The sequence below is a fragment of the Podarcis vaucheri genome, assembly GCF_965113315.1.
Source record: "Podarcis vaucheri genome assembly, chromosome: 6".
NCBI classification, from domain to species: domain Eukaryota; kingdom Metazoa; phylum Chordata; class Lepidosauria; order Squamata; family Lacertidae; genus Podarcis; species Podarcis vaucheri.
The window spans coordinates 32,333,705-32,405,793 of NC_138764.1; the positions used below are offsets into that span (position 1 = coordinate 32,333,705).

Below are 72,089 nucleotides of genomic sequence, written 5' to 3' on the forward strand. Positions count from 1 at the left end.
TCTGCTTTCATCAATAGGGGTCGCTGTTTGGTAGTACCCAATTGGTTAGCTGTCAGATTCTAGAGCTCCCTATTGGTGGCTCTTAGGTAATTCCCAGAATACAGAGTCCATTCATAAAACACAGTGTTCATTCATAAAGCAGTAACAAATCTCCATTGCTACATATTGGGTGTATATTTCAGCCGTGGAACGTACAGGTTTATGGCCATGCTGTAATGTAGTGCTTATGCAGCTGTGAATAAAAAGTGGCTGGCCTCATTGTCTCAGGGCTTGGGGAGGGAGGTGACAAAACTGATTTCCAATAAGTGCCCCCCTTTATTTCCATAACAAGTCATTGAGTCTGTACTCTGAATAGTGACACCAGGAACCTAAAGACCAACTAAGTTAGTTCTTGGTATGAGCTTTCGTGTGCATGCACACTTCTTCAGATACACTTCTTCAGATACATTCAGTGTATCTGAAGAAGTGTGCATGCACACGAAAGCTCATACCAAGAACTAACTTAGTTGGTCTTTAAGGTGCTACTGGAAGGAATTTTTTAATTTTGAGTATGGCAGACCAACACGGCTACCTATCTGTAACTGGAACCAGGAACCTAGAAAGTGCAGGGCTTGTCAGTCCATCTCCTGCACAGTCTCATCATGGCTGACCTTAAGGCAATTGGAGCAATTTGGCCAAATTGGGCACCATGTGCCGCTCCTAAGGGGCCCCCGTACCAGGGCAATGTAGATGGGTTTTATTTATATCTATAAGACTTTGGCTGTGAAGTGGGGCCCTACAAAAAAAATTCAAGTTGTGCCCCACTGGCTAGCCCTACGTCTCATAGTTGAAGGTGCCTGAGTTGCCCTGCACTTCCATGAAGTCTTGGGTTTGCAATTTTGGGAGATGTGAGACTGCAGCACTGAGAAGAAGGCAGGCTGGGGAGGCCCCCTAGATTTAGAGGCCCGAGTTGCCCTGGCCTCACATGAAGTCTTGGGTTTGCAATTATGGGAGAGGGGAGACTGCCCGCTGGGGAGCGGATGGGCTGGTGAGGCCCCCTAGATTTAGAGGCCCTAGGCTTCAGCCTACTTAGCCTATACATAAATCCGACACTGCCCAAAGGTCATCTAGTCCAACCTTCTGCAATGCAGGAATCTCAACTAAAGCATCCATGACGGAGGATCATCCAACCTCTGCTTACATATGTCCAAAGAAGGAGAGTCCACAACCGCTGGAGGGAGTCTGTTCCACTGTTCCACTGTTGAACACTTCTTACAGTCAAAAGGTTTTTCTTGATGCTTAGTCGGAAGCTCCTTTCTTGTAACTTGAAGCCATTGGTTCGAGTCCTACCCTCCAGAGCAGGAGAAAACAAGCTTGCTCTCTCTTTCATGTGACAGCCCACAAAATATTTGAAGACAGCTATCATATCTCCTCTCAGTCACCTCTTTTCCAGGGTAAACATACCCAGCTCCTTCAACCGTTCCTCATATGGCTTGGTTTCCAGACCCTTGATCATCTCAGTTGCCCTCGTATGATGTTTGCTTTCAGCTTGAATCCAAGGCTGTAGCTAAGGGAGAAACAAGATCCTTTGGGGGTGTTAATGCTATGAACCCCTCCATTGCAGTCTCAGGTTGTATATGTGTGTAAATAAACCATATATCCTAAAGCCACAACAGTCTCTGCTGTGCCTCATCTCAAAAAAGAAACATGAATCCTGGAACCCCTCACCACTCAGAGATTAGGGTGGCATGCAACAATATTTTGTGGTGCTAGCATACTTAGAGGCAAGTACTATCTTGCCTCTATAATTGTGTATATTTCTGCTAACCTCTCTGGGAAACATTTTGTTTGAAAAGTGGCCTATAATTTAAGATAATAAAATAGAAAATAGAGTTGAATAGTATCCCAGCACATCATATACTGTGATTATGCCAGAGTTAACAAACATTGTAACACTGATGTATCTGGCAGCTATTCAAGTTCCAGTCTTTTAAGATGAGTACATAGCATTCCAGAATGAAAAGCCAATGTTCATGTAAGCCATCCTTCTGACGGCGGGATTAGAAGTTTAAATCCTACAGTTGGATGCTTTGTTTATTCAGAGATGCTTCAGATAGCACAAATCGTGGCCTGAGCTATGCAGAGAAGATTAAAAAAATGTCACTACTGGCACTCCAGAAATGCAAAGCTGGGTATTTCAGTTCACAGCCAATCACTTGGAAACATGAACACACAAGCCTTTGATGTGTGGGCCATAGGTGTCTGATGCAAAAGGCTGGACTTCTGTCAGGAAGGCTAATTTCCCAATGTGACATCTAGAATGAACTGTGTGAAAACAATAAAGAAATTACGCAACAGTGAGTCTATAGCAATGGCATAACTGCACAGAGACCCTCCAAAGGAACAACAACGACAATTTTATTATTTATACCCCGCCCATCTGGCTGGGTTTCCCCAGCCGCTTACAGCTTATATAAAAACACAGCATATATAAAAACCTTCCACTAGTCTCAGTGGTGGTTCCCCATTTGCAGATTGCCCTCCCTGGTGAGATGTATCTGCCTCTGTCATTACTGAAATGCAGGAGAAATGTATCAACATTTCTGGTTGCCCAGACATTTGATGGCTGAGACACTGTTCCTGGAAACGATGAGATACCGTATTTTTCTCTCTGTAAGACACACTTTTCCCCTCCTAAAAAGTAAGGGGAAATGTGTGTGAGTCTTATGGAGCAAATGCAGGCTCCGTGGCTTCAGCGAAAGCAACACACCGACCCTTCTTGCTATCCTGGCTTCAGGGATATCCGCTGGAAGCCTCCGGATGCTTCGCATTGCTTTTGCTGAAGACAGGAGAGCAAGAGGGATCGATCATTTTTTCCCCCTTGTTCTTCTCCTCTAAAACTAGGTGCATCTTATGGCCGGGTGTGTCTTATAGAGCGAAAAATATGGTAACTGTTTTACCTGCTTTTAGAATTTTAAAATAAGAAATGTTTGCTTATTGATGTGTTTGCCACCTTCTGCTCCTTCAGGAGGAAAAGTGGGCTATAAATTGAATTAATACTTCTATGGGGTGGGATATGCGAAAAAGTGGAAAGTAAAAGAGGTATCTGCGAAAGAAACCTGGCAGAATAAACTGATAGAATACATAGAATTTGTAACTATGACCGCGAAACTAAGAAAAAAGGATGAGTCACAGATAAGAGTGGAACTGTTCTGGAGAATATCATAGAGGATACAATATTCAATTTAATTTACAAGTATGAGTTAACATTTGGCAGCAGTTAACATAAAATAAAGGAAGATTTGAGAGGAAAACGGGTGGAATATTGGGATATGCAGCCGACTAAGGTTTGCTTAGAAAGCCACGGAGAAATGGACTGGGAAGTCCTAGGAAAGGAGATAAATGATGAATATGGTATATTGTGTGTATAAAAAATTGTACAAAATGCATAAAAAAATGAATTAATACTATTATCAATAATTATGCAATAACCATGTAATAGCATTCGGTTTTGACCTGGTTTACTTATGGGGAAGCTTTGCAGGAAACCAGTCAAACTTGTGAGTGGTGCTTCCATTCAGGCCATATAAGACCAGTCCTGCTCAAACTGCAATTGCTCCCAATATGCTACCGGCCCCAATTCAATGTTTTGTTGCTAACTTGTAAAGTCACAAGTACCGGAAGGAGCAACTCTTTGATTATCTGCCAGCCTGTGTCTTGCCACCCCAGACTCCTTGAAATAGTAGTCATAGTACTACTACTAGTAGTAATAGGACTCCTGGATGGTTACACCCAGCCAAAGGTGACAATGGGGTTGCAATGCTCATCTTGCTTTCAGGCTGAGGGAGCCGGTGTTTGTCCACAGACAGCTTTCTGGATCATGTGGCCGGAATGACTACACTGCCTCTGGTGCAATGGGACACCATGACGGAAGCCACAGAGCATGGAAATGCTGCTTACCTTCTCCAGCACCTATTCTCCAATACCTGTTTATCTACTTGCACTGGCATGGTTTCAAACGCGGGGATTCGAACTGCCAACCTTCTGATCAGCAAGCCCAAGAGGCCCAGTGATATAGACCACAGCGCCGCCCGCGTCCCTACAACAGTTGACTTTGTCAACTAATAATAATAATAATAATAATAATAATAATATATAATATAATAATAATAGACACCTGCTGGGGAGGCTCCCCTTACAATCCCATCGCCAAGCATGGGGTGTGGGGTGGCGGCACAGGGAAGAGTTGCTTCCTTTATGGAACTCCCTTCTAGACTCAAGACTCTTAAGCGCAAGCACCAGACAACCATCTGATTGCTGAGCGTTTGGGAAGTGCTTCTGACCTCAGATGATTGATGGGTGAATGGTCCCGCCCACTTTATTATTAGTATTATTATTATGTATTAAATTTGTATACTGCCCTAAACCCACAGGTCTCAGGGTGGTTCACAAGATAAAATCACAAGATAAAAACACAAAATACATAATAAAAATAAAAACAAGAACAACCTAACAACCCCCCCCCACCTGTCCAAGTTGGCCCATTAGGGTTGGGCAGGGTTCAGTCCTACCAGAGCCCCAAATGGTCCTCACCCCTGGACTAAAGATCCATTGTGAAGACACATCTTTCAAATCGGGTTTGCGGGGCAGAGTAAAACTGTTTTTAATTCTGTTATCCCTGTAAAACTGTGTTTGTGTGTAGTGATTATGTATTGGTCCTGAAAAGCAACATTGTGTGTATATATACACACACACACATTATTGTTGTTGTTGTTTAGTCATTTAGTCGTGTCTGACTCTTCGTGACCCCATGGACCAGAGTACGCCAGGCACTCCTGTCTTCTACTGCCTCCTGCAGTTTGGTCAAACTCATGCTGGTAGCTTCGAGAACACTGTCCAACCATTTTGTCCTCTGTCGTCCCCTTCTCCTTGTGCCCTCCATCTTTCCCAACATCAGGGTCTTTTCCAGGGAGTCTTCTCTTCTCATGAGGTGGCCAAAGCACTGGAGCCTCAGCTTCAGGATCTGTCCTTCCAGTGAGCACTCAGGGCTGGTTTCCTTAAGAATAGAAAATTTTGATCTTCTTGCAGTCCATGGGACACTCAAGAGTCTCCTCCAACACCGTATTTCAAAAGCATCAATATACAGTGGTACCTCGGGTTAAGTACTTAATTCGTTCTGGAGGTCCGTTCTTAACCTGAAACTGTTCTTAACCTGAAGCACTACTTTAGCTAATGGGGCCCCCTGCTGCTGCCGTTCCACCAGTGCACGATTTCTGTTCTCATCCTGAAGCAAAGTTCTTAACCTGAAGCACTATTTCTGGGTTAGCGGAGTCTGTAGCCAGAAGTGTATGTAATCTGAGGTACCACTGTACCTATATCTATCTTTTTCATTATTCGGGGCTTCATTAATTAAAAGCTAAAATGAATAAAAGTTGCAGGTCGCTGCAGTTTTTATCCTACAAGGCATCAAACTGGTGTTTCCTAGGACATGCAGAGAAGGGAGGGGACTCAAAAGTTTGACAGCGCCACATAACCCAAAACGCCTTTGCTGTTCAGCTCCAGAGTCCCTCTGCCAGTCCAAGACCTTGGCATGCCCTCCTTTCCAATCATCTCTCGCGTGCTTTAACTGCCGCGTGACAGCCAGGCTTCACCTGTTGAACTGCTGCTCTGCGCGCGCCCCCCTCTCTCTCTCTCTCTCACACACACACACACAGAGACAGAGAGTGAGAGTCGTCAGAGAGGTGCGTGCGCGAAACCCTGAAACCCAGGCAGGCGCAATCCGGGTATAGCTGCCCCCGCCCATTTCCTCTCCCACCCTCCTTAAGGTGTAAGGCTGGGCGCGCGCCGGGGCTGATCTCGTCTCGCATTCCGCGTGGATCCCTTCCACGGGGACCCCTCGGGCTCCTTCCCGGCCGCCCCGCGCCCTCCTCCAGTCCTGCGCAGTGGCAGGAAAGGGCTGGAGAAGCGCTCCGGCGACCAATTGCGGCGCCGAGAGGAGGGGCGCCCGCCGGGGATCGTGCCCGCCTCCCGGGCGGGGCGCGCACACCAGCCGGAGAGGGACGGACGGAGGGAGGGAGGGATGGAGGCTGATCGCTGCGCGCCCGGCTCGCCTCCGCCGCCGATCGCCTCCTCCTGCCTTCCCCCTGGCGGCGAGCAGGCTGCCGCCCCTACCGAGCCGCCGACGTGGCCCCCGGACCCGGATCGCCCCGTGCCCGCGGAGCTGCTGGAGTTCGACGACGACGAGGACCTGGAAGTGTTCAGCAAGGTAGAGGGAAGGGGGAATCCCTCTTTCCCCGGGGCTCCCGGGGAGCCTGCCAGCCCCCTGGCTTCCCTGGGGGTGGGGTGGAGGCAAGCAGAGCCGTCCCCCGACGGGGCGCCCCCGCTCTCCTCCCCACCTCCAAGCGCAAGGCGCTCCACCCTCTCCAGATCCCGCCGCCCTTTGCCCTGAAGTTGGCTGGCTGGGAAGAAAAAGTTCTCTTTCTCTTTATTTTTCCCGCATCCACCCCCCGCAACCCGACCAACAGGCTTGTGATGAGGGGACCGGGACAAGAAGGGCAGGCGACCCGCCCCGTCCGGGCCCCTCTCTGCCTCGCGTCCTCCTTGTCGGTGAAAGGCTGGGGGACTCCGAGAAGTTTTGCCAAGCGCTCCTCCGGTCCGCCCGCATCAGCAGGGAAGGTTAGCATCCCCGCCCTTGGCAGGAAGGCGAGAAAGGGGCGGGGAGACAGCGCCGCCCACGGAACCACGAGGCTCTTCCTCTCACGGTCGTGGGTTCGAGTCCTACGTCGGGAGGAAGGTTCCTGCCTCGCAGGGGGTCCCTTCCAACTTTAGGTTTCTAGGTTGGGTCTGCAGGTTCCCTCTTGGTGCAGCGCATCGCTGAGTCTGCTGCTGGCATAAAGGGTGACCTATGCCTTTGATTTTCCCAACCCACGGGGATGAGGAACTGGTGTCCCCAGGATCCCTGATTGGCCATGCTAGGTGTGGCTGAGGGTCATTGGAGATTAGAAGCGTCAGGATGGCCATAGGAGATTTCCCACCCCACCCCACCCCGTTCATGATCTGGGGGGGTTCTTTTTAATGCCACAGAACTCTGCAAATGAATTTGGACCCAAGCAAACTTCAGGCATCCTTTTGGGAACAAAAATTCATGTTGCCCTGATTACCCTTCCTAAGACAGCTCAGCCATCACAGCCCATGGAAGTGGTGAGATGTCGAGTGTCCCTCTTCTGGCGTGTTCATGAAGATTGGCGCTCATGATGGTTATCAGGGCAGTTGCATGCAGCCCTGCTTCTGACACTTGTTTGTGCCTGCAAACTTTTCAGGGAGGATATAGGCCACATTCACATCATACCTTTAAAGCACTATGGTACCACTTTCAACAGTCCCCCAAAGAATTCTGGGAAGTGTAGTTTGTTAAGGGTGCTGAGAGTTCTTAGAAGGCTCCTATTCTCCCCTGCCCTCAGCTGCAGAGCTACAGTTTAGCTGTCAGTTTTTCTTGCCACAGAACTCTGGGAATTGCAGCATTAGGGGTGTTGTAACAACCCTCTTCTCCCTTTACAAACTACATTTCCCAGAATTCCTTGCAGGAAGCCATGATTGCTTAAAGTGCTTTAGCGCTTTAAATGTATGATGCCAATGTGGTTATAGTTTCATTTCCAATCAGTGCACATCCCATAACTTTTTATACCACAAATGTTCCGGTTTTATTTTTTATTTTCCCCTTGCTTTTGCTGTGCTATAGTGCAGGAATGCCCCACCAGATGGCAATGATGTGATAACTCTGAGAAAGCATTCAGAACAACTAATAAAATGAAATGATGTGTGGATGACCCAGTATAAATCCACCACCAGTGCGCACTATTGTTGTGTCAGTTACATGTTGCAAAAGATACCTGCAAACAACACAGGTCAGGAGGGGCTTTGAAGGATACTTTATACTTGCCATGAGACTGTGGGAAGCAGACTTCTTGTGATGACTAATTTTCTCCTTGCTTTAATAATTGGTGGTGCGTATCACATTGGATCAGGAGCATCATGTTCTTTCTCCATATCTAGTAGACATGAGAGGAGGGTGTGGAGACTCTGCAGTGTCCCTAATTTACGCCATGAGTTCTTTCAAATAATCATACTTTGTAAATAATAATAATAATAATAATAATAATAATAATAATCTCACCCATCTGACAGGGTTGACCCAGCCACTCTATGCGGCTACCAAAACATATAAAAACAAAATAAAACATCAAACATTAAAAAGCTTCCCTATACTGGGCTGCCTTCGGATGTTTCCTAAACATTATATAATTACTCATCTCCTTAACATTTGATGTGAGAGCATTCCACAGGATGGGCACCACCACTGAGAAGGCCCCCTCTCGGGTTCCTTGTAACCTCACTTTTTGCAGTGTGGGAGCTGCCAGAAGGCCCTCGGAGCTGGACCTCAATGTCCGGGCTGAATGATGGGGGTGGAGATGCTCCTTCAGGTATACAGGGCCAAGGCCGTTTAGGACTTCTGAAAACTCATGGTCATTCCCAGAAGTTAAGTGTGAAAGAAATGGGATTACCGTATTTTTCTCTCTATAACATGCAGATTTTTTCTCCTAAAAAGGAAGGGGAAATGTCTGTGCGTGTTATTGAGCGAATGTGTGGTCCCTGGAGCCGAAAAATCAGGCAAAAATCAAATCGCGCTTCACGGAGAAGGGAAACCTGAAAAGAGGAAGTTGCTGCTTTTCTGCATTCTGCCAGAGCACGATTTCTGTTCTCATCCTGAAGCAAAGTTCTTAACCCGAGGTACTATTTCTGGGCTAGTGGAGTCTGTAACCTGAAGCATATGTAACTTGAAGCGTATGTAACCCAAGGTACCACTGTAGAGAATACTGAACTTGATGGACCAGTGGCCTGACTGTATTCCTTCCTAAGGGTTATAGCCTGATGCTTTGTATTATTATTATTGTTGTTGTTGATACTTCTTTAGTCAGTAAGTGAAATTGTATACCAGCCTTCATCTGCAGATCTCAGAAATTTGTATACAGTGGTATCTTGGTTCTCAAACTTAATCTGTTCTGGAAGTCCGTTCCAAAACCAAAGCATTCTGAAACCAAGGTGCACTTTCCTATACAATGTCATGCAAAATGGATTAATCCGTTCCAGACTTTTAAAAACAACCCCTAAAACAGCAATTCAACATGAATTTTACTCTCTAACGAGACCATCGATCCATAAAATGAAAGCAATACACAATGTACTGCAGTCACACAATCAATCAATCAATCAGTAGCTGAACCGCGTTCCACAGTCACTAAAACAAAACAAAAGAGCCACAAGTACAAAAACGCAAAATAAATAGCAAAAACAGACAGACCCCAGCGTAACACTCAAAACGGAAGTGTGGCATTCAAAATGGAGCACATTCGGCTTACGAAAAAAGTTTGCAAACTGGAACACTTACTTCTAGGTTTGTAGTGTTTGGGTTCCAAGTTGTTTGAATACCAAGGCGTTTGAGAACCAAGGTACCACTGTACTGCCCTCCATCCGCAGATTACAAAAAAGAACCTCAGAATACATAGTAAAAGTAAGAACCATAGCAAACCAATAATTCCCCCTCCCACAGCATATTTAAAGGGGCTTCGTATATTCTAAAGTGCTAACCACCACTGTTATATATTCTCAGGCAAAGATTTTAGTTTTTAAGGTCAGAGTTTGGTTCGAAAGGCTCATGGCGAGCACCGAATGCGGAACTGCAAATTCTTGCTGAAACGCGCGACGGTAAATTAATCATGGCATATTTCATTGCGAAGAAATTAGTGACTAACAGTCGTTTTGTATTTCTCGAGTTTGTTAAATGGCAGCATGTGCATTTGAATCTCTTTCTCTGATCCAAACGTCAGGAGCCCTGCCACTAGGTAGGAATGCCTGCAGCACTAGCCTGGGTCAAGTCAGGTCAGTCTGTAACTATTTTATTGTTATTATTTATACGTTAAACTATTTCTACCCTTCCTTTCCATTAAAAGAAGAAACCGAGCTGGCTTACAAATAGATTTAGGTACAGCTTCATGATATACAATTTAAAAAAATATAAAGCCTAGAAACAAGACAGATTTGAATCAAGTAAAGAAACTGGAAATGTAAAATATTTCACAAATTGGCAGAAAAAAATTGCCTGATAGAAAAGGAAGCTGTACTTTGGTCTTCAGAAGGTCTTTAGAAGCAAGTGAGACAGGGAGAGAATTCCCAAGCCACTGAGAAGGCCATCTCCTATATCCAAAACTAAGTGAAATTCAGATATTGAAGAGACGCAAAGGAGAACTTCCCTAGAAGCTCTTAGGCTGTGTACATGTTTCTGTTTTATTCTGGCTCCAGTGCACTCCCACCTCTGGTATTTGAAGCCACAATCCACATCTATATCTTATAGATCAGGCTTCCTCAACCTTAGCCCTCCAGCTGTTTTTGGCCCACAACTGTTTTTTGGCCCACAACTCCAATGATCCCTAGCTAGCAGGACCAGTGGTCAGGGATGATGGGAATTGTAGTCTCAAAACATCTGGAGGGCTGAGTTGGAGGAAGCCTGTCGTAGTTCCTTGATAAACACTGCTGTCTGGTGCATTTCCCCTCAGGCCAGTTTCCATCTGATTTGAAGGTATAGGGCACATTCACTTTGCTGTTAAGTTGAGGTGTATACATTTGAGGCAGACATTGCGCATGCACGTACGACAGCTTCGTGCATATGAGTCAAGGTGAGTTGCAGAGGTGGAAAAGCCAAGCAGCCAATGTGTATTCAGTGAATGCATCCCTGCTATGCACAGCAATGTGCAAGTGTGGCTTGAGATGGAGAAGGGCCTGGGGACGATCTCGCTGTGTGTTCAGCTGATTATGTGCACATAGTTTTAGTGAGCAGGCAGGCTACTGGTTGTTAGCATCTGAACACTGCCATGCTCAAATAGGCCAAGGAGAAGTCATGGAGGGTTTTTCCTGGCAACCCCTCATGCATTAAAAGAACATAGAATCATAGAGTTGTAAAATTGGAAGGAACCACAAGCGTCATCTAGTGCAGGCTATTATTATTATTATTATTATTATTATTTTATTTGTACCCCACCCATTTGACTGGGTTGCCCCAGGCACTCTGGGTGGCTTCCAACAAATTTAGGTAAAGGAATCCCTGACCATTAGGTCCAGTCATGGCCGACTCTGGGGTTGTGGCGCTCATCTCGCTTTATTGGCTGAGGGAGCCGGTGTACAGTTTCTGGGTCATGACTAAGCAGCTTCTGGCGAACCAGAGCAGCCTACGGAAACGCTGTTTACCTTCCCGCTGGAGTGGTACCTATTTATCTACTTGCACTTTGACGTACTTTCGAACTGCTAGGTTGGCAGGAGCAGGGACCGAGCAATGGGAGCTCACCCCGTCACTGGGATTCATACCGCCGACCTTCTGATCGGCAAATCCTAGGCTCTGTGGTTTAACCCACAGTGCCACCCGCGTCCCTTTCCCCAGCAAATTTAAGGCATAATAAAACATTAAAAACTGCCATCAGATGTCTTCTTAAAGCTGCATAGTTATTTATCTCTTTGACATCTGAGGGGAGGGCACCACTGCCGAGAAGGCCCTCTGCCTGGTTCCCTGTAACTTCCTTCTTGCAATGAGGCAACCTCCAGAAGGTCCTTGGAGCTGGACCTTCACTCCCAGGCTCAAGGATGGGAGTGAAGACGCTCCTTCAAGTATACAGGGCCGAGGCCATTTAGGGCTTTAAAGGGGAACATAGATGAGGCCAGAGTGTTCGTTTGTGTGGAAGAGCTGTGTGCGCAATAATTCAAGTCCCTTTCAGTGTGCTCCAAACCTGTGGGTGGCAGGCGTGTGTGTAGTGACCAGGCGCATTGGTATGTGTGGTGGGATTAGTTCACATTACCCACAACCCCCTTGCACAGTTGTGTGTATGTGTGTGTTTGTGTAGGGTCATGTTAACCTTGGCTGTCCAAGTAGTTGTCTATGCTTCAGGGCAGAAGAATGGGAAATATTGAGAAAAGAGTGTAAAGGCAAGCCTGTCAGTTGGGAAAGGAGCAAAAACAAAACCCTAAAGAGCCATGTGGCAGAGGAAATTTGAAACCATGAGCAGGATATTTATGACCGATGGCTGTCCTGAAGCAGGAAGTTTGTAGAAGACTTCGAACCATTCGCATGGCCAGAATTAAAGCCATTTGGGGCATGAGAGAATTTGGCAATCAGAAGGTGGCACCTTGGAACACAAAAGAATTATGTTACTTCCATGATCAATCTGTGAGGTAAAACTCTTCCAGGCTACTGTAGTTCACCAGTTACTGGTTCAAAACCAGCTGTTTGAAATGGCAAACATTCAACCCCTGCTGCCTTTCTACAAATTAAGCAGAAGAGCATTCACAGAGCAGCTGTAGGAGACGACACACATTTTTCATTCTTGAAAACCCATGTTCACAGATCTGTTTATGACAGAAATTTATGGAGTGAAAAATCCAAATGTCAGCATCTTAGATTTGACTGCTAGATTTGCTCCTGAATAGACGCCTAAGAGGCATTAATGAATCATTTATGAATTGTACACTTCTCCTAATGTTTAAAAACACATCCGGCTAATGCTGAAATAATATTTCTGCTTCTGCTCTGTGTACAGAATCCTCTTTGGTTGGCGATGGGGTAAACACTGGAAGGCAACAATTTAATACTTGAATATGCTGATTCCAAAGTCCTTCAGAACAGGAGCAGATTCTGTCAAGTGAATTTGGGGGAAGTGGATGGGCTGAAATAGGTGTGTGTGTGTGTGTGTGTGAGAGAGAGAGAGAGAAGGAGAGAGAGAGCTTCATTTCTTCTCCTTAGCCACCCCTCTGCAAATCACACCCTTCCCCCACTTTTTTTTGTTTTTTTAAAAATAATATTTATTGAGAATTTTAAGATTACAAAGAAACAAAGAAAAAAGAAAGAAGGAAAAAACCAGCAACATTTAAACAATACGAATCAATAAAAAAACAAGGTCAAAAAGAAAACAAAAACAAAACACATAATACCTCAAGATCAAAAAGCAAAAATAGACAAAGAATTTAAAAACAAATCCAATATTCCCAAACCATTAACTGTCATTACCTTGTTTCATCGACCTTCTCACACCTCCCTTTTTTGTATTCTAGTTGTTAATTATCTCAGCAAATCCTTTCCATCTTTCATAATATTCTGTCTTTAAATTACCTTAATCTATTTTAACCTTATCTTACCATAAAAGGCCCTAAAACTTAAAACTTAAATCTTATTTATACCAAATTCTCTTAACCATGACATATTCTTACAAAATACTTTTTGACATTTCTGCTAAAGCCAAATAATTTCATTCCAACATTTTTCTAATACTCTTTACTTTTACAAGATTTTCCTAAAAAAATGGTTTAAAACTTTCTTCCAATCTTCATCCAACGTCTCTTTCTCCTGGTCTCGGGTTTTGTCAGTCCTTTCTATCCCATCCATCTAGTCCATCAACCTGGTAACCTTACCTTCCCCACACTTTGAACAAATTTGTGTGTTGCACGCAAGGAGTCCCAGATTGTGAGAGCCTCCATAGAAATTAATAGGAACCTTCCTCATTTTGGCATTCTCCAAATGCATTAGACTACAGCCAGCATTCAAAATTGGGCAGGCTCCAGGTGCATTTTGCCCTGGCTATCAGCCACTTGCGACCAAGTGAAGATTTCCAGGTGCTAGGATGGTGACTGACATTATTGCACTTGGGCAAAAAAAAAATGAGAGGCACAAATACAAGATGGGGGACACCTGGCTTGAGAGGAGTACATGTGAAAAGGATCTAGGAGTCTTGGTTGACCACAAACTTGACATGAGCCAACAGTGTGACGCGGCAGCTAAAAAAGCTGATGCAATTCTGGGCCTCATCAATAGGAGTATAGCATCTAGATCAAGGGAAGTAATAGTGCCACTGTATTCTGCTCTGGTCAGACCTCACCTGGAGTACTGTGTCCAGTTCTGGGCACCACAATTCAAGAAGGACACTGACAAACTGGAACGTGTCCAGAAGAGGGCAACCAAAATGGTCAAAGGCCTGGAAACGATGCCTTATGAGGAACGGCTAAGGGAGCTGGGCATGTTTAGCCTGGAGAAGAGGAGGTTAAGGGGTGATATGATAGCCATGTTCAAATATATAAAAGGATGTCACATAGAGGAGGGAGAAAGGTTGTTTTCTGCTGCTCCAGAGAAGCGGACATGGAGCAATGGATCCAAACTATAAGAAAGAAGATTCCACCTAAACATTAGGAAGAACTTCCTGACAGTAAGAGCTGTTCGACAGTGGAATTTGCTGCCAAGGAGTGTGGTGGAGTCTCCTACTTTGGAGGTCTTTAAGCAGAGGCTTGACAACCATATGTCAGGAGTGCTCTGATGGTGTTTCCTGCTTGGCAGGGGGTTGGACTCGATGGCCCTTGTGGTCTCTTCCAACTCTATGATTCTATGATTCTATCTCCATCATCTGCAGGTTCATGCCTGGGGATCCTTGGATCTTGACTGTTTTCACACACTAATACCACACCCTGTGGAATTTTATCAGTTTTTTATCAGAATTTTATCAGTTATCTTTTATCTGCACAATCGGAATGAATTTCAGGAACCGAAACGTCGTAACCCTGCTTTAAGGAGCCATTTGGCACCTAGCTTATATATCTGAGTTTCTAACACTGACTACAATACCCATCATCCTTGACTGTTGACCATGCTCGCTTAGGCTGATGGGAGTTGCTAGCTGTCTTCACTAAGATTTTTAGCCATTCCTGTGTCAAAATACCATTTTCTGATATTGGTACACTGTGGTATAGCGATATTGAATGGGAAGCAGCCTTCTCATTGTTTCCTGGTCAGTATTTACTTTTTATTTTATTTTCATAAACCGGTTTTTACGAACATTAATAAAAGATTTCCTATGAAATCAATATTAATATGAAGGAAATTCCTCCGTTTCCATGCCCCCTCTATGTATTCATCTGCAAAGTTTGCTGCCTAACCAAAACATTATTTTTCTAGTGCATGAGTACCTGGAGGTAAATTGACTTCATATATCATTTTTCGCAGCTTGCACAATGGAAATAAAACAGCTCCCTAAATGGTGAAAAATGAGAATCTTAAAACTGTCAAGTGTAATAATCCAGATTATTACTCAAAGCATAAACATAAAGCACATGTGATTTTAGCAACTACCTGGCTGTGTGGCCTAATGGTGCCCCTGGTGTTTAGAAAGCTTGGAAGGGGCCTTGGAAGATAATAATGTAGGCCATCACCCTTTGTCATCATTCCTGATAGGCATTAGATCCCCGGACTTTTATATTCTGTATAAAGAACTTTGACTAATATGTTTTAAAAGGTTACAAAACTGCTCTGCAGAGGGCTGCTTTTATGGTTTATCTGTGTCAGACATCTGCTTTGAAATCTAGCTGGCACCGGGGAACAACCTATGCCAATTTATCCCTTTTCTGCCTTTGGAGCCAGTGTGGCTCTGCAGCTAAGAGTATATATTATGAAATTTAAAGTTACCAGTTTAAATTTCACCTCTGCCACAAACTCACTATGCTGTGTGGCTTTCAGCAATTCTTTCAGACTTACATCACCCATCTGCAGGATACGAGTACAGTGGTACCTCGGGTTACAGACGCTTCAGGTTACAGACTCTGCTAACCCAGAAATAGTACCTCGGGTTAAGAACTTTGCTTCAGGATGAGAACAGAAATCGTGCGGCGGCAGCGGGAGGCCCCATTCGCTAAAGTAGTACCTCAGGTTAAGAACAGTTTCAGGTTAAGAACGGACCTCCAGAACGAATTAAGTTCTTAACCTGAGATACCACTGTATATGAAACTTATATATTTAAAGGCAGTGCTGTTTTTTCTAGAAAAAGAGGTGCCGGAACTCACCATGAATGCCCCCCTTGTTTCTCTTACAGTGGCAATGGCACCCACCTGACAGGCGCCGGAACTAAATTCTGGCGAGTTCCGGCTGAAAAAAGACCTGATTAAAGGCAGTAAGGAGTTTGATGGTGAAGCGCTCAAGGCATGCATATCTGAGTCCCATTTTCCAGCACCCTTAAACTACAGTTCCCAAGCTTCTTTGGAGGAAGCCATGTGCTCGAAAAGTATGGTGTCAGTGTGCCCTCGGGCAGAAGGAAGTCATGAGGGTGTTTCGGAGATTATTTGTGGCACAGGAACGGCCAGAAGCCCTCCTGGTTTTGCATCCGTCAGGTTGGAAGGTAGAAGAGCTGGAAGGGGACGAAGCATGCCAGTTCCAGGGTTCATTCTGGAAGCAGGTCAGGGGGGAGAATGCAAAGCCACCCCAACACTCAAAACTGCCCCCACATTTCCTCTCTACCATTGGAGGGCTGATAGCAGAGGAGCAATGTGGGTGGTTCTTTCCATGTGTCTGGGACGGGCCTCCCTTTCTACCCACAGAGAGGGAGATCCACAATCTCCTATGGCCTTTGGAATGCCATCTCAGGGATCAAAGGATTGTGCCCAAAATGTGTTATATCCATGTCCTGAATGGGGTAACTGTGCCCCTGAAGGGCTAGGTATGCAGCCTGGAAGTCGTTTTGGAGGTGCGGGTTAATTCTGTGTCCAGGGCTGCTGTCTACCAGCTCCACCTGGTACGCAGGCTGAGACCCTACCTGCCCGCGGAACTATCTCGCCACAGTGGTGCATGCTCTAGTTATCTCCCGCTTGGACTACTGCAATGCGCTCTACGTGGGGCTGCCTTAGAAGGTGACCTGGAAACTGCAATTAATCCAGAATGTGGCAGTCAGACTGGTGACTGGGAGCGGCCGCCAAGACCACATAACACCGGTCTTGAAAGACCTACACTGGGCCCCAGTACATTTCCAAGCACAATTCAAAGTGTTGGTGCTGACCTTTAAAGCCCTAAACGGCCTCGGCCCAGTATACCTGAAGGAGCGTCTCCACCCCCATCATTCAGCCTGGACACTGAGGTCCTGCTCCAAGGGCCGTTCTGGCGGTTCCCTCACTGCGAGAAGTCCCTCCCATCAGATGTCAAGGAAATAAACAACTATCTGACTTTTAGAAGACATCTGAAGGCAACCCTGTTTGATGTTTTATCGTGTTTTTAATATTCTGTTGGGAGCCTCCCAGAGTGGCTAGGGAAACCCAGCCAGATGGGCGGGGTATAAATAATAAATTTATTATTATTATTATTATTATTATTATTATTATTATTATTATTATCACTGAAGTTGAGCCAATAAAAATATTTAAGTTTCTATTCCATTACCCCCCCCCCCTTGTGTCATAGCAGAAGACTCATGCAAGCTGATGGGTTTGATAAACTGCGGCAAATTACTAGTGAAAGAGCAAATCACTTTTAAGTAATATTAAAATTAAGCAGATCCACCTGTAGGCTTACAGTTTAAAGACACAGTTCCAGGGGGGCAGGACAGAAAATTAAAGGGTGGGAAAAGAGACTGAAGGCCAGTAAGAAAGTTCCAGGGTAAATAGATGATGATGCTTTATCCATTTGATTTAGATTCTACCTTTTCTTCCCAAAAGAGTCCAGGGCTAACATACGACATTATAAATACTGGAACATAACTAAAAGTGTTGCCAATTTTTTTTTTTATGGTTTCAAACCCACTTTTGGTATAGATATCTAAATTTCCAAGCTGTGCTCCCATTGCGAAATATAAAGGGTTCTGTAAGGTTTAGGTTTTAGATTGGAAGCTTTGCTGTACAAGTGTCATGCAGCAGCAGAGAAAGAAAGACGAGACCGTAGATCTAGATAAGGAAGACCATGGAAATACTTGAAAGTAAGCATAAGAAGCTTAGTGCAAAGTCGACAAGCAGGAGAAAGCTGGTGAATGGAGTGGTACAAAGGAGTAAGTGATCTGAATGATGAGAGGGAGGTATCATGGCAGTGAGGACAGTTAAGGCACAGCAGAGAGGTTTAAGTAGGAAGGCAGGCATCAAAACTTAAAATAATTGAGGGGTGAGCTGTGCCAAATGGGGCCATTGGGCATAGGCGAGACTCTGAGGGGGCTGAGTGGATCCCCACGGAGAGAATCCCAGCTGGGCAGGGGTGGGGAGAGAGGGATGGCTTTTTGGGGAATCTCTTCATCTGGGGTGCTGGTAGGAAAATCTCTGGAGGGGCTCCCAGGCTGCCTTGGCTTCTCTCACCTTTTCAGGAATCTGTGACTCTTAAAAGTCATCCTAGAGAGGGACCCCTAAAAAGGGGGAGTTTCAATTCCTCCCAGCTTCTGTTCTTCCCTGGAAGCTAAATTCCACCCCCCTCACCATGCCCAGGGCAAGCTGAAGCTGCTGCTGATGCATTGGAGGTCGAAGGATCCAAACACAGGACACTGCCTTATGTGGAGTCCAGCCATGGGTCCACCTGGGAATCTACAACTTATTTTAGATTCTGAGCTCCTCAGGAAAGATAAGGCTGAATCTGAATGGAAGGAGGAAGGTGGATGGTTGACCCACTCAGGCTGTTAACTGGGCCCCTCTCCACAACCTCTGAGATTTCCCACCCAGGAGCCTTAGAGACATCTGGAGAGACTCTGATACCCAAGTCTGAGCTCATCTGCTTGCTTGAAAAATATAAATACTGAGATGTTGGTTGTCCAGGATAAACTGAAAGCAGACAATGGAGAAGACAGCCAGAATTGTCGGGGGTCATGTGTAGTTTTATTCAGAATAACAAACCATTTAAATGTCTGGATTGTGGAATGTGCTACAGTCAGTGTGCACAACTAACTTCACATCGACAAAGAGAAACCATCACACACAGGAGAAACCATTTAAATGTATGGAGCATGGAAAGAGTGAGAGTAGAACACTTAAGAAACATCAACAGACTCACACAGGGGAAACTATTTAGATGAATGGAAGGCTGAAAGGGTTTCAGTCAGGGTTGACTTCTTCACATCAACAAACTTGCATATGGGCTAAACCATTTAGATGCATCAAATATGCAAAGAGCTTCAGGAGTCAGAACTTACTGTACGTCTACAAACTCATACAGAGACAAACAGAAAGAGAAGTGTTTTTTGTTTTGTTTTTTGTATTTCCCTTACTTACCATCAATGAACTCACACAGGGGAGAAACCAGTTAAATGTCTGCAATGTGGAAGGACCTTCAGTGAGAAACCCATAGAAAGCATCAATGGGCTCACACAGGGGATAAACCATTTAAATTATGCAGTGTTAGAATACTGCTTTAAATGTATACTGCATATGAGGCCAAAGACAAGGCACAAGTCTACACACAGAGACAAAAGGAAAGAGCATTTTTTAAAAAGTACTTGAAGAGAGGCACAAACAAACTACATTATCTATAACAAGAGAAAATGATGTTGAAAAATACATTGAAAAACCCTTGAAGCCATTTATGGCGGATCAAATGTACCAAAAGCAGACGGCGAGTACTCTGTGAAACAACCAGAACTTGCAAGATGGAATAGCATTCACATTTGTGCTTTCACTAGGGCTGGATAGTCCTTTTTGAGATATTGTAATGCAAGATGCAGTTCCATGATGGAAAAAAGATGGGATATAGACATAAGAAAATATATACCCAGCCCAACTGTTTTGCCAGTCAACTAATTGTACTTAACACCTAGAAGATTATGCACATCTCAATCTACATTAAAAAAAACAACACAGCAAAAACATCCTACCAGTTCATTTGGGCTCAGATAAGCATCACGATACATATTGGGGAGTGAGCACCCATATATTAAGATACAGCTTTGGAAGGAGGGTTTCTGGTGAGAAACTGACATGGGGAAAAGATTGAAGTATTTTGGTCCTGACCAAGTTTGGGAATGGGCCTTGTGGCTGCACTTTATAAACAAAAAAGATGTGATCTGCCTAAGCATTATTTTGGATGACATGCATAAAGTTACATCTACTGTGGCCCTTATTTTATCCATGTTGCATATGACATGAGAGAAGGTAGTTCATTGAAGGACATCCCATCTGGTTTGTGGCAAAGGGGAAGAACAGCACCAGGGACTTCCGAATCTATGGATCATTCCCTTAGCCACATTGGTTCTCTAACTCTAATCCTAGAGAGGCAGTGATTTGTGTTTGTGGGACAGAAAAGTTAAAAGCAACCACTCAATATTCAATGCAAAGAAAGGCTCCCATGGCAGCTCAGAGAGTTTTTCGGGATGCAAAGTCACCTTTTTGTGTGACTTAGCAATTTATATCTTGTAATGATCTGCCAGGAAAAGAAGCATGGAATACTGGCACTTTAGCCATTGTAAAAATGTGGTTTCCAGTGCAAAGTTAAGCTTCCTTTGTACAAAGGGGTTCTGTTGCTCGAAAAGAAACAAAAAGGCAGAGATGCATGACCTTTGGAAATCAGGGAAAGCACCACAGTCATCCCAGACTTGAAGGGCATTTTCACGGCAATAAAAGCTATTGTGCCTTGCTGGTTGATTGATATGTCCCCCCCCCCTTTGCTGCTTCATTGATAACTGAGTAGCCAGTTTTCAAGGCGATTGCCATTGTGGATCTGGATGTTGCCTGACAATAAAAAAAACCATCTAGTTGAGACTGGTGTGCCAGCTCAGGGGGCAGGGATGCAATGCTGGAGAAGTGTTTTGAGAAAGCCTGAGAATAAAATATTTTATTATATATGGAAAAAGCAGTTAACCAGAGAGAAGTGAGTCAATAATTTAATTTTCAAGTGTTAATGGCTCCCACTGTTGTTGTTTAGTCGTTTAGTCGTGTCCGACTCTTCGTGACCCCATGGACCAGAGCAGGCCAGGCACTCCTGTCTTCCACTGCCTCCCGCAGTTTGCTCAAACTCATGCTGGTAGCTTCGAGAACACTACCCAACCATCTCGTCCTCTGTCGTCCCCTTCTCTTTGTGCCCTCCATCTTTCCCAACATCAGGGTCTTTTTCAGGGAGTCTTCTCTTCTCATGAGGTGGCCAAAGTATTGGAGCCTCAGCTTCAGGATCTGTCCTTCCAGTGTGCACTCAGGGCTGATTTCTTTAAGAATGGATAGGTTTGATCTTATTGCAGTCCATGGGACTCTCAAGAGTCTCCTCCAGCACCATAATTCAAAAGCATCCTATTAGGAGCCATTAAATCGCTCATTGAGCCATCTTACAGTGCCATACAAGACCCAGGCTGGAGAATCCTTGCTCCTGCAACTGTTGCTGAACTACGGCTCCCATCAAGCTTGGCAAGTGGCCAAGGAAGATGGGAGTTGTTGTTTAGCAACATCTGGAAGGCCAAAGTTTCCACAGACCTGCATTTCATCATCATCGGTGGCGGACTTTGGACTCTCAAATTTCAGCGGCACTCTGTGCGATGCTAAAATCTGGCATTCCACACCCCACCCCGTTCTGTAGCATTGTTTTGACGACCCCCCCCCCCTGCAGTGGGGCACCCAGTTGGTCACACTACCCTAAAACTACCTCTGCCATCATCCAGTTCCCAGCGGTGGCTCCTCCCTCCTCCAACTGTCACCTCTCCACAGGGGCTTCTGTTAAGCCACTGTACCCTGAGGTGAGCGAGAAGCAGCAGTTACAGCCTTTTCTCAATCTGCAATGGCCTTTTCTATTAATATTGTAAAACCTTGCGCTGCTTGGATTCAAGCCGAGATAACTCACCATTTGCTTATTTTCCATGACATTCAAAAATAGCTGCCTAAGGTAGGAATGGTCCTGACTATGCCAAATGGTAGGAATGGTTCTGGTTAGTACTTGTCGATGCCCCCTTTTCCTCACAGTCTTGAAGACTGGTAGTGTTGTGATTACGATACATTCCTTTGGATTATGGTGAAAGCCCCACAGATGAGGTACAACCCTTTGCTATATTTTAGCCTCACAAACTATGACAAATCAATGATGTAATATAGGAGTCACTACGAGCTCTGATGACAACAAGTAAGTTGTATCTTTTTGGTGTAAGTGGCAATTCTTTAAAATGCCTTGTTTTGTCCACAGGATGCATCTCTCACCGAGATCAATTCATTCAGTCCTTTGATGCCCACATCCCCATCTTCGATGATCAACCAGTACAAATTTGACGATGAACCGGAATTAAAGGATCTTTTCATTACAGTTGACGATCCGGAAAGCCACATCACTGCCCTAGAGACGTTCATCACCTACAGAGTTGTTACAAAGGTTAGTTTTCTATTGCCCCAAATTTCCGCTTTGGCTGTTTAAAGTAAACTTTGCAGCTGGTACCGACGTCACAGGTGTTGTGTGGTACTTGGCGAGAAAGAAGCATGTCTGTTCTGCTTGCCTTAGAGCAGGGGTTGGCAAGGTTTACCTCGCATGCGCCGGTTCACTCCAGTGGATCTCTCTCCGTGGACCGGATTGCGCGCCTGAGTGCGCACACGATTTCCGGCGTCTGTGCAGATGTGATTTCCGGTGTCTGCATCTATGCAGATGTGATTTCCGGTGTCTGCGTCTGCACAGATGTGATTTCCGGTGTCTGCATCTATGCAGTCGTGATTTCCGGCACCGTGGAAGTGAGTCCCCACCCCGGTTTAGCACAGCTCACGGGGACTCACCAAGCGGGTGACTCAGTTTGGAGTGGCTCGTGGGCCGGTTAAACAACCCCCATGGGCTACTTGTCACCCATGGGCCTTAACTTGCCTACCCCTGCCTTAGAGGAAGCCAGATGTCAGACTATAGCTCCCATCATCCCTCACCACTGGGACTGATGGGAATCCAAGACTTTACCTGGGGGGCAGCTACTCCTACCTGAGAGGGCTTTGGGCTTGGGCTTTTCCAACAGCCATGTGACAGACTTTTTGAAATAAGAATAATGTTGAAGGGGTTTTTTACCCCCAAATAAGGGGGGTTTCAAAAGCTGTGTGTGATATAGCATGCGATTCTGCTGGGTGGGAGGGAACGGTCAGCAAGAATGTTGATTGCACAAAATTGGAAGACTGGAGAAATACCAACTAAAGAACAACAAGAGAAGTTGATGAACTATGCAGAACTGGCAAAAATGACAGATAGATTAAGAGAAAAAGACAACAGTGACTTTGAAAAAGAATGGGAACCATTTATATTATATTTGCAGAAACAAAGAAAGTCAATAGACTTGATGGCAGGATTTAAATAAACATTCACATTATTAGTATCAGAAAACAGTGAAATATTATAGTGTGTTTAATTTTATTTTTAAGTTTTTAGGCTTGATGTTATGTTATTAATAACTTTTTCTGTTAGGAGATAGCAAAGTGGATGAAAAGAGAAACAAACCAGAAACAAAAGTTGGGGGAAGCCCTGGAAGGGAGGGAGGGAGGGAGGGAGGAATAAATAAATAATAAATCTTTAGAAATTGAGATGTATGTAATGAATGAAAAAGAAAAATGAATAAATAAATAAAAAATGGTCAGAAATCCCATGGGGTGTCCTGGCCAAAGCTATTTATATGAATGGAAAGATAACAAGGAAGTGGTTTGTCAAGGCTGCCTGTCAGTTTATGATAGTTACCTTCTGCATACATACACACAAACGAACACACACCTCTACATCTATATCTACAGTTCTACACACACATATTCCTGCCTTGTGATTATGCCTTATAACCTTTCACAGATATTTCTCCTATACACATACACACACGTTTGTCTGGCAGTTACATGACAATATTAAAATGAGGGGTGATGAATATAGGAATATATTTGTGGCTACACAGAAATGTACTTTGCCCATTTTTAAAATAAAAAAAACCATACAACCAGTCAATTTTGAAATCTCCCTGAGAAGTGCTGAGTTTCTAAGGACCAGCTTAGATCATAGAGTTGGAAGGGACCTCGAAGATCATGTAGTCCAACCCCCTGAAATGCAGGACTTTTATGCCCAAATGTGGGGCTCAAACCCAAGGCCCTGAGATTAAGAGTCTCATGCTTCACCAACTGAGTTATCCATCTACTGCTTTGAGTGCTTTTCCTTTTTTCTCCATTTGTAAGTGAAGGAGAGGATAGGCAGCTTGATCTTACGCATATTTGTGTGGAAGTCAGTCCAGTTGTATTCAAGGGGGGGCAGGGAGGAGCTTGTTCCCCGGTGCACAAGAAGATGCCACCCATTTTAGATTCTTCTCTGCAGGTTCTTCTCAAAAGGCTGCTTGAAGCTTAGACGTCTTCAGAGCATGCTGTAAATACAATCTGTGCTAATCTGTGCTGCAGTAAGACTGAATGATCTCATGAACCTAGCTCATGCTCAGAGTCATGAATTGTAGTTCTTCTCTGGCTGTGTACAGTTCTTCTGATACAAAAGGACTTCTGTGCTGAAGCGGAAGTCCTATTCATAGTGGCTACTCAATAATCATGCACTGTTTGCTTTTAAAACACTCATTCTCTCCGCCAAATAGCCATTATACGCCATGAGTGCCTGAAGGCCTTTTCGACATATGCATCATTTGACTGTCTTCTGTATGTTTTCTAGACAATGCGTGGTGAATTCGACTCCAGTGAGTATGAAGTTAGACGACGCTATCAAGATTTCCTTTGGTTAAAGGGAAGGCTTGAGGAAGCACACCCAACTCTCATCGTTCCTGTAGGTCTAATCAACTCTTGTTTTGTTAGGCAGAAAGCTGAGATTGAAAGAAGAGAAAAAGCACATTGGATGGGCTAAACTGATTTCTTAAGAGTGATAGGTGGTAACTGTTCTTTTTCTGCAGTGTATCCTCTCCCTCGTATTTGTTCTAATAATGAAACCACTGCATATTTTATTTTGACTTGGTTCGCATGTGTCAGGGAACTGACATTGGAGGGAGAGGCGAAGGGGAGGCTCCCAGATTATGCTGGCGAAGGACCCAGCAGCAGGGGGAGAAACAGCTCAGTAGAGGGGGAAGCCATTCAGCGCAACACCCGGGATGAAGGGGGGCAGACGGGGGAATTGGAGAGAGGGCTCCAGGACTCTTCACTGGACATCAGTGAGGAGAGCCCAGGTCCTCCGCTACCCACGCCTTCCCTGCGCAGAAGACTCCCGCGCAGTGAGGAGAGGAGGAGGAGACTGGGTGTCAAACAACTTTTATGTTGGAAGAGGTTCAAGAAACGCCCACTGACGGATTCTGCCAGTGACTGAGGCAGCCACGATGAGAAGGGGCTGTGCTGTCAGAAAGGTTTAACAAGGCAAATTAACCGAGAAAGCCACCAGCTTACGCACGAGTAACTCATACCTATTACAGCATGTAACACTAAACCATGTTCTAATGTTTTGAAGATAAGCCTAAGTGAGCCTTGGGCTTGCACACTACCCCCCTCCTCTCACCCTTGGAGCCTCTGCTTTTTAGATGAATCACAGTTAGAATAATGCAAAAAACCCAAATCTTAAATGAAAGCAAGCCATGCCAGAGGAGGAGGAGGAGAATGTGAGCCCATTGAATCACCTAGCCTCATTCTTGTGACACTATAAACTATGGTTTCGGGTTACATCCAAAGCAGACCAATATTTTTAGAATGGCTGTTTACATATACATGCACTTATAAAACTGTGTTTTCCCTTCCATTATCTTTCTGCCTTAGCCATTGCCTGAAAAATTCATAATGAAAGGAGTTGTGGAACGATTTAATGAAGAATTCATTGAAACGAGAAAGAAAGCATTGCATAAATTTTTAAACCGGATTGCTGATCATCCCACTTTAACTTTTAATGAGGACCTCAAAATTTTTCTTACTGCACAAGCCTGGGTAAAGATTCTTTTTTATTTTGTTGTTGTGGTTATCATAAAAGTAAGATTTGTCAAGTCAGACCGAAATAGGTACCTATCTAACTGGGTTAAGATGAATTCAGACTATTCCTCCTTCTCTCCCCCAGGATTGTAATTGGGGAGAGGGTGTGCCCTAACTTCAGACACCTCTTTTCTTCTCCTGCACCCTTCCACGTTCTCTGCAGACCAAAACAGAGAGAAAGCAGACAGAGAGAACTCCCTGTTTGCTCATTCAGAGCAAAAGATCTCCTCCTTGCTTCTGTCCGGATACAGTCCAGATCAAAAATACCCTGTTGCGTTTACCCTGTGTTTTCGTTTTTTATGGAATATTCAGAGAAAGAGCTTAGGACCTTAGGAAAGCCACTATGAAACAACACATCTTCTCAGAAAGCTTAGTTGGAGTATCAAATGGGAATTGCGTTATGGGAATGCCTTTGAATATTTATAGGCACCAGTTTATTTTTACTTAAGTGGGGGTTATAGACAAAGCCATGCTTTTAAAGAAGTCATTGAAAGCACTGGACAAAACAAGGAACATGAGCAAAAAGACACAATAATAATAATAATAATAAAAATAATTATTATTACAGTCATACCTTGGGTTACGAATGCTGCGGGTTGTGCGTTTTTGGGTTTTTGAACCGCACCAAACCTGGAAGTACCGGAACGGGTTACTTCTGGGTTTCGGCGCTTGTGCATGCGCAGAAGCGCCGAATCGCGTCACACACGTGCGTAGACACAGCGCTTCAGACTGCAAACGTTGCGGGTTGCGAACATGCCTCCCGCACGGATCACATTCGCAACCAGAGGTATGACTGTAATAGGTAATAGTTATATGCTTCTAATCTGATTGGGTTACCCAAGCCACACTGGGAGGCTGCCAACAAATTAAAACACAGTAAGACGTCAAACATTCAAAACCTCCCTATACAGGGCTGCCTTCAGATGTCAGATAGTTGTTTATTTCCTTGACATCTGGTGGGAGGGTGTTCCACAGGGCAGGCGCGACTACTGAGAAGGCCCTTTGCCTGGTTCCCTTCAACCTCACTTTTCACAATGCAGGAACCGCCAGAGGTTATATCTTAGTAGAGTGTGAGTTAGCAGATTAATTTTGGCATCAGCGATGGGAACAAAGGTTTATCATGTTTCATATGGACTGTGATGTGAACTTGGGTTTTTACTACATCTTTTTTTTTTAAGTACATAAACAACAACTCACCCAATCAAAGCTTGATTTCCTCCCTTAATTTTTAGGAACTTTCATCTCACAAGAAGCAGGGGCCTGGTCTGCTCAGCAGAATGGGACAAACTGTCAAAGCAGTCGCGTCGTCAATGCGAGGAGCGCCCGTGAAGAACCGCCCAGAAGCATTTACAGAAATGATGGACCACGTGGAGGTGTTTAGCCAGAAAATCAATCTGTTGGATAAAATCTCCCACCGAGTCTACAGGGAAGAGAGAGGTTGGTGGAAAAGAAAGCCAACTTTCTTGGCTATTTCTGGTGGGCTTCCAGATTCTTCCTCCTTTCTGGTTTCAGATTCCCCACAGTATGGCAGATTAGAATCCAGCCTCTGTTCCCTCTCTAAACTTCATGTATACCAATATGATCTCCATTTTCTGAGTAGGGATGTTTAAGTAATCAAAATGGTACTAGTCACACACAAGAAGGGGATATCAGGAGGCTTGGAGGAGCCACAAGTTTTGGAAAAGTAGTAAACATATTTAGAAAGTCTAGGGTTGAGGAGGCAGAATCGGTCCAACGAGGACCGAGCATGCTCAGTGCTTGCAGAATGCTGACTAACTATTGAGGGTGGGTAAATAGTAAACCCGGTGGGAGGGTGATGGAATGGAGTAGCTGGAATTCTAATCAGTGAGACGCCACGCTGCAGCATTTTGCTGCAGACCCCACTTGTCCCAAATAGAAATTAAAGAACTATCTGCCATGAACTCAAGACCAGATCTTGGGCTAATTATGTGTTCCTCACCTGTCAAATGGGACTGAACTGGTTTTGCCTGTGACCACATCTTGTCACAGACATTTTGTAAAAAAATATTATTTTAGAAACGGAATTTAAGTGCCGATCCCTTCTCTTCTCTCCTTCCCCCCCTTTTTAAAGACTATTTTTGTGAGCTGAAGGAGTTTGGCCCCATCCACACGCTTTGGTCCGCATCCGAAGTAGACCTGGCGGACACGCTGAAAGGGGTGGCAGGCTGCATCGACAAGTGCTGCAAGGCGACCGAGAAACAGATGGCAGGGCTCTCGGAAAGCCTCTTCCCTACTCTGCACAAATATGTGCTGTACAGTGAAATATTAACGGTAAGATGGAACGGGCACTGCGTGGATTCATCTGTCATGGACTTCCTTCTGATTGCATTGCTGTAGTGTAAGCGGCCTGTCAAATGACTGCAGTCAGTGTGTTTTCTTAGCTGGTGTTGGCAATGCAGTACTTTGGGTAAGGGTGCTCTCTAGGTGTTGCTAGACTATTAGCTCCCATCAGCCCTTGCCACTGGCTATGCTGGCTGGGGTTGATGAGAGCTGGAAGTCCAACAACTCCTGAAGATCTGGCCACCCCCTGGCTTAAGAGACTGAGCATCTGGCCCTTTTATTCTGCATCATCATCATCATAACAATATTAGGCCTCCTATCTGACTGGGTTGCCCCTGCCACTCTGGGCAGCTTCCATCAAATTAAAACACCACACAGTAAAGCATCAAACGTTAAACATAGAGGGCTGCCTTCATATAGAGAGTCTTTATTCCCTTGACATCTGGAGGGCCTTCCACAGGGCAGGCGCCACTACCAAGAAGGCCACTGTAACTTTATTCCTTGCAGTGAGGGAACTGCCAGAAGGCCCTCAGAGGTGCTGGATCTCAACTGAATCACAGGGGTGGAGATGCTCCTTCAGGTGTACAGGGCCGGAGCCGTTTAGGGTGGGCCTAATATCCTTGATGGGACGCAGGTGGCGCTGTGGGTTAAACCACAGAGCCTAAGGCTTGCCAATCAGAAGGTCGGCGGTTTGAATCCCCGCGACGGGGTGAGCTCCCGTTTCATTGTCCCTGCTCCTGCCAACCTAGCAGTTTGAAAGCATGTCAAAGTGCAAATAGATAAATAGGTACCACTCCGGCAGGAAGGTAAATGGCGTTTCCGTGCGCTGCTCTGGTTCGCCAGAAGCAGCTTAGTCATGCTGGCCACATGACCCGGAAGCTGTACGCCGGCTCCCTCGGCCAATAAAGCAAATGAGTGCCGCAACCCCAGAGTCGTCCGTGACTCGACCTAATGGTCAGGGGTCCTTTTACCTTTTTACAACCTGAGCGTGAGATGGCAGGGCTCACAGCATTAGCCCTTCAACAGATCTTGCTTCTCCATTAAGTTTCCAGGCAGTTCCCTAAAGCCAAAGCGAGGCAAGCAACTGTGTCTCTTCAGCTTTAGTCTATTGGTTTTCCAGCTCTTTGATGACCTGGCATTCAGCTAGGTGAGTGGGGAAGTCCCACACATTTGTCTCTATGGCAACATGGCCCACTCTTCAAGATGCTAATGGGGTACTTAACTGGGCCAGCTAAGGCCATTATCTTATGGAGAGGCCAGTCCCTCTACTACAATCACAGGATTGGTTGGGGTCCATGGATATAATCCAGACCACCTCCCAGTCCTGAGTGGTTCTGAGCTCTGAAAGCAAACTTTAAAGGTAATAGGGTGCTGATGAGTTGTCAGTATCCAGTGAGTCCAGCATTGCATTGTCTGCAGTGCTAGAGTTTTTGTCCTGAGAACCACCTTGAGACCTGCGGGTATAGGGTAGTATATAAATTTAACTAATTATGTGCTGTAAGCCAACCATGGGATGCGGGTGGCGCTGTGGGTTAAACTACAGAGCCTAGGACTTGCCGATCAGGAGGTTGGCGGTTCGAATCCCCGTGACGGGGTGAGCTCCCGTTGCTTAGTCCCTGCTCCTGCCAACCTAGCAGTTCGAAAGCACGTCAAAGTGCAACTAGATAAATAGGTACCACTCCGGCGGGAAGGTAAACGGTGTTTCCGTGCGCTGCTCTGGTTCGCCAGAAGCGGCTTAGTTATGCTGGCCACATGACCCGGAAGCTGTACGCCGGCTCCCTCGGCCAGTAAAGTGAGATGAGCGCCGCAACCCTAGAGTCAGTCACGACTAATCCTAATGGTCAGAGGTCCCCTTTACAAGCCAACCATATATGCTGTAAGTTGCCCAGAGTGGCTAGGGATACCCAGCCAGATGGGTGGGATATAAATAATAAAAAATATTGTTTTTGTTTAATCATCATCGTCATCATCATAGCAACAACAACGACAACAACAACTCATCATAAACGCCTTCCTTGTTCTCTTACAATGGCAATGGTCCCCACCTGAGAGGTGCCGGAACCGAATTCTGGTGAGTTACGGCTGAAAAAAAGCCCTGGTTGTCCATATCTTCGAGTTTCCTATGAGCAAAATCCTTACCTTTGTTTCAAGGGTGCTGTTTTCTGTCGCCGTAGTCAGCATCTTGAGTGGAAAACTGCCTTCACCTCCCCACTTTCTCACCTCTTAAAGGTTGCCAGCCTCAACACCACCTCTGATGTACAATTTCTCTTGAGCAGCAATGCACAATAACTGTTTTCTAGCTAGAGAAACTCAGAAGCAAAAGATTATTTGGGAGGTGGGCCAGAACTTGTGGGTCTGCAGCTCAGAGTAAAACGCGCTTAAACTCCAGTGGCATGAAGAGAACTTTGATGTGTCTGTTTTTCGCTGAATCACATCCAATATGCTTTCATCACAACTGAACCCCCTCTACTTATAGGGTACTTACTAGGAATGGCATAGCGTTTTCAAAGCGAAGGGGACAATTTGAAAGCTCCATTCTGCCTGCAATTTTGTGTGTGTGTGTGTGTGTGTGTGTGTGTGTGTTGTATACTGTATATTCTTGTGGCCAATCTGATTGTGCAGCTATCAAATGAAAATTGGAGGTAGAAGCCTCCACAGCAGTAGAGGAAAAATTGCTCAAAATATATGGCATCTGTATACAACTTGGCAGGATTCACTTGAGAATGTAGCCCTGAATAGCCATTTTAGGCATAAGGGGGGGGGGGAATGTTTGCTTTGAAGCAGCTCTGCTGCTGTTACTCAAACTCTCCTTATACATGTTAGGGAACTATGGATATCAGGGGAAGGTTCTGCCGCTCCGTACCGCCCTGTTGGTTTGGATTATGCCCCAAGTTAGCCCCCTAATGCGGGTGGGACGCGGGTGACACTGTGGGTAAAACCTCAGCGCCTAGGACTTGCCGATCGCATGGTCGGCGGTTCGAATCCCTGCGGCGAGGTGAGCTCCCGTCGTTCGGTCCCAGCTCCTGCCCACCTAGCAGTTCGAAAGCACCCCTAAGTGCAAGTAGATGAATAGGTACCGCTTCATAGCGGGAAGGTAAATGGCGTTTCCGTGTGCTGCGCTGGTGCTGCCTCGCCAGAGCAGCTTCGTCACGCTGGCCACGTGACCCGGAAGTGTCTTCGGACGGCGCTGGCCCCCGGCATCTTAAGCGAGATGGGTGCGCAACCCCAGAGTCGGACACGACTGGCCCGTACGGGCAGGGGTACCTTTGCCTTTACCTTAGCCCCCTAAAGTGCCTCAAAGTATAAGCACTCTGCAGAGATTAAAAATAAGGCAGTCACAACCCATGTGCTTAAGGTCTAATGAATATGATAGATAAGGAAAAGGGGTTGAGGAGGGGAGAGGAAAACAAAGGCTGGAGCAGCATGTTCTTTCTTGAAGGGATGAGGGAAGGAAACTCCCTGCACCATTCATTTTTAAGATGATGGCTGGAGCCAGGTTGGTCTCCTGCTTGCCATGGCAGTCTTCCTGGGAGACTTTGGGTGCAGCTTCCCTGTGGCCTTCGGCCTCTTCTCTGATGCCAGAGGCCAAAATGTGCTTCCCTTCAGCTTCACATTCCCTGGGAAGCTGATGATTGGAGCTGGCTGTTGTTTTCTTCTGACGGGGTTGGGGGAAGCTTTGTGAAATGGCTTCTTGTCTGTCCAGTGGCTGGGATCAAGCTGCTCTCCACTCTTTCTCCTGGGAGGCAGCCTCACAGTAGCTTTTAGTCCCCTGTCCAATTGATGGAGACAGAGTATGCTGCCATGTAATGTATCCTCAATGGATTGGTCTAGTGCTCATTTTTAAAAGTTCAAGTTAGCAGCCATTATCACATTTATTTATTTTTTGGCAGCAGATTCCTTAAATTAAATATGCATTGTGTACTTTCCTTTATCTGTAGTGAATCTGCCAATTTCATAGGACAAGAGACGGAAATGTCTGTATCCACCTTCTTCCAAGTTTCTAATGAAAATATTTGTTGGGAGCTCCCTTTCATAAGTTATTTAACTGGATGAAACATTGCTCCATTATATGTATTGCGCGCTCTCTCTCTCTCTCTCATTCTTTCTCTCTCTCACTCTCTTTCTCTCTCTCCTGTTTTGCAATTCAGGGGGTTTTGAAAAGAAGAGACCACATACAAGCAGAGCTGGATTCCAAAGTGGACGCTCTATATAATAAAAAGCCAGAAAATGATCTGGTGAGTATGCCAACCATTGCTAAATAATAATGGGGTGCTTCTTGCTGTAATTAAAAAATTGATGCAGTCGCATCACATAACTGTGCTAATGAAACATGATGGCAAAGGGCTTGCACCAGGGCTCGGCCTTCCTGGGATGCATCCCTCTAGCTCGGTATACTGTCGAATTTTACTGCTAGAGGTCTTCAAGGATCACTGACGGAGATCTTTCCTACAATGACTCTTTAAACTGGAAATAGCTAGGGATTAAGCCTACTGATCTACAGCTCCTGCCCCAACACTCTATCTTTCCCTTATGCACGCCTATCTCTGAGTGGTGAAAGACTCTAGGGGTTCCAGTGTTTAGTTTTCTTGGAATGGGGTTGAGTAGAAATTGTGGTGTCTTTACAGTGGTACCTTGGTTCTCAAACTTAATCCGTTCCAGAAATCTGTTCCAAAAGCAAAGTGTTCGAAAACCAAGGCGCGCTTTCCCATAGAAAGTAATCCAAAATGGATTAATCCATTCCAGACTTTTAAAAACAAACCCCTAAAACAGCAATTTAACATGAATGTTACTATCTAACGAGACCACTGATCCATAAAACAAAAGCAATACACAACGTACTGCAGTCGCACAATCAATCAGTAGCTGAACTGGCTTCCACACAGTCACAGAAACAAAACAAAAAAGAGCTGCAAAAACAAAAATGCAAAATAAAGAGCAAAAACAGACAGACAGAGTAACACATTCGGCTTCTGAAAAAAGTTCGCACACCGGAACACTTACTTCCAGCTTTGCAGTGTTTGGGTTCCAAGTTGTTTGAGTACCAAGGCATTTAAGAACCAAGGTACCACTGTAGGAATTTGGTGTGCTGATCTTGAACATACTTAGCAGACCACTTTCTCCTTTCACCATGACATCTTACGAACCTCTTGAATGATGATATCTGTTAAGTCAAATTTTGTGGAAGGATGTAAAAGTGCATCGTTGGAAACTGCCTCCTCCCATCTACAGATGGTGTCTGGAAAAAGAATGCCAACTTCCCCTCTTAGCTGCCATCCCTCTTCCTCCCCGCATGTTTGCAAGCTAATCACATTTCAGGAACAATGGATTTGAACCTTGGCTTCCAATTAAGTTCCACACTCCAGCAACTACATCTTTTATTGTGGGGAAAACAATTCAGGAGGTACAGTTTGCTAGTCTGTGCTCAAAAGAGAGATGATGTCACAGTACTGGTCTTGTATCTCAGATTTTTATCTTGAGCGTGCGCACACACACAAAACACTTTCTGATAGAATTGTCATCCGATTTGTCCTAAGGTAATTTGAAGATTCCTGCTTGGACAAAACATCTGAAAAATGGCAAGGGAAGCAAAATGAGTTCGGGTAAAAACAAGTATCATTTCTGCAAGGGTGTTCCATTGTAGCCCTGAGTTGTCGCTGGCATTTGTCTAAATCGAAATCGTGTCATGAATCTGCAGGTTGCTGCTCAGGCCAGACATCTGAGGCATAAGGGGGAATGTAAAAGAGTTTTGTTGTGACTTGCAAAATTTCTCAGGGAATGCAGAGATGGGAGCAAAGTGAAACGAGCGATCCGTGATCAAGCTCCACAAAACCACCAAATTGCCTTAACCATGATCGCGTGCAATGGAACTCACAATCACAGAGTAGTTGAGGGCAGTCATTCTCCAGTGAGTAAAAGCTTCGCCTGTCAACACCTGCCTGCCACACAGTCATTAGACAGCAGAGCTTCAATTGGTTAAAAAAGCAGAACACATCTTGCTCACGTTAGGTGTGATTACCATACAAGAACATCAGAATCCAAAGCCTATCTAAGTCCAGCGTTCTGTTCACACAGTAGCCAATCAGATGCCTATTCTTCTGTCCACAAGTAGGCTGCTGATTTCTTTCCAATTGCTTTACCGCTTTGTGTACGAAGCTCTGTATGGTTCTGGAGCAATGACAAAACCATGTCTTTCCTAAATCCCACCTCGGTCACTTAGATTTGTGGAAGAGGGTGGTTGGAGCTGTCTGGGATGAGGAAAGGAAATTCCCTGCGCCATTCGTTTTCAAGACGATGGCTGGAGCCAGGTTGGTCTCCTGCTTGCCATGGCATTCTTCCCGGGAGGCACTTAAGGAGTGTCTCCACCCCCATCGTTCTACCCGGACACTGAGGTCCAGTGCTGAGGGCCTTCTGGCAGTTCCCTCACTGCGAGAAGCCAAGTTACAGGGAACCAGGCAGAGGGCCTTCTCGGTAGTGGTGCCCGCCCTGTGGAATGCCCGAGACCACATAACACCAGTCTTGAAAGACCAACATTGGATCCCAGGACATTTCCAAGCACAATTCAAAGTGTTGGTGTTGACCTTTAAAGCCCTAAACAGCCTTGGCCCAGTATACCTGAAGGAGCGTCTCCATCACCATCGTTCTGCCCGGACGCTGAGGTCCAGCGCCGAGGGCCTTCTGGTGGTTCCCTCGCTGCAAGAAGCCAAGTTACAGGGAACCAGGCAGAGGGCCTTCTTGGTAGTGGTGCCCGCCCTGTGGAATGCCCTCATGTCAGATGTCAAAGAGAAAAATAACTACCAAACTTTTATAAGACATCTAAAGGCAGCCCTGTTTAGGGAAGCTTTTAATGTTTTACGCATCACTGTATTTTAATATTGTGTTGGAAACCACCCAGAGTGGCTGGGGAAACTCAGCCAGATTGGCGGGGTATAAAAAAATTGTTGTTGTTGTTGTTGTTATTCCTGCAGCCTTTGGTCTCTTCTCTGATAGCAGAGGCCAAATTGTGCCACTTTTAGAAGCTTTGCCTCTGCAGTAAAGCATGCTAGGACTGGAGGGTGCTTTTAGTGTTGTGGCACCTGCGTGTTCTTTTCTGACAGGGAGGAGAAAACAAAGCCTTGTGCAATTGCTTCTTGTCTGGCCAGTGGCTGGGATCAAACTACTCTCCAAGTTCTTCCTGGGAGGCAGCCTCATGGGGCTCTCAGCCAGGCGGCTTCCACCACTCCTCCTCATCCAGCCAGTCCCTGACATGCCCTCTCTGGCCATGATGGATAGGGCTGATGAGAATTGGAGTCCAGCAAAATCTGGAGAGCCACATGCATTGCCGGGGGTTGGACTAGATAACCCTTGGGTCCCTTCCAACTCTACAGTTCTATAATTCTGTGTTGCCTATCTGTCTTTCAAGTATTCAGAATATGGGGCATCTTTTTTTCACTCCTGCCCCCAACAAAAAAGAAATCATATAAACAGTGCTTTTTCTGGGGGTACGCATACCCCTAAACATTTTGTGAATCTAAGTTTGGCCTCATTGAGGGGCAGTATTTCAATATGAGTAGGTGCTGGAGGAGACTCTTGAGAGTCCCATGGACTGCAAGTAAATCAGACCTATCCATTCTTAAGGAAATCAGCCCTGAGTGCTCACTGGAAGGACAGATCCTGAAGCTGAGGCTCCAGTACCTTGGCCACCTCATGAGAAGAGAAGACTCCCTGGGAAAGACCCTGATGTTGGGAAAGATGAAGGGCACAAGGAGAAGGGGATGAGATGGTTGGACAGTGTTGTCAAAGCTACGAACATGAGTTTGACCAAGCTGCAGGAGGCAGTGGAAGACAGGAGTGTGTGGCGTGCTCTGGTCCATGGGGTCACGAAGAGTCAGACACGACCAAACAAACAAACAGAAAAATGAGAGTACCCCTAAACATTATTTTTTTAGGGAAAAAAGCACTGCATATAAAAATGATTCTTCTTATCCATGAATTTGCAGATGGGGGGCTGAGGCCGAGAACGGCCTCCTAATAAAATTGTGGCAGCGACTTCCCAATCCATAGCACAGTCGCATGACGAGGAAAGACTTTGTTTGGGGTACACGAAAACCGGTTCTGTAGATCTTGGTTGCTGTGCAGAACGGAATCTGGCTATCTTCAGCAACCCCCCGCCCCTTTCTCTCTCGTAGGCAGCGCTTTCATCGACCTTAATGAGCACAACACAACTGTCCAGTTGAGCTTGCCTTTGAAAGCGGATACCCAGAAATTATGTTGACAGTGAGTGGCATGAGCGTGAATGTAATGCGAAGAGTAGTTGTGCCAGAGAAATGGAATCACAAACAGGTCATTAGCGCTGACAAAAGGCTAGAACGCTTGGTCTTTATAGGGGACATCAATTCGTTCCTGCAGGGAAGTCAGCTGTGACGCCTGATAAGAGGGAGGAGATTGGGACCGGGAACAGTTTTGGCAGTTGTTTCTAAGACTGAAAAATGGATCTCATCCGATAGGCCATGTGATAAATAACAATAGCTTCCAAGCTGAAGCGCATAATTTGGGCCAGCTGTGAATTGCCCCTTTCCTGACCCTTCCTTGCAATCGGCTCCTTTAAGAGCAGGTTTGCAAGTTCAGAAAGAACGTGGGACTTGGACCAAAAAGATCTGGGTCCACAGTCCTACTCAGCCAAGAAGGTAAATAGGAAATCCTGGATTAGACCCATTCTCTCAGCCCAACCTACCTCTCAGTGTTACATGAAGACAGAACTGAAGGGGTGAAACTAAGGAGGAACTGATGGAGCTGCTTTATACCCAGTTGGCCCTTCAATTGGCTCAGTATTGTGTATACTAGTGTTTCCCAAACTTGGGTTTCCAGTTGTTGTTTTTGACTACAACTCCCATCATCCTTAACTACCAGGACCAGTGGTCAGGGATGATGGGAACTGTAGTTCAAAAACAGCTGGAGACCCAAGTTTGGGAAACATTGGTGCATACCAAAGATGGGCAACTTGTGGCCCTCCAGATGTGGAACTCCCAAGTCCCATCAACCTGAGAGGCAGATACAAAACCCTGGACTTGTAAAAGGGTATTGGGAAATAATCCATAATGAATTGTAAAAAAATGTTTAAAAGTCCTCCCCCCCCCAAAAAAAAAAAAAACAGAGTCCTTTTTGTTGGGGATAATTAAGACTGAAATTCCCAGGTGTCAAAAAAGGTTATTTATGTATGCTACTAGTGCGGCCCATGTTTTGTTAACCCCAAAATGGAAAACGAGTGAGGTCCCAACTAAAGAAGAATGGCAACTTAAGCTGACAGACTATGCACAGTTTGCAGACTTAACATATAGAATAAGAGAACAAGAAGAACATAACATTTAGAGAAGATTGGAAAACGTTTATTGAATATATGGGGGGGTATATATACCTGAAAACATTGGCAGCATTAAGATAAATACAACAATGGAAATAAGTTTTGATGATGCAGTAATGGAGTACTGAATGGTTTAGTTTTTGTAAAGTATGCAGGGATTTATGATATGCAAAATGAACCATGGAAAGAGAAGAAAGGAAGTCACTGATATTTTTAAGAATGTTTAAATGAATATTTTAAATTGTAAAACAGAAAATTTAATAAAAATTATAGATATATATATTATAGATAAATAGATAGATGATAGATACAACCTGACACTGTAATAAAGCAATTGGGTAGAATAGGAATGGGAACTGGGCTTTCATACTTTGAACAGCTGTGGAGAAGACAGCATTTTGGCAGGTGCACTTCGTCTCAGCAGCTTTATGAGACAACAAGTGTCGCCTGCCCAAAAAATGCCTCTTACACATCCCTGCTAAAGGTACCTGAGCCCTGGTCAACTTACATGGCAGTAAACAAGAATCGACCAGGAAGTAACTGCAGCTTGTCTGCAGCGGGTGCAGCAAGGTGGTTACTATGGTAACCACCAGGAAGTCAGTGCTGCAAAAATGTAATGATTGTTACTCCCAATGACCACTATAAGCTTCCAAGGATATATATCCCTGTCATGGAAACCTGAGGCCAACATGAGTCGTCAGCTTTTTTTCCTTCAACAGCCAGAAATCTTAGGGATACACAAGTTGCTTTAGCTCCATTCCAGAATTGTTTGAAGGTGTCAACATCTCTTTGGTTTCCACTCTTACTGAAGCAGTCAGAGAAAGAAAGAAGTTTGTTTGCGTGCATATTAGTCTGTAGTGAACATTCTCTTTTTTTGAATAAATTTTATTAGCGCTTATAAAGAGAGATAGATATAAAACTTAATACCAGATATCTTTCTTATCCAACGTTAATCTAAATAAAATAAAAACATAGAGGAAAGGGGGAAAAGGAAAGGAGGAGGAAAGAGGGGGGGGCCGAGAGAAAATGATAAGAAGTCTAGTGAACACTCTGCGTTGGGGCAGGAAAGCCTCCCCTCAAGATCTTAGGGTGAAAAGTTTTTGTTTGGGGCAAGGATTTGGGTTGTGTTCTTTATTTTGGAATGAGAGGAGGTGGCACAGGGGTCCTCTTCATTTATTTCTTTTTTTAAAAAGAAAAAAAGAAAAAACTCACTCAGCTGCGAAATACTTTGAAAATGGCCATGTGACTGAACCCTGCTCAGAGAACGTGACCCTTTTCTCTCTTCCAGTTAGTGCCACAGTCTGGAAGAGAAAGGGAATAGTTGAGGGGCACAACTCAGTCTGGAAGAGAAAGGGGAAAGTTGAGGGAAGAATGATGGCTACTCACCTTGCCAACAAAGGTCCGTATAGTAAAAGCTATGGTTTTCCCAGTAGTGATGTATGGAAGTGAGAGCTGGACCATAAAGAAGGCTGATCGCCGAAGAATTGATGCTTTTGAATTATGGTGCTGGAGGAGACTCTTGAGAGTCCCATGGACTGCAAGAAGATCAAACCTATCCATTCTTAAGGAAATCAGCCCTGAGTGCTCACTGGAAGGACAGATTGTGAAGCTGAGGCTCCAATACTTTGGCCACCTCATGAGAAGAGAAGACTCCCTGGAAAAGACCCTGATGTTGGGAAAGATGGAGGGCACAAGAAGAAGGGGACGACAGAGGACGAGATGGTTGGATAGTGTCTTCGAAGCTACAAACATGAGTCTGACCAAACTGTGGGAGGCAGTGGAAGACAGGAGTGCCTGGCGTGCTCTGGTCCATGGGGTCACGAAGAGTCGGACACGACTAAACTACTAAACAACAACAACATGAAAAGTGGCACTTTCTCTTTTAGTGGGACAGGAAATTTGGTCCTGCCTTTTGGTTTAGCTATGTTTTTATCTCTCTTTCTTCCTGCATTGCTGTGTTCTTAGGTTTTTATTATTTTGGGGTATAAGTTGCTTTGTGTTACCTGGTAAGAAGGGAACAAAGCTAACTCATTATACCACAGCTACAAATGACATGAAATTCATTCATGAATGCAATAGGCAAGCAGTTCTTCAGGGAAACTTGTCAGCCATCACTGACCTTCCAAAGAACCTGAGTTTGCTGGAAAATAGGTTGGGTTTTTAAAAATTGCAGCCAAGAGAAAAGGTCTCTTGCCTGCATCTGCATTCTAGAAACGCAACAAAGACCTTGCTTTGATGCTAACAAAGTTTCCATTACCGAGTTCTTGATTGGGATTTCACCCTCTGTTACTTAGTCTGATTTTGTTTGTTTGCTTGGTCTAGCTATCAGAAGAGATTGGAAAACTTGAAGATAAAGTAGAGTGCGCCAATAATGCTCTGAAAGCTGACTGGGATAGATGGAAAGAAAGTATGCGTCTTGATATGAAACTGGCTTTTGGCGATGTTGCAGAAAATAATATCCACTATTATGAACAGGTAAGACGCACTTTTAGGAAAGCGTTGTGGGGTCGTTTGCTGTCTCTGTACAGTTCGCTAAGAAAAGAAACCATTTGCAATACAGTTTTATATTCCGACATAGGCCTTTCAGTTAGCTGCTGTGAGCTCCAACTGCTTCTGAGTTGACGGTCAACAGAGGGCAGTCTTGTTTTACAAAGTGTAAGGACGGAAGCATGTATTTATCTTGCTTCAAGAGAGCTGCAAGCGTTTGAGACAGGGAAACTTTGCTTTCCGGGGCTGTGTAGAAGAAGACGGCAAGGTTTGAATAGTAGATCCATCACTGAGCGCTTTAGTTGATTAATCAGTAGGCCAATTTTAAATTGGTGTGGCTGAGATGAAAATTAGTGTCAGCTTCAAGGCAGAGCTGCCACCTCTTTTATTGGACCTGTTCCTTTTCCTTAAACAGCAACCCAGCATGAAGTGATCAAGCAAATTAAGCTATAATAAATAATAATAATAATTTTTATTTATACCCCGCCCTCCCCAGCCAAGGCCGGGCTCAGGGCAGCTAACAACCAATAATAAAAACAAGTTAAATAAATACAACTTAAAAACAAGATTAAAATACAACATTAAAACATTAAAATGCAGCCTCATCACAGGAGGAGAAAGGAAAAAAGAAAGAGGGGGAGGGAATCAAATTGACTCCAAGCCAAAGGCCAGGCGGAACAACTCTGTCTTACAGGCCCTGCGGAAAGAAATCAGATCTTGCAGGGCCCTGGTCTCATGAGGCAGAGCGTTCCACCAGACCCTGGCTCTGGTTGAAGCCAATCTAGCTTCCTTAGGGCCTGGGACCACTAGGGTGTTGTTATTTTTGGACCTTGAGGCTCTCCGTGGAGCATACTGGGAGAGGCGGTCCCGTAGGTACAAGGGTCCTATCTCTTATCTCCATACAATAAAAAAAGTTTTGCCTGTTAAACTTCTGAATGTCAAACTGTTTTAAAGACACTGGGGGTAGACTAATAGAGGGTCACACTTGTTTTATTTTCTTAAAGCCATTGGCTGCATTCGCACATCACACTAAACTATGGTTCTGCGTGACATATATGAGCAGGGACAAATTGCAGGAAGCCTTGAACTCGCATGCTCCTCATCTCCTCTCTCTTCTTCCCATGCAGCCAAGAGGAGGAGTGTGAAAACCTTTGCTTCCACTTTTAGTTGACTAAAGTTTGCCGTGCCATTTGCTCCTGGAATTACGGTTCACCTTAGGTATGAATTAGTTTTAACAAGCCAGCTTCAGTTTGGAGTAGGCTTGTTGGAAACTGACCAGATGTTTACATTAGCCACAATTTGTCATACCAGGCAACACAGCAAACTAGATTAACCAAAAGTGAAATTAAAAGCTTCTGAGATCCTCCAACCAGCCATACACGAGGAGAGAGGAGCATGAAAGCTCAAGGTTTGTTGCAGCTTGTCACTGCTCCTGCAGGTCACAGTAAACCGTGGTTTAGTGTGATGGTCAGATGTGACCACTGCAATAAGGAGTATATCATAAAAGATATCTAATTATGAATGTCTTACATGGATGTCCAATGTTTGCTGCAAAATGCTAAGGACCTGATCCACAGGAAACCTTAATATGGCACCCACTTGCCATCTAAGAGCTTTTTGCAGAAATAAGTAAGTTTAACTAGTTTTCTTTGTGAATAAAACCAACTGAATGGAGCCTTTGAACAAATGAAATTGCCATACAAGGCACAGCTCTTTTTTTCTCCCCTTAACAGCCTTGAAAAGGAGCCATGCTATATTTTCTGACTGAGAGCACCATATTAATTAGTTTCTTTAAAAAGACAGAGAGAGTCTCTATACCTTGTTGTATTCTAATATGGGTTTTCCCTAATATGAATGGCTTTCATCTGACCTCTCAGTGCTGAATTTACAAATGCTTTCAACATAATGTAATTAGAAAGAGAGAGCTCTTGATTATCAGGTCTGTTTAAATTCGTCTAAGAGAGGCACAGGGCATTGACAATCTGCTCCTATAAATCAAGATCAAAACGCTTCCTCGTATCTGAAGCTTTGCTGCTTCTTGACATTTCCTTAGCTTCCTCCTGTCCACTCATGACTTTTGGATTTTCCTATCAGAGATGCATGCCCCAAAGCTAGTCATACAAATGTTGTGCTCTAAAATTATTAGACTGTTCACAGACTGGTCTTGAGGCAGTTTGGGTTTTTCGTAGGGGGGAAAAAAGGATCTGCAACCCAAACATAAGCATTTGCTTTTGAGTAGCTCTGTGAATTCTTACAGTGGCCTCCTTACAATGCCCACCATTGCACCAACTCTCCAGTATTATTACGATGCAGTGCCAGTGCAGAGCTCTCAAGATATTTGAAGGTGGCTAACCTGTGGTTCTCCAGATGTTGTTATATGGCAGCTCCCATCACCGCCAACCATTGGCCATGCTGGCTGGAGCTAATGGGAGCTGCAGTCCCAACAACATCTGCTCTAACCCATCCCCAGCATTTATATGCTGGTGCAACTGCTCAGAACTGGGCTATCAGACTGATAACTTGAGAAGGAGCTAAGGCATATTAATTCCCTCTCCCTTCCTCAGCTGATCTGCATGGATGTGCAAGGAAGGGGGCGTGTGTGTGTGTGTGTGTGTGTGTGTGTGTGTGCGCATATATATATATATGGTATGCATGAGAGGCATTGACTCTGGGCCACACCCACTGCTCAGGCCAAAAAGAGGTTCTCCAATCTTGCCTTTAAAAGGTTTGTCACATTAGACATGCCAGGAAAGATTGTCAGACTTTGGGGCCTCAGGGAACTGTCTTCAAACAGAGGAGAGACTGCTACACGCCTTGACATTTTTCTTTGGCTTAGATCAAAATCCAAGCTGGAACGGAATTTCTGGCTTCCCCACCATCTCCTGCTTTCAACGGGTCACCTATACTCCCACAGAATCTCGTCAGGGTGACAAAAAAGTAGGGGGGGAATTCTCTCTTTTGCTTTTCTTCCAGGTTGCCAGTGATGCTAGAGGAAGGGAAGATGAAAAGCGTGTGCCCGGGCAGCGGTGGGGTGCTGGCATGGGGATAGAGCGACGCTTTTCCGAGATAGTTTAGGAATGGCTGGGGAAATTTATTTGTGATTTCACCATTTATTTCCAGGAAACTTTGGAGGGCTCCTGCACCAATCTGAGGAGAGCCTCAGCAGGCTTGCCCATCCCTGCGTCTCACAGACGTGCTGTCTCCATAACCCTCCATCAACCTTCTCATGTATACCATAATTTATTGCGCCCTTTGTGTAGATGGGGAGCTGAGCCTTGCCTACAGAAACCTAGTGACCTCTTAGGTAGACTGAGATTTGAACCAGTGATTCAGTGTCTCAGGGTTCATTCTCCTAGCCACTATGTTGCACTTCCATTTACCTGTTGGTATCAAATGCATGCAAAAATCATGGCATGTATTCTGGGTGATGACACTCCTCCCCCTTTTATTACATTTTCATTTATTAAATTTATATCCTGCCCTTGCTCTCAAAGGAGTCTAGGGTGGCAAACACACCAGTGAAAAAACAAATGCTATTTGAAACATTTAAATGCAATTAAAAGTATCCAAAGAACATTTAAGAGCAATAAGCACAGTAAAACATTAAACAGATTTTTTTAAAAAAGGGTCTCTTTGGCACAGACCCACCGAGATGTTCAAAGAGGTTGCAATGGCCCCTTTGCTTTGTGTTTTGTTCCTTTTATTGCCTTGGATTCCATCGTATCACACAAGTATTTCTAAAACGTTGTTTCCCCTTTGTTAGGTCTGGGGTAAAGATGTGACCTCAGAGTTGTTCCACATGCTTTCTTAGGTACGTTTGCCTGAGGATTTTTGCTGTCAGTCTGTCGAGACCCATTTAGCTAGTATGGAAGAACACGTCTTATCCTCCTTAAACCAGATTAATGCTGTCACTGTATGAAGTACTTCAACAACAGAGCGTACCTGCAAACTGATCTGCACAGAGTGAAATGACTTACAATGAGTTGCAGGGCTTTGTTGATACTGTAGCAGTCCTGGCATCGCCAGCCAGAGCTGGAAATGTCCCCTGTCTGAAATACTGGAGAGTGTGGACAATACTAAGTTGGAAGGACCAATGATTTGATAAAAGTCAGCCTCCTATGCATAACTGTTGATACCTAAGCTTTCTTTTTGCCATGTAGTGGAATTCTATTCTGGGTGCCTAAAGATGGTATAGCAATGCAGAATGCTATCAACATTTTGTTGGACTGTGTGGCGAATGCCCCACGGGTTTCAACTAGCACTATCAAGCAATAAGATTTTTTTAATGATTAGCAGTACAACCCCAGGGTGGCGCTATCGGTTAAACCACGAAGCCTAGGACTTGCCAATCAGAAGGTCGGCAGTTCGAATCCCCGCGATGGGGTGAGCTCCCATTGCTCGGTCCCTGCTCCTGCCAACCTAGCAGTTCGAAAGCACATCAAAGTGCAAGTAGATAAATAGGTACCACTCCGGTGGGAAGGTAAACGGCGTTTCCGTGCGCTGCTCTGGTTCACCAGAAGTGGCTTAGTCATGCTGGCCACATGACCTGGAAGCTGTATGCCGGCTCCCTCGGCCAATAAAGCGAGATGAGCGCCGCAACCCCAGAGTCGGTCACAACTGGACCTAATGGTCAGGGGTCCCTTTAGCTTTACTAGCAGTAAAACCCAGGCTTCCCCTCCCTCCGCCGGAAATCACTGAAACTCAGTTCTGACACCTCTCAGGTGGACACCATTGCACCCCAGTGATCAGGAATGATGGGAACTGTAGTCCTAAAACAGCTGGGGACACAAGTTTGGGGGAACGGTGTGCTGGCCCTTCTCACATTGCCGACAATCCTGTTTATGTCTGAGTAAGGAGCATGATTCTCCACTTAGACCGTTAGCATTGTGGACATTTCCCTATGCAAAGATTGAAAACACGCAGACTGACTTGATATATATTTGCAGAAGAAGCCAGCTGCTGATCAGTGTCAATTGCGCCCATCCGGAGCCAATCTAGAATTTGCCCCTCTGGCTCCGTGAAAAAGGCAGCTAGGCCACAGACTGGTTTGTGACACAGCAGCAACCTGTATGTACCAATGAATGAACCATCACAGGCAGAACTTCAGTATCCTCGTGGAGCACAATGCCTTTCATTGTAATCAGTCAGATATTCAGCAGCCAGTTGCCAAGTGTGGAGTAATCATACAATGAGAAATCAAATGCTGTGCCTGCATCCCTCGGAGGCTGTGTAGCAGGTGTCTTTTAAATGCATGTGCATGTGTGTGACACACACACAAATCCCACACCATGGTGGGTATTATAAAAAAAACAACATGAATGCACAAGTGCAGCCTGCTTGACAATCAAAAGAACAGCACGCTGTTCACAAACCAGCAGGTAACCACCACTATTGTGTTTGTACTGTCACATATCAGCAGGGCTTCCCCTGCGACAAGGACAGATGAGTTTTCTGCTGTTCTCCATAGCGCTCCATATCTATAATGTTTAATTCATCATTTTGGGGGGAGATAGCTTCATTAGCCATTGCAGCATCTTGCTGGAAGGGGTGTACGTCCAGAAAAACGTGTCAAGCAGTTTTAAGTCGAGATGAAATCAGTAGCACTCAAAAGCAAGGCTTACCTGTATATACTGCTCATTTCATGGAGAGATGATAGCCTGGGATGAATGTTGTAGAATGAGGAGTTTGCACAGGAGAGAGTACACAGCCCTGGGGGTTGTTGGCATTTGTCAGTCTCCAAAAAACAACAGTGAGCCTCCGGGGGTGAAGTCAAACTGCTGTGTTAGCGTCACTGAAGTGACCTCCCTAGGGTGTGAGCCCAGAAGTGTGTATGGAGGCCCCAGGCTGCCCAGATGACAAGACTCCCCTTTAACTTTGCTGATGTGGTCCAAAAGAAATGAGAGCAATACATTTGGCATCAGCTTGGCTGCAAGAGTTGCCAAAGGAGCCATTTAACCATTTTAGGAGCTCCACTCCGAATTTGTGTAGGGTTTACTCCTTAGCCCCTTCTTCTCCCACAAGGCAGTGGAAGTTTGGGAGCAGAGTTTTCTTTCTCCTAGATGAGCTCCCTTCCCATGTTGATGAGCCCCACCTGCCCCTCCCTCTACAGCACATGCAGACCAACTCTTGACCACTGGGCCCACCATTGGTCTCGCCCACTCAACCTACCAGAGCCTGTCTTCACATGGAGGGGAAGTCCCTAACTCACTGAGGGTCTGAGACCCCATTGGCTACCCTCACCAGCCTGTGTATGGGGTGTTAAAGGAGGGGTAGTTTCTCTGGTGGTTTCTTCATGCTGCTTCTGAGATAGTTTGTCCACCTTTGGTGTCAACCCTGCACTCAGCTCTCACCTGTGGCTCCTAGAAGCTGTCAGCATGTGACGGCAGCCACACCCCATGAACAGAACAGCTCTCCCGGTATGACCCGCAGAGGACCTTAAGGTCCATAAAAAGCAACACCCTAGAGGTCCCGGGCCCTAAGGAAGTCAGATTAGCTTCAACCAGAGCCAGGGCCTTTTCAACACTGGCTCCAGCCTGGTGGAACGCTCTGTCTCATGAGACCAGGGCCCTGCAGGATCTGATTTCTTTCTGCAGGGCCTGTAAGACAGAGTTGTTCTGCCTGGCCTTTGGCTTGGAATCAACTTGATCCCCTCCCCCTCTTTCCTTTTTCCTTCTGTGATGAAACTCCTATTTGGGGACTTCCCTGGCTTTTTTCTGGCCCATGTAGGACCAGTCTGGATAGTTGGCCTTGGTGAAGATTTGACGTTTTCATCCCCCAAAAGTTTTTGACTTGAGTTTTTACTGAAATGAGGCTGCATTTTAATGTTGTATTTTAATCTTGTTTTTAAGTTGTATTTTAATCAATTGTTTTATACTTGGTGTTAGCCGCCCTGAGCCTGCTCTTAGCTGGGGAAGGCGGGGTATAAATAAAAATTATTATTATTATTATTATTATTATTATTATTATTATTAGGGGTGGGGTAGCAATGACTTTAGAAGTAATACCCAATGGTGGATTTGTTCTTCTGGTTCCTTCTGATTTTAAAACAGTGCCCCCGATCTACTGCAGCTCTGTTTTAGAGTCCCCATACTTCACCTTGCACATGGCAGAAATCGGATTCAACCCAATTGTTTTTTAAAATAAAAGGTTTATAACCGGCCCTTCATCCGAGTGGCCTACACAGGGTTATTCCACTTCCTCTTCACAGCAACCCTGTGAGGAATGTTAGGCTGAGTAAAAGTGACTGGCACCTGTTGAGTCTTCACAGCTGACCAGAGATTCTCATCAAGCTCTCCTTGCAAGGTTCTAAACTGCCAGCACCACACAAAATAGCTCAGGACGGGAGGGAGGGAGGGAGAGCATGACTTCAAGAAGAAAATGTGCAGGGGCAGTTTCGTGGTGGTGGCCACCATATGTAATCATGTGAGTACAGGGGAATCCTTGCATACATGGGTGTTCTGTTCCGGGTCGCCATGTGTGACAGCGGGACACATGCAAGTCAGTTCCAGCCTGCTCCACTCCTGCCCTGTCTCCTTCCAGCACCAAAACCAGCGCACACACATCAGCAGTCGTGTGTGGGCTGATCTCATGCGAGTGGGGAGGCCCCTGTATATGCAGGAGGTAGTAGCCACATCCATTTCTCCTTGGCTATAAGGTAAAGTAATGGTAAAGGACCCCTAGATGGTTAAGTCCAGTCAAAGCTGACTATGGGGTTGTAACACTCACCTCACTTTCAGCCGACGTTTGTCCACAGACAGCTTTCCAGGTCACCTGGCCAGCATGAATAAACCGCTTCTGGTGCAACAGGACACCGTGACAGAAACCAGAGTGCAGGGAAACGCTGTTTAGCTTCCCGCCACAGCAGTACCTTTTTATCTACTTACGCTGGTGTGCTTTCAAACTGCTGGGTTGACAGAAGCTGGGACAGGGCAGTGGGAGCTCACTCCATCATGGGGATTTGAACCACTGACCTTCCGACTGGCAAACCCAAGAGGCTCAGTGGTTTAGACCACAGCGCCACCTGCTTCCCTTGGCTATATCCACCTCTGGCATATAGGCCCTAAAGGGTTAGACAAGAAGGATTGCATCCCTTGGGCAGAGTAAAGTTCTACACCCTTCCCTTAGAGTTAAGACAATATATAATGGACATAAAATCCTTAACTGTTCAAGGGTCACAGTTTAACGAATACTCAGAGGCAGACATTGTCTCCTTGTTTATTATATCTGCTAAGTCAGGATTGTGGGACTCCCAGCTCTCAATGACCACAGGGCGGAAGCACTGGGCAAAAACTTCCAAGCCAGGGAGACAGGTGATCAGGAGGTGCTATCCAATATCTCCAGCAATATACAATAGATGATAGATGATAGATAGATAGATAGATAGATAGATAGATAGATAGATAGATGATAGATAGATAAGGTAAAGGGACCCCTGACCATTAGGTCCAGTCGTGGCCGACTCTGGAGTTGTGGCGCTCATCTCGCTTTATTGGCCGAGGGAGCCGGTGTACAACTTCCAGGTCATGTGGCCAGCATGACTAAGCCGCTTCTGGCAAACCAGAGCAGCACACGGAAATGCCGTTTACCTTCCCGCCGGAGAAGTACCTATTTATCTACTTGCACTTTGAAGTGCTTTTGAACTGCTAGGTTGGCAGGAGCAGGGACCGAGCAACGGGAGCTCACCCCGTCTTGGGGATTCGAACCGCTGACCTTCTGATCGGCAAGTCCTAGGCTCTGTGGTTTAACCCACAGCACCACCTGTGTCCCTAGATAGATAGGTAGGGAGGTAGGTAGGTAGATAGGTATCCAGCAATATATGGAACCATTGCAGTAATCAGGTGCACCATTGTAAGAACAAGCAATACCAAGGATGAACACCATGTAGACATCAGCTTAAGTATGAAGCCGAATTGGTTCGAAGAAGCACATTAAAACGGCTCTTGTTTATAACTGACAAAGCAAGACATTTTAAAATTAAAATCACAGTAAGTGACTCGCCTTTGAAGCAACAGTGTAGCGCTGCCTTTCAACACAAAGATTTAGAGCCTCTTTTACTTACATAAGTTATTCAATTTTTAAAGCTTATCCACATTTATGTAACCAAATGTGTGTTCCAAAATTCAGATCCTTCTGTGGCTTATTTTGTTGTCGGAGATCAGAGCTCTGCTCCAGCTGACAAGATATATAATTAACCATATGAATACAAAAGTAGGTCTCTGTGCCTCAGGCTCTCCAGGCCTTTTCTTCTGCAAAAACATCAGCTGCAAAAGTGACATTACTTTTGAGGCATTCATTTGAGGTACTCTGAAATTATTCCATTCCGTTCCCTTAGCACGGAGCGGGGAGGTGGTTGATTCCAGATAAAGGACCTTTAGCACAAACTCACCAAAGGAGTGTAAAATGTTAAGACGGAGTTTAATTTCAATGTGTGGGATTGGATTTATAATTTACGGATCTAATTACTCATAAAACTGTTCTGGGTCACAGGGAAAGGATAACGACCAAAAAACGAAATGAAAGAAGCTTGCCTGGAATGACATATTGCATGGGAATATCATTGCAATTTACAACATATAAACCAGAACATCAGCTATAGGGAGAAACCCAGAAAATGTTTTAATTTTGCATGCAGCTGTGCCTAAAGATCATTAGCAACTGCAATAATTACACCATAATCCTGTCTGGTGCATCAGCAAGTTCTATGAAGTATTTACAAATGTGAAGTAATTTCTGACCCAGTGCAGTGCATTTTCGCTCCATTCTGTTGACTGGAGAGCAGTAAAGTGTTCCCTTAGCCAGTGTTACATGACAACATTGCAGCCCTTTCCACAGTTGTGGCTACTGTAAAATTGATCCACAGTCTGTCTTTACAGTCAGAAGGACTGGAGGCTGTGATCCAACTGGGACCTCCACTATATGCATGGAAGATCACACTGTTGTATATTTCTTAGTTGCTGCCACCTCTGTTTTCTGTATTCAAAATCATTAGCACAGAATCATTGCCCACAGGGGGTGGGCAGACAGGGCAATCTGCTTAGCAGTACCTTGAATTCCTTTACAGTGGAACCTCGGTTGTCGAACATCCGTTCCGGAAGACAGGTCGACTTCCAAAACGTTCGACAACCGAGGCACAATTGCTGGTCGGCAAATTCCTTTTTAAAAATGGAGAAATGTGCCTCAGAAGCTGTTTGACTTCCAAGGCACATTCGAAAATGGAAGTATTCACTTCCGGGTTGTCGGCATTGGGTTCCAAATTGTTCAGCTTCCGAAGCGTTCAACAACCAAGGTTCCACTGTATTCACAACCACCGGGGCTAGGAACCAACTTGGTCTTTAATTTAGAAACAGTTTCATGGGAAGCTGAACTCTGCACCTTGTACTGTTGGATAAATTTAAAAGGGGTTCCTACACTGGAGGAATACCTCCCATAATCCCAAAAGAAAGTGATGCCGGCTTCAAGTGAAAGCAATGCTTCTTATTAGACACGTGATTTCTGCTCACCAATATTAGCCATTGCAACCCAACATCATTATCCTGAACCAATCAAAATTATTTAGATCTTCAGATCAGCCCTCATCATAATACCATGTGGTTACATAGAATCATTTTCAGTACTATTTTTCTAGAAATAGTGGCATTGGAACTCACCATGAACATCTCCCTTGTTCTCTTACAATGGCAATGGCTCCCATCTGAGAGGCGCTGGAACTGAATTCCAGCTGAAAAAAAGTCCTGATCATTTTTCAGTGTCCTTCTTTATTAAGATTTTGACTAATTTTCCTGCTTACTAAATATCCCCCAGTATCTTCTTTCATCTAGCTTCAAAACAATTCAAGATTAATAGCAATTTCCCTGCCTAGCCGATTCTCCTTTTTGTGCACACAATTGACGCTCAAAGATTCAAACAGGAAAGCCCGCAGTTTAGCACTGAATCAGAACAAACATCAATAGGATTTCCCATGAGTTGCTGTTTGTTCTGATTTAGCACTAGAGAGCGGATTTTCTGGGTAAAAGCAGAGGGGAAAGGGCAAAACCTCTCAGATCTGTGTCTAGAAAGCACGGGACAGGCGCAAAACTGCTTGAACCCGTGCTTTCTAGGCACAAGGCAAGCAGATCTGTGAATGAGCCTGTGTGCTTCATGACTAAAGAGCAATGTGTAAAAGTTGTAAATAAATAAAGGGTAGGCCCCTGTGCTTTTGAGAGGAAGGCAAGCTGACTTTTTTACCGTATTTTTCGCCCTATAGGGCGCACTGGCCCATAGGGCGCACCTCGTTTTTTTGGGGGGGGGATGAATAAAACAAATTTATTTTCCCCCCCAGCTGCGGGGCTAGGGCGGGGGAAGCCCAAGCTTCCCCCGACCCCAGCCCCCAGAACAGGCTGCTATCCGCAAGTCTTGCGAGCCCGGCAGCAACTCCTGCCAAGCTTGCAAGGCTTGCGGACACCTGCGCGAAGCACAGGACGCCCTCCAGAGGGTGCCCCGTGGTTTGGGCTGCAGGCTGCTGCCCGCAAGCCGTGCGAGCCCGCGGGAACTCCTGCCGGGCTCACAAGGCTTGCGGATAGCTTCCTGACGCCTGGAGAGCGAGAGGGGTCGGTGCGCATTGACCCCTCTCGCTTTCCAGGCTTCAGCAAAAGCCTGCATTCGCCCCATAGGACGCACACACATTTCCCCTTCATTTTTGGAGGGGGGAAAGTGCATCCTATAGGGCGAAAAATACGGTATATCCTTTGCCTAAAGAGCTGCCATCCATAGAGCCAGTATTCGTTGACCTTTTATTGTAGTGTGATCAAGACTGTAATAATCAGTGCAGACCTTTTCAAGTTAAAAGTACCTAAAATAAGCAGTCAGTTACCAGGAATCGATTTCCTGAACACGGGCAAAGCAGCTACTTGTCAGAATAAGCTGTGGCCCTGCTCATCATTCCTCGTGGTTTTTAAATGGACGTAAATTATTGCTATTCTTAGGAAAATTAATGGGTCCTAACATTTCACCCTACTGCTTGTTTTATACTACACACACATCAAGGCATTTGAACAGGTTTGCGAGACTTCAATTTAATTTCCCCCCTCTTGTTTTAAGTGCCTTGCTACCTGGGAGTCCTTCTTGACATCTCAAACAGACATTCGCTTGGAAGAACCTGAAGATCGGCATTGACTTCCGCCAGCAAGGATCTGTTCCTTAATCTTCTTCCGAAATATGTCTAGCCAAAGAAGTTCACTGCCTATGAGATCAAATCCATTTTTCCATAGAACTGTTAAGATTCTGTAACATGTAGAAAACAAACCTATTGAAGTCTCAGGTATTCTACAGTCCTGGACTATATTTTGAATCATGGTATATATCTATAGAGGAGGTGAGGGTTGTGTTTAGGATGTATTGCTAAACCATGGTTAATGTTATGAGGATGAGATCTTGGAAGACATTGGAAGGTTTTGATCAACCACATTATGCCATAACCCTAAACTAAGGTTTGTTAAAAGCATTGTTTGGTTATTAAACCACGGTTTGAAGATGGTCTGTTTCAGCTAACCATAGTTAAGATTCACCACGGTTTGTGGGGTTTGGATGATAAGCCGCAGGTAATCAAAAATGGAACAAAAATGCCCAAACTCTCCCTCATGGCTATGCTGGAGGAAGCAGAATGCAAGCCTTATAACACTCATAACACCAAATCATGGTTTAGCACTGGATCCAAACTGAGTCAGAGTGAGAGCGAGATCTGCTTTTATTTTTACCAGTTTTGTGCATTTATCTGGTTTTTCTTTTTAAATACCCTGTAATTTGGATATAAAATATTTTAAATATGTAAAAATAGCTCCATTTTAATAAATAAAAATTAAGAGGATTTTCTCTCTCTCTTTATGCTCATTGGTGCAGCCTGTTTAACTGGCTTTGAGTATTTATAAAACTTCAGAACAATCGCTGGATGAAATCTTATCTTGGTAAATGTATTGCAGCCAAGCTTTCACTAGATGGAATGCGGATGCCGCTAACTGCAGATTCAACACCAATTAGTCTAACGTGTCTGACACCATGAATTTTTTATTTTTATTTTTAGATTGTCAGACTACTCTGTGTGTGTGTGTGTGTGTGTGTGTGTGTGTTTGCACGCTCACACGCAGAAACAAATGATGTTATTCTATATTCATCAATATAAACAAGGCTCGTACACTTTCATTATTGCTAGATCAGCCAATTAAAGTGGTGATTAATTGATGGTAAATTTTAATTTGCACAGAAGCTTCTCTCCCAGTGGGTTGGAACCGCAACACTAGCTTAGCTCAGTTGGTAAAGCATGAGACTCTGTATCTCATAGATTTGAGCCCCATATTGGACAAAGCTTCCTGCCTTTCAGGGGGTTGGACTAGATGACCCTGGTAGCCCCCTCACACCTCTTCCTCCCACCTGCTGCTGGGATGCTAGGCATTGTGGCTCTAGCCCACTAGGCAAGCCGCTTCTGAATCTGCAAGTTAAGAACACACTCTTTCCCTTTTTTAAAAGGGGGGGGGGCTGTTTTCCTATTGTGTTGCATAAATCAGGGAGGTGATGGAGGATGGTAGTTTTCTAAGAGCAGGTGGCCATTTTTGTTGATTACATCATAGCACATTTTACATTTGCTTTAATCCTCCCACTAGTGAGGTTTCCCTTTCGTGTTACATTTTTAAAATTCGTACTTCTGCTTTCCTTATCCAGCCAAGCTGTAAATTATGGAAGGAAGAACCTCACAAGTAGCCCATAAACACAAAGCTCCTTCACATCGCAATATTGTCCATTCTATGATCTTCCTTCTTCTAATACTCTTATGTTAAGTATGCCAAACACTTCATGTTTCAATAATTCATTTATAGTTTTACTATATGGAGGCATCAAAATGCCACGAACCTTCCCCCTCCCTACATATTATGTGGTTATATACTTTATATTACTTTTCAGGAGGAATCTTTCTGGCAATTTATCACCCATTGAGCCCCATCTCAGGGGATTCATTTCTTTAAGTATTCTTGGTTGTCAACATTTTGTTTTCCCTCAGGCCACAGCTCATGCATCCCAAGTGCTCTGTTAAAATCTCAGCCGCCTACTTATTTGACTGGAAATGTCCTTATGCTCTACCTGTTTTCTTTAGATGACTGCAGGTGAACAGTTTTAATTATTTTTATTTTTATTTAAATGAGGAAGAAGCAAAAGGACGTCTGCAATCTTTCCTGGAAGCAGGCCTCACTGAACAAAGTGGAACTTACTTCTGTGTAGGGATGGGAAATAAGTTTGATTATTTTTTTTCATTTAAAGGCAAATTTGCACTTTCTGAAACAATACGCAGATTGGAAACACAATCCTTTTAAAGTCACACTTGCCTGAAATTTGCAGTGCAGTTCTCCAGCCTAGTAATTCGTAAAAAATAAAAATAAAATGCATATTGTAGGATAAAGTGTGCATAAAAATGCAGATATTGCATACAAAAAGGCCTTATGTTAGGGGATATACAAGTATTAGTAGAAGCTTTCCCAAATTGTGGATAGTGAGCAATATTGCACACAAACCTGTATATTAGGAGAAATTTTCGGGAGGACTTTAAAAACAAGGTATCCCGTTACTGATGTGGAAATGTGGAGAACTGATTTGAGAATGGAAAAATAAGAAATTGCAAGAGCCCCACCCTTATTTCTGTGTAAACATGCATAGAAATGTACAGTCAAGGCTACAAGATGGGATGGTTCCAAATGTGCCATTGGTATTATATGCACAGCTGGAATGATCATAATTATGCCTGAAACACAAGGAACAAACACAAGCTATGTAGCTACCAGAAAAGTTTGAATAATATACTCTGGCCTTTTATCAACACATTTTTAAACTGCCTATTGTGGGATGAAGGAAAACCACAGAGAGAAAAAAAGACACTGAAACGTGGTCTGTTTCTTCAAGTGGGAAAAATACAGGATGTTGCCTATACAGTGGTACCTCAGGCTAAGAACTTAATTTGTTCCGGAGATCCGTTCTTAACCTGAAACTGTTCTTAACCTGAGGTACCACTTTAGCTAATAGAGCCTCCTGCTGCTGCCGCACCGCCGCCATGCGATTTCTGTTCTCATCCTGAAGGTACTATTTCTTAACCTGAGGTACTATTTTTGGGTTAGCGGAGCCTGTAACCTGAAGCGTCCGTAACCCGAGGTACCACTGTATGTCACTTCCAATGCCCTCACTCCTTAAAAAAGAGGCCTTGCTGGGGGGGGGAGAGAGTACTTGTATCTTTTCTTTCTTTCTTTCTTTCTTTCTTTCTTTCTTTCTTTCTTTCTTTCTTTCTTTCTTTCGACACCCTTCATTTTGGAGGTAGTTATTTTTATTTTCTCATAGTAGAAAGTGAAAAACATTTCTGTTATAAAATGGCTACACAATTTCTCAAAAAAAAAAGGGGGGGGGAAAGGAAGATACTGGTCCAGAAAACACAGATAAGACAATAGTGGGAAATAAAATGTAAAGTTGCCACAATTTGGAACTTTAGATGTTGCACTCACATATTGCTTTCGGGCTTCTGATTGGCCACTGGGAAAGCAGAATGCTGGACTAGATGAGACATTGGCCTGATCCTGCAAGTTCATCTTATGTCTATATGAAGATGCTTCAGACTAGTGTGGAAGTACTTGCTGAAGTACTTCCACAAAACACAGCTGTAATTGGATGGTGCATATTGCACAGCTCATTACTATAAAAACACGAAAACAGGACATTTCCCCCCTCTCTCCCTTGAAACCCAAGGCATGCCAACACTCGGTTGCAGACACAGATGGGAATGTTTGGCTGTGATCGTTCCACCTCCACACACTTTTTTTTTATAAAAAAAAGATATAAAATGCCAAAAGCATATTCTAGTGAAATTCCATTACAATAAGGTAGAGCTTGCCAACATTTTGGGGACCGTGAGCCCAATTGGAATCAAGGAAGTGCCATGGGTGCTAGTCACCAAATGGTGACTGCAGAGTTGTGGCGTGACACAAAATGGTTGCCTTGGGGTGTGACAGAACATGGCTTCCATGGGGCTGTAACTTAACATAGAATTTCGACACATTGAAAAGTACAGGGAAAGAAAATGGTACAGAAATTCCCCCCTTGTCAAAGGGGGAAGGCACCTGCATCCGCCACATCACATTCACTTCTAGAAGCTTCCAGAACAGAAGGTAGGATGTGTGTCCAATCCTGCATCCAATGAAATGTGAGCATGTTTACAAGTATGTTCACATGAGGCAAAGCATGCAGCACTCACCCGATCTTTCACCTCCTTCTATTTGCTTAAAGGTTTTCTATCTCTGCTGTGAATTTTTTATCTGCATTTGTGCATTGATAAAACTCCGTAAAAACAAAAAAAGTAATTTTGATGTGACTGTGTGCATAATTGCATAAAGAACTGCAAACCTTGAAATGCGGATTGGTGCATGGCAGCGGGGGCGGTGCTGAAAGAGGAAGGAATTGTCTAAAATTAGTCTTGGATCATAAGGTAAATGAAATAAGTTCTCAGAAAGTTCCTTTCCCTCTGCTTCTATTGTCCAGGAGCCACCCACTCCAAAGCTCCCAAATCTTTAAATCAGGGATGGGGAAGCTGTGGCCCTCTGGATATTGGTGGACTCCAGTTCCCATCAACCCCCAGCTAACAGTGGTCAAGAACAGGGGTCAGCAAACTTTTTCAGCAGGGGGCCGGTCCACTGTCCCTCAGACCTTGTGGGGGGCTGGACTATATTTTTGGGGTGGGAAATGAACAAATTCCTATGCCCCACAAATAACCCAGAGATGCATTTTAAATTAAAGGACACATTCTACTCATGTAAAAACACGCTGATTCCCGGACCATCCGCAGGCTGGATTTAGAAGGCAATTGGACCGGATCCGGCCCCCGGGCCTTAGTTTGCCTACCCATGGTCAAGAATGATGGGACAGTGTAGTCCAGCAACATTTGGAGCAACATTTCCACTCCTGAAGCAGCTAGTGTTATTTGTATGAAGCCCTGTACCTCTTCCTTACCTCCTTGAAGGCCGGATCTGCTGCCCTTTTGGAACCTGCCACTGGAGGTGCTCGCCTCACCTTGCCTTATGGGTGAGCCAGCCCTGTGTGCTAGGTATGGATATCAGCTAGGTGTTTGAATCCTTTCAGTGTGGGTTTCGCTGGCGATCACCCAAGATGAGGGAACAGACAGTGTTTCTTTGAGGAAAAATGAAAACTAATTCACAGCACACAGAAACTGCACAGGTAATTGATGTGATATCATTTTCCCAAACTGATCACTGCTTTCTTTGTTCCAAAGATTTCGGCAAACAGCAGTGCTTTCAAGGGCTCAGAAAGAAGGGAGCTCGAGCGATGCACTTGTTACCATGTATTTTGGGGAATTGCTCCATGGAAACATATAAAAGGCATAGTGATTCTCTGACCTTGCTGGTTCTGACACCCACACCACAAACCCACACTATCCCACTTCCTTCCTTTCCCTTTGTCACTCGCTGGGCCTGGGACCAGAACTGAGCCCTAGCAGCTAAACCATCTGTCTATATTTGTTAGTGATGCTTCTGGAGAGGAGGAAAGGAGAGGGGGAGCCGTGGGAGATAAACAGTTGTTTGTTTTTAAAATGTTCCTTTGTGCATATGCTTTGCAATTCCAGGGTTTACAAAGTACAAAAAGAACAAGTTGGCCAAAGGTTAGCAGATCAAAATAAATGCAAAACACCTACTGCATTGGCCGAATCTTCATCTTGAAGAAGTCAGAAATCACAGGATTGTGTGTATTTTTCTTTCTAAATGATAGTATCCTAAAGGTGCAACGATATTTACTGCGTCTGAAGAAATGCATTTGAAGACAGCTTAAATAAATAAAGAATTGATGCAAATATTCCATTTAGGAGCCTTTCGTTTTAAAACCAATATTTGCTTCCCAGTTGAATTTGTATTTGTCAAGCTCTCCTACCACTTAATCATCTGAATCCTTTTTGTTTGAATTACTTCATATAAGGATATTGTGTCTCTTGTTCTATTTTGTCTTGCGATGCAAAGGTTGCTATGGGAATTCTCCTGTTCCATTCCCTCAGGGAGCTGGAGCTTGCAGTTCGCACCAGATGATGAAAATGATTGGTTTGTACAGCCAGCTTAGTACTATGACCTTCCCGCATGTGCTGAAACCAGGAGAGACATGCGTCCCTGCAATTTACAGCTCAAGTTCTTTAAACGCGTCCTTTTCAATATTGATCTAGCATCCGGCAGTGGTAGATTTGTTGAAAGAGATGTAGATTTTCAAGAGTCTTGTGTGTTTGGCTCGGAGGCAACATGGATTTGAGCTGCACACGCAATTAGTTCTTCTCCGCAATCTTATAATGAGGGGACTGTGTCGCCAGAAGCCCCACCAGGGCAAGGGTACAAAAGAACGCCTCCGAGCTAAAGTGTCAAGAGCTGTGTGATGCTTTTGACTTCTCTGCAACTTGGAAGTCATCGCTTCTGCAGATGGAAACCAAAGGAATAGTTTGCACATTTCACAAAAGTCCAAAAACAAGCATTCTATTTAATACATGGATCCTCTGACTACGGCTGGGGGTAAGTTCACACGAGTGGGACCAGTGACAACATTCAGGTAGGTAGCCATGTTGGCCTGACAGTTGAAATATATATAAAAGATAAAAAAATTGTCCAGTAGACCTTTGTTGTTGTTTAGTCGTTTAGTCGTGTCCGACTCTTCATGACCCCATGGACCAGAGCACACCAGGCACTTCTGTCTTCCACTGCCTCCCGCAGTTTGGTCAAACTCATGCTGGTAGCTTCGAGAACACTGTCCAACCATCTCATCCTCTGTCGTCCCCTTCTCCTTGTGCCCTCCATCTTTCCCAACATCAGGGTCTTTTCCAGGGAGTCTTCTCTTCTCATGAGGTGGCCAAAGTATTGGAGCCTCAGCTTCATGATCTGTCCTTCCAGTGAGCACTCAGGGCTGATTTCCTTAAGAATTGAAAGGTTTGATCTTCTTGCAGTCCATGGGACTCTCAAGAGTCTCCTCCAGCACCATAATTCAAAAGCATCAATTCTTTGGCGATCAGCCTTTTTTATGGTCCAGCTCTCACTTCCATACATCACTACTGGGAAAACCATAGCTTTAATTATATGGACCTTTGTTGGCAATGTGCTGTCTCTGCTTTTTAAGATGCTGTCTAGGTTTGTTATTGCCTTTCTCTGAAGAAGCAGGCGTCTTTTAATTTCGTGGCTGCTGTCACCATCTGCAGTGATCATGGAGCCCAAGAAAGTAAAATCTCTCACTGCCTCCATTTCTTCCCCTTCTATTTGCCAGGAGGTGATGGGACCAATGGCATGCAATTCGTGTGCTTGCAGGTATCTGAAGAAGTGCACACGAAAGCTTATAGCAAGAACAAACTTAGTTGGTCTCTAAGGTGCTACTGGACAATTTTTTTATATTTTTTATAATATATTTTGGTGATAACATGTCGCCCTACAGAATGTTCCTGTTCAGTGTCCCAGCCACAAAAACCACAGGCCAAATCAATGCGACCCATAAAGAATCTAAAAGACAGTGAGTGTTCTTGGCAGAAAAGCAAACAACATGTAGTATTTGCTTCCGGTATTTCTTCGCAACATTTATAGACCCCTTTTCAACATCAAGGGTCACAAAGTTTTCTTGTTTTCGTTTTCTGAATGACATTTTAGACTGTGATCTTGTAAACTGACTTAAAACTTCCAGTTTATAAAGAAGGCCAAATTCCTATAATTAGGATGATGATCTCAACTCATCCTCTCCCTCCATCCACCCCAGCAAGTCAATCCAGAAGGAAGAGGGAGAAGTTGGTATGTATGGCAGTTTCAATTCTGACCTCCAACTGGATAAAAAAGGGGAGGGAAATGTGAGCAATTTTAAAGTCTGCCAGGAGAGAGTGTAGTTATTAAACCCCAACGTCTAAATGCTGGCGGTGAGAAATGAAATGAAAATGACATTTCTGAATGGGTACTGAATTTCTCAGCATGCAATGTGAGCATCAAATCCAAACTTAGATTGGCTGGTGGGTTGTTTTTTCCCCTTTCCCTTTTCCATTTGGTGAAGTTTTTCCTGTCAGTGCTGCTGAATGACTGTTCTGGATCCTACAGACAGCACCACTCTCTTGGGGATTCGCTTGACATGTTGCACGGCTGTTAGCTTGATGAAGCGTAGACAGGACAGGGCTGCAAAATGACTGCTATTTCCCATCTCTTCCTAAGCCTCTTCCACTGTCATTGGCTGCTGCTACATAACAGTTTTGTTGAACGCGGCATTGTGTAATAGCAAAGACGCGGTTCATTTATCGTTCCATGTCCCAGGTTTGACAGTTCGTTGGCAGGCCTGGAAACTTTTTCTGCACAGAGCCTCCTAGCAAATGACGGGAGCCTAGTATCTGCCCAGTCAGGTGGTAAGCCTGCATCTGGAATGTTCCAGACTGGTGCTCCCTGCAAATAGAAAACCAGCTTGTCAGGGAGAAAGATTTCTCTTGATATCTGTATTTCTATATGCAGGGTTTTGCATGTCGAGGTCCCCAAGCCACCCCTCAAAATAATTCACAATTCACACATAATTTTTGTTTCAGGTTTTTGGCATAATTTTGGCCACAACTTTATTAAAATACATAATCTGTGAGTGGTTGCTTAGGCATTGGTTAAGACTATCTGTCCCCCCCGCCTGGGACAGAACTGACTTCCAAACTCCCTCGGAAGCCAGTGAAGGGAAAACAATATTAGGGAGCAATGGAGCTGAGTCACAGGCCCTCACCGCTCACCCAACCTGCTCCCCAGGGCTTGCCGGCCCTGGTCCCATTTCAGGGATTGGACGAAATCGTGGCAAGCCCCTGGATTCCTTGAACTTGGAATTCCCTTCCACACCACCATTGGAGGGGCAGGCCCAGCCTATCCTTGCCCCTCCTCCAACCAATTTTTATAACCAATGCCTAACCGCAGCCTTACAAGTTGTGACGAATTGCTAAGTAGTAGGCAAAAACCAAATGGCACCAGCCAATCAGCCAAATGGACAAAATTCCTACTAGGCCCCTGCCCCAAAGGCAGACGACCCCATGACAGGCATAGCAAGGTCAACTGGAACTCAGGGCGGGCGGGCAGGTGATCCGATGCACTCAGCGAAAGAGAAAGCAAAAGCTGAGTGCCCCAATATTTAAAACCTTTGGTCCCACCCACCACATTGCAACATGCAATTTGCCCCAGCAACCCGGCCATCCAATCGTTGCCCCAGGCCAGCTCACTTTTACCTGCCTGGCAACAGAGGGTTGGCTTGGCAGACCCCACCGCAACACGTGCTCTCATTTCAGGGAGAACACGCTTTATCCAATGCATTATTGCCTTCCGAAATGCAGTTATTTAACTCTATCAGTATTTGATCTTTTAAATGATTTTCCCCTATGTTCTTAGCAGTTCTTTTTAATCTCCAAGATCAGTGTGGAGAAAAAGGCAGGGTAATAATAATAATAATAATAATAATAATAATAATAATATTTCAGGGGCAAATGCACTCAAGCTACATTCACATGGAAGTTTGTTTCGTATACTCTAACTGAAATTTTCCACATTATATTTGTGCTTTTGAGGCATCAGATCAAGGCTTGCATTTTAAAATGAGCTTAAAAAATATATTTGTAAACGTTTGTATCTCTCATGCCAGGCAGAAAGCAGCTGGCTGGGTGCTTTGGCAGATGTTTATCTTCCTAAACAGGGCCCCTCTGATCTATAGCAGTGCTTCAGGGTTGTAAAAGGAAATTACAGGCTGGGAGCAAAAGGTCACACTGACCATACAAATTACAGAATACAATCAAGCTGCAAAAACCCAAATTAAGAGTTGGTAAATAGTAAGTTTTATTGTTTAACAGAAGACTCGAGCCATAATTTCATAAGGTTAAAGGGCAAGAGCTAATAGAAACAGCAGCTGGCTAGGAAAAGGAGTTGTAAACTAAAGAGGCTGCTTTCGAAACTGTTTTTATTAAAGTTCCTTTTTACTTTGAAAAGGCCTTTCCTTCTAAAAATCTATCTATGTTATGTATGAAATATATTGGCTTAAATGTAATTATGCAAAGGATTTAGAAAGTAAGAAATGTTAGATTCTTATGTTAGATTCTTATTTAATTGATGGTGTGTGAGAAGGTGAACCCAAGATCTCTGTTTAAGATAAAAATTAAAACCATTAGCCATCTGTTCTGGAGTGAATAGGGCAATAGGGCAATAGGGCAAAGATTATCTGGTAATTAAGGTGCCTGGTCGAGGCAAATGTAAGATATATGGCTACTTGTCTGCCATTTATGGATAGAAGGAAATATAGCTCTTTGTCTCCCATAAAAGGTAATAGGAAATGGGTGTATCTTTTATGATTGGTTCTAGCAAACAGCCAATAGGAATTTCAACCAGGCAGATTGGACAGAGGCAGCCAAAGGAGGAGCAAGGGGGCTGGGCTGAGGGAATATAAGTGCTGGCCATCAGGGCTGGGGTGGGCAGAGCTTTGGTATCCATATACCACTGTGTCTCTCATTTATTTGTCTGACAAATAAATTATTATTTTAATTTCTCTATTGCTGCGTTGAATATTTCATTCCAGCTAAGCGTTAACCACAAGCAGGGTGCTACACTTTCATGCAACATAAAGCCACTTCTGGAAATCTAATAGAGTCTAGCGCAAGTTAGTGTAATGTCACAACTTTGGGGGTGACGTACCAGCATATAATTCTCTCCTGCCATTTTCATGGGTGAATCATGGGGAAACAGAAGCACGCATGCGCAGAAAGGGTGGGGAAGTAGCGACGTTGTCCAATGATGTTAGTTGTTGTTCCATATGGCACTCACTGGTATGAATGAACTTTAGCAGACATGCTAGTTTGTCAGTCAAAAGGCCTTAGTTCCACAGTGCAACAGGTACAGCAGTGTGAAAGGGACATGAGAAAATGGGACACTGCAATCAGGAAAAGTAGCACAATATTCCCCACACCTGAATGCACCCCACACTCAGGCAATATTTGAAGACTTATCTGTGCAGCAAATGTATGGACAAAATTCTGCAAAAACAGAATTTGTAATATCAGCTCTACTTTCCCTTCTCGCAAACTCCCAGTTTTCTTAAGGAAAAAGGGAAGGTGTATCTGTAACTAGTAAAACTGAAATCATCAAGAATACAGTTTCAGACAGGCTGTGAATGTATTACGTAACACCAGGTAATGCTTGATATCCCCTCTAACTTGGTTTCACACATTCGCCCTCCATCAGAAGGGATCCTTGCCTAATCTGAACTATGTTTTGTGTAACATTTCAAGCACTGGAAGGGCAGATTTCAATTTAGTTTCCTATTAAAAGGCTAATGACATGGTGCTCCCACTTTCCCAATTTAGCTCATAAATGAATGCTAAGTGGTTTGATTGCTGCCTAACTCAGCCATGACTGATCTGGGAAAAGAAAAGGCGGACACTTAACAGTCAGTTTTCTTTAGAGAAGTATAGCCTGACCAATGCTAGCAATTATGCTTTCAGGGTGCCCAGAAAAAATGTTCATTTTCTTTTTTGGTTTTAAAAACGTGTTGCTATTTTCAGAGCTTTAGCATCAGGTTTTAGCCTCTCCTTAATAAATTAAAAGAAGTAGGCTGCCCAACTTTCGACAGAGTCTTCTCTTAGAGTTTTGGTCCCTGTATTAAACTAGAGATGGCAGCAAATTCATCTGAAACCAATTGTTCCAACATCTAGAGATACTTCTCTGATATGATGTCAGGAACTGGTTGGTCACAGAGGAAAGGTGGGAGAAACCAGCTGGGGAACCCCCAAGGTAAGAGGGCTCAGAGCCTGGAGATAGCTGGTGGGACAACAATGAGTGGTCAAAAGGAGAAAACGTTGACAAGGAGGCATCAGAAGCTGAAGAGGTAACAGGGCTTAATGAGCAGGGAGATTCTGTGGCAGAGAGAAGTTTAAAATCAGAGGCAGAGGCTGGAGTGTGGAATGAGAGAGGCCAAGAGGCAGAGTTGAGTCGGGCTGGTTAAGATAAAGTTACCAGATTTTTTTTCCAATGAATCCGGGGACACTTTAAATAAATAAATAAATAAATAAATAAATAAATAAATACTACACATTTGGGACGTTGCTGCTGCAGCGATGGTAGTGGCAGAGGAGCAGCTGCCGCCTTGACCTCAACTGCCATGTTTCCCCTTCCTCCGAGGCTTCTATCTCCTTTCTCCATGAGCCTGGGCAGCCCCTGAGTTGTTGGTTCTTCAGTGGTGGCGGTGGTGAAGCGGTGCACAGTGGGTCAGGCATGGAAGGCAGAGAAGGAGGGCCGCGAGCAGTGGCAGTGAGGCCATCGGAGCATTCGCAATCCCATTCCTACTTGCGTGCAAGCAGGAGGGGGCAGGGATCCCTCAGCAGGGAAGGGAGAGATCCCTGCCCCGCTCCTGCTTGCATGCAAGTAGGAGTTGGGAGGCTGCTCTGATAAGCAGCACGAAGCCTTCCTTCACAGCTCAGTTGCTGGGGTCAGGGAAGGTGGAGGCAGCCCGGAAACTGCATCTTAGAGCCCCTGCACCACCATCATATGGGGACTTCTGAGCAGCTCCTGAAGCCAGCCAGAGCCAACTGCTCCGGGCTGCTGAAACTGCCACTGCTGCGTTTCCCAGGGACATTAGATGAAATCCGGGCACATTCCGGGGATGGAATTTGTCCGGGGACTTATTCGCAAATCCGGGGACATTCCCCCGGAAATGGGGACATCTGGTAACCCTAGGTTAAGAGTCACAGGTGTCTCCCCCTCCCACTGTGACAAGCTCCCCTCCCCAGAATCAGGAGAGGCATGAAGAGGGCAGGGGAGAAGTTAGCATCACACAGACATAGTCTCAGATTGCTGGGGGGGGGTGAAGCATGGAGCAGACGGGAGAGGCAGCTGTGGCATGGCAGAAATGCTTCATGGTCGGCAAGACCTACCAAAGAAAAGATGCTGTGCTGCACTTCTGTGCGGCTCCTGTTTTTCTTCTAACGAAGATTTAACTTCACTTACTTTGTGTTATCTACTGCTGGCTAATTCCTGCCTAACAAGCATGCATATCCAGATCTTCAAAATTGGGAATAGAGCACTTCTCAATCTAATTGCCCACACCTCTGATATGTAAGCTGAGCCCTGTGGTGGGAATAAAGATCTCCACCCCCACCCCCCTCAGCATCTGGCATTTCTCTCCAACATCATCACTGCATGGAAGGACCAGAGAAACTAAGTTTGTGCTGTTATGGTTTATATTGATTTAAAGCAGGTTTCCCAAACTTGGGACTCCAGCTGTTTTAGAATCACAAATCCCATCCACCATCTTAACCAACTGGTTCTGCTATCTAGGAATGATGGGAGTTGTGGTCCAAAAACAGCTGGAGACCCAAGTTTGGGAAACCCTGATTTAAAAGCATTTATAGCCATTTTAAGGTCATCAAGGCAGCTTACATTTTTACTGACCCAGATCCTTCCTTTTACAAACTCAGGACAGTGTACGTGTGATTGTTTCATTCATTCCTCCTAACATTCCTGTTTTTCTGACAGACTTTGTTCATGTTTACCTAGTAAACTCATCACATCTGAGCAAGGATTTAACCTCAGATTACCCCTCCCCCCGCTACATACATACATACATACATACATACATACATACATACATACATTCTCTCTCTCTCTCTCTCTCTCTCTCTCTCTCTCTCTCTCTGAAAGTCTAATTCAGCAGCATGAGCAAGAAAATAGACATGACAATGATTTTTACTCCATTGGATTAGAGATATGTTTGGGAAGAGTGAGTCATCCCCATGCTAGGTTTTTTGTGGTTGAGTTTTCATGACATGCTCTCTTCCTGCATCCTACAGAACCTAGTTACACGGTTGCAATTAATACTTATCTGTCCTCAGTTCCCAACTGTGACCCATGGAAATCATCTCGGGCTGGTACCAACTGCCGCCTGTCAGAATCGGAGTGTTTTGCAGCACTGACGGCAATGAGATGGATTGTTAAGAACTTGCTTAACAAATATAGATAATAAAATGAAATGTCACGTTTTATTAGGTGCTTCTGTCTTATCTGTCTAAGTGATTTTAAATGCCAATATGAGGACAGAGAGAGAGAGAGAGAGAGAGAGAGAGAGAGAGAGAGAGAGAGAGAGAGTTGGCCAGCCGTGTCCCTTGGAGGTGCTTGCTAAGTGCTACATGGGTTTTTAACATTTGCTTTTCATTAATGGGCTAATTCATCAATGCTATAAACTAGAAGGGAGAGGGAAGAGGTGACAGCTGGAACTGCTGTATGGCACAGAACCGCTCCCCATCAGGGCTCTTTTCCTTACAAGGATAGACCCAGTCACTGCCCATCATCTTCCCAGCTGGTTGCACAGAAGTTGCCCCCCTGTCAATGTAGTAATCTAAAAAGTCATTCATGCTGAAATCCTGTACTCACTCACCTGGGAGTAAGTCTCATCCAACATACTGTGGCTTAATTCTTGTTCACGCCAATAATAATAATAATAATAACAACAACAACAACAACAACAACAACAACAACACAGAAATGGAGACTTCCTGGATGCCAAGACTCTAGTTTGGGTCAAGTACTCTTTGGTGAGAGAACCCTAGCAGAGATTGAAAGTCACAAAATGTGCAGCAAAGAAAAGTTTGGAAATCTATATGGTTAGACCTTTAAAATATGCCTTTACTACTTTATGCACAGGAAGCCACAATAGCAACCAACTTGGATGGCATTAAAAGGGAATTGGACAAATTATTGATGGCTGTCTATGGTTGCTAGCCATAATGGTTATGCTTGGCCTCCACAGTTTAACCCAAGCTCTCAATTCAACAGGTAGTGTTTATGTATGCCTATACCAGCTTAGGTGTACATATTTGGGTCAGGATGCTGATCTTTGCCCCTCTGGGTTAGGGTTGCCATGTTTCTAGAAGTAAAATTCAGGACACAAAATGTGTTGAGCTTTTTTTTTAGGAAACTCAAAGTTGTTGAGCTTTTCTTAGGCAATAAACCTCAAAATACCGAACATTTTGGCAAGTTTCTGAAATTCCCCCGGACACTAAAAAGTGGGGCAGGAGATTAGAAATCATTCAATTTCATTGTTTGTGGGGAAATGCTTTGCTCTCCCCTTCCACTGCATTCTCCCTTTTGGGTAGTTTAATGTCATGTGAAAACAAAATTATTGCAAAACCAAATTAATTATTATTAAACATATTTACTCTCCTGAACGTGTTGCTTCCAAATGTTATCTTCCAAACCTAATCATTAGACATACAATATGTAATACGCTCTGGTCCGCTTCTGATCTGAGGCTTTGCTCCATTGAGTCAATAAAACCGGCACATTATTGTGTGCACATCTGAACTAGATCTCTTGTAGCTTGATTTTAGCACACTGCAGGGATGGAAATTTTTAGTTTTGTATTATAGGTAGAATACAAAACTAATAGCAGCCTAGCATTTCCTATAACGTGGGTTAGGCTAAAAGCAGTGCTACCCCAACTGTGCTGTTGCCTCTGGATGGATTTGCATCTGACTGATTGTTCCATTAAGCTCCCAATCTGATGAAAAGTAACACCAGCAATTTGCACCCGCACAAAAGAATTAGAAGTAATTTGGCTCTCATCTGTCCATGTGCAGTGGTGCCCAAGGAACCTGGCAGGACTGCTGGGAAGTCATGGGGGTGCGTGGCAAATGAGAGGTCATCGTTTGTGGCCAGTTGTTTTGCTTTTCTCCCCATCCTTCTCCCGTGCAAAGAAACTGCGGACACCAAAGTGTTGCAGTTTCACAAATACTTAACCCCCAACTGAAAAGCATCTCCCTATGGTTCAGAAGGGCTCCCGGCCCTCACACTGGATTCTCTGCTAGGAGAAAAAATGTGTGACCTTCATTTGTTCTGGGATCACTCAGTGGTTTCATGTAGATTTTGAACAGCATGGGGGATAAAACTGAACCCTGAGGAACCCCACATTGAAGGCTCCAGGGCCGAAGAGCACTCTACAAGCATCATCTTCTGGAAGTGAACACCCAAGTAGGACTGGAAGCACCGCAAAGCAGTGCCACTCACCTCTAAGTCGGACAGCTGCTCCAGGAGGTTATAATGGTTGATGGTATCAAAAGCCGCTGGGAGGTCAAGTAGAGTTAACAAAGACACATTCCTCCTGTCTCTCCCCCAACAGAGGTCATCATACAGGGCAACCAATGCTACTGACCCTTACTTTTGGTTCTTAACTGGATGAAGCCTAAATGCTGACTGAAATGGATCTAAAAAATCAGCTTCCCCCAAGAGCACCTGCTCAAGAACCTTCTCCAAGAATGTGGCTCCAACTGACTTGAATGTTGGCCCAATGACAAAATTCCTAATGCTTAGTAGCTTGGGTATGAGAGGTTCTCACACACCTCCTTTGGATGAGGGAGCCTTTATTGGGGAACAATATAATTTTCTGTCCAGCTCCCTACCCCCACCCCGCTTCTCTGCTTTTTGCAGTAGCTGTTCATCAAGCAGTATTGAAATCCCAAACTTTAGGCAGTGTCTCTGCATCCAGCCCACTCAAGCTCTAGGGATCAGCAACATCTCAGCCTTTTCAGCTTCATTTCACTACTGGCACTCTTCTCTTGAGCTTCTCTTGGTTCCACCAAGTCTCTCGTATCTCTCGCATTCACCTTCACCTTCACATTCATCTCCCCATCCTGTAGTTTCACCTGATCAGCCCAGATACATGCAGAAGAAGCAGAAATGCTGGGCCCTGTTTTTAGTGCAGAACACCTGCATAGACTACTCTCTTTCTCTGGTTTAGCATCATTAATTGCAGGTAGTGCTGGCTGAATCAATCAATCAGTTTTGGTTTCTCTCAGTTTCTCATTTTTCCAATTTTAAGTTATCCACATTTCCATATATATATATACACACAGTGGTGCCTCGCAAGACGAAAATAATTCGTTCCGCAAGTCTTTTCATCTTGCAATGTTTTTCGTCTTGCGCCTCTTCAAGCGGCTTTAAGAAAAAAGCGTAAGACGTTTTCGTCTTGCGAAGCAAGCCCATACGGAAATTTGTCTTGTGAAGCGCATCGAAAAACGGAAAACCCTTTCGTCTAGCGAGTTTTCCGTCTTGCGAGGCATTCGTCTTGTGAGGCACCACTGTATATGGATTGTGAGTTAAGATAATTAAAGGCAATAGGAATTTAAGAAATGCAGAAGAAATGATAAAAATGGTGGATCATCAGAGGTGCTGATGGAAGTCCAAAAAGATTGTATAAGACGTGAAGTTCTGTGGAATATATAATAATTGGTATGTTGAAATTAATAAAAGTTATCCACAATTCCATGTTAGTTTGCAAATTTTGTTTGAACACAGTCCTCACAAAAATGCATTTTAGTCTGCATTTCACCTGATACACCCACTTGTATGCAGTTTTGCTTGATATGGATGTTATAGCAAACAAGTCCCTCCAATATTTATTGGTTTGTGATTTATAAATTGCCTTTTGCACATATGTCTCCAGGCGATTTAGTCATGTATTTTTTGTATGTAGTTTTCTACTAATATATGAATTCCTTGCACATTTATCCCTAATAGATTCATTTTTAAATACATTCACTTTGTTGTTTTTTACCCTATCACAAAATTCAGAGGAGTGCAGATTTGAAAGGATAGTATCTTAAATTCCATTCAACATGCAAACAGGCAGACCTAGAAGAAAGAGTCTGGTGGGGGTATACAATGACAATAGTACCTTGGGTTATTTACTTGGCTTACTGAGGCTATTCAAGGGTCATGAATCCCACCTGCTCCTTTCCAAGAGCACACCTTACAATTTCATGATATTTATGAAACTTTTCCAGCATTCATGCGACATGAAATCTCCCACAAGCCTCAAGTACAGCTCTTGGACTCCCTTGCCAAATGTTAGCTTATTTAACTCAACACATCACTGAGAATTTGACGGGTTCTGGGTTGTAGGCGTAAACCTATAAATCCTGGTGTTTAAAATGCTGTCATGTATAATCCTTTCAAGTTACAGTGACCTTTGGAAGAAGTCAGTGGCTAAAGTCCCATCAACATCATCTTGCAACAGCATTACATCCTTTATGCTTTCATCAGTGACACCACAAATCAACAACTTTAGTCAATTCCTTGTCTTATCTGCTGTACAATGGATTAAATAAATTGGCATATCACAGAACTATCAATGCCAGTGTTTTACTTAAACATTGAGAGAAATTGGAGTTTGTTTACTTATTTACTTATGAATTTATAATTTGCACTTTCATAAAAATATAGCAAGGCTGAATGCAACATGTACAAATAAATTCCACAAAGATAACCATTAAAAATGTCCAGTAAACATCAACAAATACTGATTGGATTAAATTCCTGTTGTAAAGGCTTGTCACCCTTCATCAGGTCAGTCCAAGTACATTGCTATATGATACATGACATGCTGTTAATGACTCATATAATACAATCCTATATGCAAAATGCCACCTAATATAATCCAAAATATTAAAATATTACACTTACATATACAGGCAACTTAATGCTCAACTATTAGGTCAGTTCCTGCCTTGTGAGGGCATTCAGCTCCTGATGAAATGCTGACCTGGTGAAGGGTGGTGAAACAGAGATTTTACCTGGATGTCTCATTGTCAGAGACCTCCTTGTACACTGTTTTTCAACTACAAGATTTAATACAGAGAATCTGCACTCTGGACTTCAGTACAATATAGTTGAACTTTTGGACGTGGAGGCATTGAAAATCATTTGTAGAATTGTATATATCACTTCAAGACTGACCAGAGACAATATATACGGTATTGTTTAAGCTCATGCCGATCAGAGTATTAGTATGTGTTACATTGTGATATTTCGTGTACAATTACATTTAGAGCACTCATCTTGCCCTGTGCATGCAAAGCTACCTTTGCATACCTTTAGTGCTGACCTTTAAAGCCCTAAACGGCCTTGGCCCAGTATACCTGAAGGAGGGTCGCCACACCTATCGCTCAGCCCAGACACTGAGGTCCTCATCCGAGAGTCTTCTGCTGGGGCCCTCGTTGTGAGAAGCGAAGTTACAGGGAACCAGGCAGAAGGCCTTTTCAATAGTGGTGCCCACCCTGTGGAACGCCCTCCCATCAGATGTCAAGGAGATAAAGGACTACATAACTTTTAGAAGACATCTGAAGGCAGCCCTGTATCAGGAAGTTTTTTTATGTTTGATATTTTACTATGTTTTGTATATGCTGTAAGCCACCCAGAGTGGCTGGGGAAACCCAGCCAGATGGGTAGAGTATTATCATCATCATCATCATCATCATCACCTCCTCCTCCTCCTCCTCCTTCTTCTTCTTCTTCTTCTTCTTCTTCTTCTTCTTCTTCTTCTTCTTCTTCTTCTTCTTCTTCTTCTTCTTCTTCTTCTTCTTCTTCTTCTTCTTCTTCTACAAACCCAGACTGTTAAAAGGGCAGGAGTGGAGAATCTCTGGTTCAGGAATCAAATGTAGCCCTCTAGCTGGCCCTTGAGACTCTTTCCACCCTCTTTCTAGGCCAGTGGTTCCCAACCTTTTTTTTTTTGGCCATGCCCCACCTAAGTATCTCTAAAATCCTGATGCCCGCCCCCCTGTGACATATAATTCTTATTATTCAAAAAGTTAACTCCTATTCACGTAGAAGAAGCCTAAAAGGCCATTCACTGTTAATAAGTCATTCTCAAATTGCCCCCCTTAAAAATCAAATTGCCCCCCCTGTGGGGCATGTGCCCTATGTTGGGAACCATGGCTCTGGGCCATGCACCACAGAAGCTTAGTAGAAGAGATGCAGAAAGTTAGCTTGAGACATGTGTCTGAGTCTGGGAGCTATTGAGAGGTACATCTTCCCCCCATGGCCACATCTTAAAGAAGTGAGGAAAGGAAGATCAGAAATACATCACTTCCTCCCTCACCGGGGTGGGGGTGGGGCTTAACCAACTGAACCAACTCTAGCAATTAGAACTCTGTGATCCTTAACTCCTTCATATACTAACTAGCAAAATATGCATCTAAAGCTCTCCCACAGGATTGTGGCCATCAACCTGAAAAAAGGTTCCACATGCCTATGTTAGGTTCAAATGGCGGGTGCATTTTTAAGAGCATCATTTATTAAATCACACAGTACTTTTGCATGACCCGTTCACTGTTTCCTGCTATTAAATCTTATTTTGATCATTAGTCATGGATAGCCCCAAACAGCATGTGATTCCTGAAAAAGCACCATGAATGAACTGCAATGTTTGT

General features: G+C 44.4%; 1 protein-coding gene across 2 annotated transcripts; it reads left to right on the forward strand.

Annotated features, from left to right (window-relative positions):
- Positions 1-6,043: 6,043 nt before the first annotated feature.
- Positions 6,044-52,664, forward strand: SNX7 (sorting nexin 7). Of its 2 annotated transcripts, none has more exons than XM_082227953.1 (9): positions 6,044-6,244; positions 21,947-22,129; positions 24,410-24,520; positions 25,492-25,656; positions 26,931-27,135; positions 27,791-27,990; positions 32,148-32,234; positions 39,659-39,811; positions 51,899-52,664. In XM_082227953.1, the coding sequence occupies exons 1-9, from the start codon at positions 6,059-6,061 to the stop codon at positions 51,971-51,973; spliced, it is 1,365 nt and encodes a 454-aa protein (XP_082084079.1). In that variant the 5' UTR covers positions 6,044-6,058; the 3' UTR covers positions 51,974-52,664. The 2 variants fall into 2 exon arrangements, with proteins under 2 accessions (XP_082084079.1, XP_082084080.1); XM_082227954.1 differs by lacking the exon at positions 6,044-6,244 and adding an exon at positions 6,496-6,654.
- The last annotated feature ends 19,425 nt before the right edge of the window (positions 52,665-72,089 follow it).

Coding starts and splice junctions, on each gene's coding strand:
- SNX7 (XM_082227953.1), top strand. CDS start 6,059: ATGGAGGCTGATCGCTGCGCGCCCGGCTCGCCTCCGCCGCCGATCGCC. Junction 32,235..39,658: donor AAAAGCCAGAAAATGATCTG/GTGAGTATGCCA, acceptor TGCTTGGTCTAG/CTATCAGAAGAGATTGGAAA. Junction 39,812..51,898: donor ATATCCACTATTATGAACAG/GTAAGACGCACT, acceptor TCTTGTTTTAAG/TGCCTTGCTACCTGGGAGTC.